The sequence below is a fragment of the Cajanus cajan genome, chromosome 6 (assembly GCF_000230855.2).
Source record: "Cajanus cajan strain Asha chromosome 6, NIPB_CcT2T_4, whole genome shotgun sequence".
Classification (NCBI taxonomy): domain Eukaryota; kingdom Viridiplantae; phylum Streptophyta; class Magnoliopsida; order Fabales; family Fabaceae; genus Cajanus; species Cajanus cajan.
Genome location: NC_138522.1, coordinates 8,745,529 through 8,817,617, shown reverse-complemented (window position 1 = coordinate 8,817,617; position 72,089 = coordinate 8,745,529). Strand labels below are relative to the sequence as shown.

Below are 72,089 nucleotides of genomic sequence, written 5' to 3'. Positions count from 1 at the left end.
AGTCTTGGACCCATATAAGACAAAATTTACTAATGTTATGTCATTACACTTCATTATAGTGAAATTATTTTGAGATCAACCAATAATAACTATTGAATTAGAGTTTGTTACTCTAGAGATGGTTGATTATGAGGTTTAGTGTTGAGAATCTCTTAGCAAATATTCCATTGAAATATAGAATTAAGAAATAATGTGATATAACAATTGCTTAAAAAGTTTGGGAATTTTAATGTGTAGTTAATGATGGATTTGGTCGATCCTCTAACTTCAAACCCATAGGGAAGATATTGTTTATGAAACATTTAGAGTTACTTATAAAATAGAGAGGAATAAGATTTTATTTAAGTTACTTGAAACAAACAACGACGGTAATCTAATCTTTGTGATTAGAGATCCCATAAAGAATGTTCAATGGAAGTCACCTGTTAGTTCTGTTAACATCAAATTGATTTTGATCAATTTTAATTTTTTAACCCCTTCCTATGATGTGAAAAAGTGTTAAGGCTCCATTATTAAAAGGATAAATTTTATAACTAAGCTTTATGTAATTTTGATAAAGCTCAACTTTTTATAAAGATTTTAATGATTTTAATATCCTTACGAGTAATGTATGAATTGCAATATAAACTTGATGAAATCACATATATGAGTGTTAAGTGTGATCGCTTGTATGAGATCTTGATGAGATCTCTAGAACACTCATAAATACTATATGGCCTGAAGGCGCAACACAGTGATAACGATAATGATTGTAGGGGTGTATTGTAATCGATTAACCTTTGATACATGTCAAGTATTTTGAGTTCAATAGTTTGCTACACTCATTATAATGTATGTTAAGTTTTTATTAATATGTGTTTGGTTCAATAGCTTGCTACACCAAGCTTAATGTATTGTATTCTATTCATGAAATTAACCTTTTAAAATTTCTCAAAATATATAATAAAATCAAATGAAAAATACATCCTAGGAACAACTAAAAAATAATGTGAAATTAGATTTTTTCAATTTTTGGTTGCTATTTGGATTTATTTTCATACAATTTTCTTCGTGTTTATAACATTTTTTGGTTTAAATTTTAGTTTCATTTAATAATTTTTATATAAATAATTATAATGAAACATATTTCAAGTATTAACTTGATTAAAAAAAATTTAAATTGTGTCTCAAAATTTAAAATAATTATTATTTAAAAAGATTAAATCAATCAAAATTTAAGAGATAAAAGATCAAAATAACTATTTTAAAAGATAAATAATTAAAATAAATCTCACAAAAATATAATTTAGTCACAAATTTATTAAAATAAATAGGAAGTTACAAGACTTTGTTATTTTAATAAATTTGGTTGAATTGTTAATAATGTATAAATGTGGTATATCCTTCTTTATGGTAGTATATATTTTCTAAATCGTCTTTTAACATTTCACAAATTATATATAAAAAAAAAACATATTTTTTAAGTTTTAACCAAACAAATAAAAATAAAAATTCCCATCTCGAAGTTTGTTTTATTCGTTTTGTGAGCTTTCCCATCACCAAACTTGTGTGTTTTTTGCTTCCGAGCTCTGAACTTGACCGACGCTGCTTTCGCATAAAAAAATGGCTTTCTTCTTCAACAAAACAAACATTGCATCCCATTTTCGATCTCATTCCCAGGTAGTCCTAATTTTCTTAAAACAAATCTGAGTTATAATCATTATCAATTTCATATAACGTTTTCCTTTTCGCTTTCTCTCTGTGATTTCGTTTTTCTTATACCCAAAATCCCATTTTGAGAAAACAGAAGACTGAAGATTTCGCTTCTTTTCCGCGCCGTCGATTCCACGTCGAACCCGGGCCTCGTGAAAAAGCTGTAAGCCTTAACATTTTTTTTTTAGATTTGATTTTTTTTTCACGATTCAATCATTTTGGTGCATCTAGATCACTTATTTCGACTTGTAATTACTTTGGTTTAACCTTATATTTGTAAAAAAAAAAAAAAAAAAAAAGGGATTGAGAAAATCTCGTCCATTAAGTTGGTCAATAAAAACCGTTGTTTTTTTTTTAATAGATTTATTTTGTAGACAAATATTGGGATTCAGGGTTAGGAAAATTGCTGAAATGAGATTTTGATCCTGTTTCTACGAATTTGTCATTCGGTTTCAGTATTGGCTATTGCAATGAATAAGTAGAGAACTTTCTACTCATTATATTGTTGAAAAATAAAAATAATGTTGGTTTCCAACTTCTTTGAATGTATGTGAATTCTTTGCGGTACTTCATTTAACATGCATACTGTATTGTTCAGCGGGCATCAGTTTTGAGATGTTTTTTCATTTGCTTGTGCATTCAATTTTACTGTTTGGATTTTATTGCAGCTCCTGGCAGAAGATTCATCTCTGAAGCCATTCAAATCCTATAAGAAGAGTGTAAAAAAGCTCAGAAAAATTGGGGATGTTCTGACAATTGTTGTTGTTGCAGGTATGCTGTCTTTTAACTCTGATTTTGATTATTGGAGTGAGAGTTTGTTTGAGATGTTGTGATTCGTGAATGGAAGTTGAATGACTTTGATGTGGAAAAAAAAACCTGTGAGGAGTGCTTTATTATCTCTCAATGATTGAAATCGCTTGTTAATGAGCTGAGAGATTTTATGTTTGTTTGAACTGGACTTTGTTGTTACAATTTATGTGCTGATGAAGCAGTCTGAAATCTGAAGTCTTCTAATTGCTAAAACATTAGAATGGGCCTCATGATTTTTCTTTTTACATGTTTTTGTTTCATTTCAATTTCTTTTGGCTTTATTCTCATTCTCATATCATTCTAAATGTAAAATTTATTCTTGTAGTCCTAATAAACTAACTTTGGTAACCATATTAATTTTGAAAAAAACTTAGATAAAGGATTTTAGATTCTTGCAATCAAGTTCTCAAAGCATGTAATGACATGTGAGTGTTTTTTTCCCAACATCAGTAGCCTTCGTTGATGCTAAGTTTCAGAATTTAAGAAAAACATCCATGTATTTTGCTAAGAAAAACATCAATAGCTCTCCTCAAACATCCATGAGAATTTGGTCCAAGTTTTATCTTATAAGCTATGATGCACCGATACGATACGCGTATCGGATGCGACACGTATCCGATACGGCGATACGATTATTTAAAAATATATAGGATACGATACTTGTAAGATACGTGTTATCATATGTATTAATGTTCATACAATATAATAAATGTGTACAAAATTTTGATCAAAATTCATAAACATTAAATATATAATTGTTATTTTGCAAATCCAAATTAAAAACATACTTATTGTACACTACTAAAAGTAAATAAATTATAAATCATTTCATCATAAATTACTTTTTATTTTTTACAAATAGAAATAATATTACCAATTTCATTCCTTTCTTAAAATTATAGAAGACAATTTTCATTTACAGTTCATCAAGGACCAATAGTTCTATGTTTCTATATTAAACATGTTTATAGCTGTAATGAATATTTCATAATTTTTCAAAAATTTGAACACTTTATTGATACGTATCACTAATAAGTATCGGTGAAGTATCTGAAAGTATCAAAATTGAATAAAATTTTTATAATATTTTTAAAGGCTAGGATATTTCATTGACACGTATCGGTGAAATATCCAAGAGTATCGTGTTAGATACGTATCAGATATGGATACGTGAAGCAAATTGAAGTATCCGTGCTTCATAGCTTATAAGTATTTGTAAATTTTTTTTTGATTTAATCTTACCTAGTTGTTTGAGGAGGGTGGTTGTGGAATAGGGTGGAGTGGTGGTGTTTGCCAAACTAAAAATACTGGCTAAATGCACATACAGGGAGCCTGTTTTTGGTAAGCTACTAAGCTTCGAAGGGAAAAACGAATTGTTCCAAATTCCAATCAGTGTTTCTAACTGGTTTCTCTGAGGTTGAACTTATGAACAACTTAATTCGAAATGATCTGAACCAGATTTGATGTTTGTCTTGGGCAAAGCCCTTGGTGATTTAGACATCCAGTATGCTTCTGCAGTTTGATTACTGAAACATGATTACTTCACAAATAAATTGGCTGAAGATCATAGATTATGAAAAGCACATCATGAAGAAATTTTCTGAACTAAGACCATTGAAAAGAGGGCAGACGTGGTCCTCTTTAATTCTTTTGGGGTGAAGCATTTTGGTTTTTGGATATAGTCATTGTTACCGGGCCTGTTTGTGGTAGAGTTAGTAGGTCATTTTTCTTCCTGAGTATATTCTGTGTATTTGTTTCTTTTCTACATTGATCATGCCCTCAAATGTTCAAATGTTAGCAACTCTAGCATTGAGCAACATGGTTGCTTGCATAATTGTTGGAAATTTTAGTGTCTGGTTAGCTTTGAAGGTCTATTTATATAAACACTTTAGGCAGTGAAAAAATTCCAGCATTTGCTAGCCGTAATGATGTTTCAAATTTTTGTTAAAATTTTTTATCTTGTTGGAATCTTGATTTCTAAGTTCTTTCTTTTAATGAACCCCTTTTGCTGTGTTTGGCAATGTTCACACAACCAGGAACAGATGTGAATAATATCTGGACTGGACAGCCCTCATTAATCGACGATTCTTCACACACCGAATATTCTGCTTTACCTATCTAAGTGTATTTGAATATATGCTAGTTTGTAATGTCACTTCTCTTGGAAATCTATACTAGTTTCTCTTCCTGTTCCATCTTTTTCAATCTTCTTTGGTCTTTTATGATGTTTCAGGGTGCTGTTACGAAATATATGTCAGAGCTGTTACAAGAGAGGAAGCTAGGAAACAGTAAGGTTCTGAAAGATCTGGATGAAGCAAATATTGGGAGTTAGTTTTCTGTTTTGTTGTATTTTTATGGCAACAATGTGGACGTTATGATTAGCCATGTTAGAATAAGCAGAAAAGCATTTGAACCAAAATTGCTTGTGCGTTAGTAGTATTTTCACCATTCCAGAGATGTATACTGTGACTGTCTGATGATAATGTTCATTGGCTGATACAAATTTGCTGCTTCAGGCGTGAGAAACAAAATTGGTAATCAAGTTTGAGGGCGAGCAGTTGTTTGGGGGAGTAGTTGTGATGATCTATGAGATGTTTACTGCAATTCTATAATAATGCTTTGCCTGAAATGTTAAATGAATATGATAATCATATTAATGGGAATTGTAACCCGGTGCTGGTCAAGATATTTTGGTAGTTTCTTGAGCCCATCATTATTGGGTGGATGGAAATTACGTGAGACTGATTAGGCTTTGCTTTCGTTCTTGAGAAGGGCAGTGATTAGTGAAGGAGGAATGACGTCTTTATCTACTAAATCTTGTATGTGTACATAGTATAACACTACACATTGGTCTCACATTCTTTTCTGCATCGTCGCACTCTAATTATGTTATTTCATACGTAGGTGAGAGGTGACTGCATTATTTAATTTAAAATTCAATCGAACTTGCTAATTTTAATCTAAATACTATTATTTAGCTCATACACTTTTTATAATAAGATAATGCTACGCTGTCCCTCTCTGTATATATAAGCCAAAACAAAAGCAACACTCACTGCTCAATCCATGTTAATAAAACAATTGCTTTTTAAATTAAATGAATAAAAGTAAAGCTAATTAACAAACGTAATTGCTTACTAAAAGTATTGCCTATCTAGGTAATAAAGGATAATAAATAAAACAGGCAAAATGTGTTGCAGGTTTCTAACTTGTGCACTTCTGTTGCATGCTTTTCAGTGTTGTCAACGATAACCACCGCATTGTTTTAATGTTAATGATTATTTGGTTTTCAAAACCGTTTTCTTTTCCCTTCATTAATCTGTTTATTCAAGTTGTTAAATTTGTTTTTTAGTTCGTTTCTTTTTCTTGTTTAAAAGATTTGAAAAGAGTTTTATTTTGTATTATCTGCTTTCAGAAGACTAGATACATACTACTGGATATACCTGATTGAAAGGCTGAAAAAAACTCATGATCAACATTTTAAGTGATAAGACAAAAAACTTAAAGAATGGAACATGTCCGAGAACATAACAATACTCATCATCATTATTATTACAAATTATATTACCTCATAATTTTGAGAGAATCAAATGATCAGTATGTGCTGTGACACCCCACTCCTGAAAAGGACAGTGAAAAAACGACAACTTTCGTAAACATCGCGATATGTTCGAATCTGCGTAGAAAATAAAAAGAAAAAAAAATGTGTCACTTCGTCACAACATGCCCACTGATTGTGAGATACCTGTGGTCACTGTCATCAATGGTACTAAGGTCATTTACTTAGCCAAACCCAAAAGCCGTCACCACCAAACTAAGTCATATTATGATTATGATTTATTAGTACAACTTTTTATTTTTTTATATATATTTTTGTCTCTAGTAAGTTTGAAATTTTGGTACACCATATGCATGTCCAGCATTTTTAACTGCCCCTCTGAATTTGTCTGAGTCTGAGCTGTTAACTTTCCCCACACAATTTTTTCTGGGTTTGAAAAAGAAAAAGGTAAAAGAAGAATCTGGGAGTAGTAGTTTTAGGAAAGCAAGAGGAAAAGTACTCATTCAGTGAGGTTTTGAATTGTTCAACTTGAGATGGCATCATTTGCAGGGACTACCCAAAAATGCAAAGCATGTGAGAAGACTGTATACTTGGTGGATCAGCTCACTGCTGACAACAAGATCTATCACAAATCCTGTTTCAGATGCTACCACTGCAAGGGTACCCTTAAGGTTAGATAACACTTTTTTCCCCTTTAGAGCATACCAAGAGCAAACTCAAGTCCATGCTATAAACTTGAGTTTTCTCTGTATCTTTGTGTGATGAGGCATTTGACTTTCGTACCGACATGTTTTATTCAGAAAACGTGCATCTTTGTTTGTTAGTTTGTTGTGCAGCTAACTTAGCTGATTCACTTGATTCTTTACTTGGATTGATGATGATTAAATTGTATGCTATTGCTTCAGTGCAACTGCATGGTGAGTGTTTCGTAAGGAAGTTTGATTTGGATTACCTAATAGTTAATTTGTTCTGTTTCTAGTAATTATAACAGTGTTTGGTGCATAAATTGAATCGAATTGTTAAAGAAAACAATCAGTTTAGTCATGGAATTGAGGATGGAAATAAGAGTATATGAAGATGGGTATTATAGGTTAGAGAGGAAGATCAAGATTGACATAGGATGAATAAATAAATAGTGAATACTTGGTTTTGAGAAAGATTGTGTATAATATTGTGGCCCTGAGTAGTTAAAAGCTAGTGATTGATCTATCTAAAGGTATGGAATGGAATAAAGGCTTGAGATTTTTATTAATTAAAGTTCTGGTTATATAGCTGCTATTTACCCTTTTCTTCTTTTTCTTCAAACAGTGCTTCACATTCTTCTGCAAATGTAATTTGCCATTCCAATTTTTTCTTTTATCCCCATAATTACTTGTTCTTGTATGATCATGCATTTATACACCTTTTGGCGTGATCCAACGAGCACACTCTGGTATTCTGTTGTCCTTACACAATGGAAATTTATGAATTTTCCTTTGATCCTGCAAAGCGTGCCATTAATCTGAATGTTGTCTTACTCACTGATATTTTAAAACAGCTATTCATTTCCATGATGTCCATTTAACTTGTCGATTTTTTTTTTATTTTTTTAGATTAGATTCTATAAGCGAATCATATGAAATAGAAATCGATGTTTGTATGGATGAAAGTTTGTCATTGTGTAGAAACTTCTTGGTTGAACTTGCAGGGCACACCATGCCTTTATCTAATTGCTCTCTTATTCAATGAGATATTCGAGTTTGCGACTCATTAAATATAAATTATCGGTTCCCATTAGTATCCATTTGACTCGATAATGTTAGATGTAAAATATTGAATCTCTAAGCTGGTCACATGAAATAGGAACTAATGCCAGTCCTAATGATTGTTTTTGTTAGAAGCCTAAAGCTTGAAATTGTCAAAGATCTAATGATGAATACATATTTTATCCTCTTTTCCTTATGCATCCTTGCAGTTGAGTAATTATTGTTCTTTTGAGGGTGTTCTATACTGTAAGCCTCATTTTGATCAACTCTTTAAGAAGACAGGCAGCTTGGACAAAAGTTTTGAAGGTGAATTATTGTTATTTACTTGTTTCTGATACATAAACACTTACAATTTCTAATACATTATCCAAATCATCCTGTTTCTAAGCTTATTTCTTCTTGATTTCTCATTAACTTTCATATTTATTGCTTGTAGGGATTCCAAGAACTGTCAGACTTGAAAGATCTACTGATCAGGTTTTCCAAATCTGATTAACTACAAAATATTTATTTTCACCCTTAGAATTCTTATTTAGTGTTCTTCAATGGAGGTTTTTTTTTATAACTTTTGTGTTTGATTTCTTACATAGTAAATTCTCTCTTGACTTCTTCAGGTCCAAACCAATAGCAAGGTTTCAAATTTGTTTGCTGGAACTCAGGAAAAATGTGTTGCTTGCAAGAAAACCGTGTACCCAATTGAGAAGGTAATCAACTAATTTTATCAAAATTTTCTTCATATTGAGGGAAAGTGATCTTTATTGTCGAAGTCTTCTTCTAAATTATTATATAGAGTAAACTAAGAAGTCCTAGAATCTCTTAATTCAAGTTCTTACTTTCATCAAATTTTGACCTTAACAGATGTGAATTTATAAAACATCAAAATTCTTTGCCCAACATTTTTAACGTGAACATTTTAGCTTCCCTCTCAAACATCATTTGATTTGTGTTCTACTGTTCCTTATTCAAATTTAGATCTAGAATCTTAGAACTTAAATTCTGTTAAAGTAAAAATGAAAATAAAAGCTAATCCTCTGATACACAGTATAGAGAGCCCATCAAGTAAATAATAGCTTAGAAACACAGGAAATCTTGAGCTAACAATGATTCAGCTTAGCTATTGGCTACATAATGTATCCATTATTTTCTGAAGTCAAATATTGCATTCAAACAAAATAGTAGACATTAGCAAAGCAGTGAAAACAACTCATATCTCGGGTCATTTCTAATTGTTTGACAATGTAAAAATCTTTATACCGACAATATATCAAAATTAAACTCTAACAAAATGGAATTAAGCCACTATAAAAAAGAAAATCTATCTTGGAGTAAAGTTCATAAGACCGGCTATAGTAACCTCTTTCACTTCATTAAAAAAATTAGAGGGCGAGATACTCGTTTTATCATTTTGTGATCTGATCATTCAAGACCATAAATGAATAGTTGAACAACATTTGTTTCTCTAAGTCACCATTTTTAATTTGGGAAAAATCAGCAAGGAGTAAGTCCATTTAATTTCTGTATACTAATCGGCAAATGGAAATGTCAACACCTTATTTTTCTGTTGGTGGAGAAGGAGGCACAACGACAACTTAGTCTCAATTTAGGTCTTTGTTATCATTATGGGGTTGCAGAGGAAGAGAAGAGAGTGAGAGAGCTATTTTTAAACCATGAGTTCTTGTTAACTTTAGAAAATTTTAGTGTTTTGTATTATATTATGTCTGATATTAATAATGGCACTATCCATTGTTCTTTTTCAGGTAGCTGTTGATGGAACATCTTACCATAAGGCTTGTTTCAGGTGCACTCATGGAGGATGTGTAATTAGCCCATCAAACTATGTGGCACATGAACATCGCCTTTATTGTAGGCACCATCACACACAATTGTTCAAGCAGAAAGGTAACTTCAGTCAACTTGACAAACAAGAAAACAATGAAGGGGTGACTGAGAACACAACAACTGAGTAATAGCATGCATGCAACTTTCAAGTTACAGTGGCAATACATGTTCAGATGGTGACTCTTTCAGGAATCAAATGCCATTGTTTCAATCAACATTTCTCTGTTTATTATGTACTTGAAAAATTTTGTGAGACAAATTTTGGGGTTGATAATTGAGAAGAATTAGTGGGCAGTTTGGCTTAATCATACGGCTGACCAATCTGCATTTTGCTTTCAAGCTTTATGAAGTTTGTGTTTTTCATTACTGTAATAAATTATGGTCTTCTCTGTAAATTTCCTGTTGATTTTGATTACTCACATTAAAAAAAAAAACTTTCTGCACTTTGTATTAGTAGAATGAATTTCTTCACAATTGAGTTTAATTGACAACTAGGAAAACATTAGGAGCAACTTTGTTCATGAAATTATGAAAGACTTCTTGAAGTATTAGCTATGCTAAAGAAAATATAGAGCCTCACTTAACTTTATGTTTGGTGATCTTTATGCGTTAAAAGGAATTAGACTCCGACTATCAATTAAATGATATCTTTGGTTAAAAAAAAGCATTAACAGTCTAACTAATTAGTAACTCTATGTTTGAAAATGTAATCGAAGTGTATTTTGGACCTATGTTCATTACATGCAACTAGTGAAATTTTAGAAGGCAAATGTACGATTTTCAGGAATATATACGTAATATATTTTGAGATAATAAATATTTTGTACATTTAGACATGAGAAGATAAATTACGTTAAATAAATTATATAATTTTATTTCTCTTGTAGTATTTTTATGTGTTTCCTCATCGTTAGGCTTAAAGAATAGATGAGAAGTATTTTGTTTCCCGATAGATTATAGGTGCCTTTCAAATTTACTTGATTAGTTGATGCAACCGGGAAAAAGAATTTCACAATGAATGGCTGCAAGTTGACTTTGTTATCTAAATGTTTTGCATGGCGATACTTGGCACAACATTAAAGATTCTCGGTCAACTTTTAAGGCTATTGGTTTTTACATTTTTGTGTAATGTGAAATATGACCTCTTGCAATGATTGGTCTCATTCACTACCATACTTTTTCGGCCTGAGCTATGTTTGCGGAATTTCCTTTCCACCTAGTCTCTTTGGAACAAAAACGAGAAACGTCACACCGTTAATTTTAAGGTGTTAATTTAGTTATATAATTAAATGTTGGTTGTTGTTAATACTATAGTTTTAGAATTATGGAGTTAATGATCTTTGAGAATTAAATTATCTTTGAAGTAATTCAATCGGTTCAGCTTAAGAGAGGTATATAAGATTTTTCTTAAAATGTGAACTTCATAAGTTGATATTTTAAGAAAATCTTATAAAGAAGTTAGTGAGAAGTTCTCTGAAACTTACGTAAATCTTTTCCACTGTAAACACCAATTTTGTTACATTAATTTTTCTAATAATTTCTTTCTTAAATCTCCAAATAAATTATTCAAGAATTAAAGAATAATATATATATGTGGGTATATATATTGTTATGAAACTTAAATTAGGAGTTTTATTTTTGTTTTAATAATATTAATGGTGTGAATTATGAGAGGCATTTAAAATATGTAAACGTTGTTTTTTGTCAGCTACAAATAAGTGTAATTTCATTTGCAACATGAATGAGAATATAGAGAGTTTGTTTTGCTCCCAAATTTATGCCCTTTTCTCATTAACAAATTGGCATCAGAGCTTGTGTGCGTGAGGTGAGAGTGAGCCGACCTGAGCTGACCTGAGCCGACCTGGTGTACCCAGCCTGAGAGAAGAAAAAAATTCTTGTGAGGTGTGTGAGTGGAGCGTATACACTCAAGAGAGATGGCAGGTTTAACTAATGGCATTCCATTACCCAAATTGACTAAAGATGTCAATTACGATAACTGGAAGCTGCAGATGAAGGCCCTTCTCGGCTCCCAAGACAACTGGGATGTGGTTGAGAATGGGTACGAGGAACCGGTGACCACTGAGGGGTATACAAATGCCCAGATGAATGCATTGAAGGTTGCTCGGGCAAAGGACAAGGCAGCACTGTATTTGCTGTACCGAGCTGTTGACGAGTCGGGTTTTGAGAAGATTGCTAATGCTAAATCTTCAAAAGAGGCATGGGACATACTCGAGAAAGCAAAAAAGGGAGATGAACGCGTGAAGCAAGTTCGGCTTCAAACCCTTAGGGGCGAACTGGAAAACATCAGGATGAAGGAGTCAGAAGGTGTATCCGAGTTCATTACTCGGGTGGAGACTGTGGCGAACAAACTAAACAGGAATGGAGAGAATCTTCCCTCAAGCCGAGTTGTGGAGAAGATCTTAAGGTCATTGACAGATGACTTTGAGAATATAGTGTGTGCAATTGAAGAGTCTAAGGATCTGTCAACGCTCACTGTCGAAGAGCTTACTAGGTCCCTGGAGGCGTATGAGCAGAGGAAAAAGAATAAGAAGGAGAAGGGGGAGTCCCTTGAACAAGCTCTCCAGGCAAAGGCGACAATAAAGGAGGAGAAGGTGTTCTATGCTCAGAATAATAGAGGACGAGGAAGAGGTAGAGGCCTAGGTGGTCGAGGAAGAGGAGGACGAGGTAATGAGTATGTCGGCCAACAGAACTGGCGTGGCCGAGGTCAAACTCAGGGTGGCCGAGGTCAGACCTGGGGTGGCCGATCAAACACAAATAACATTATTGAATGTTATAACTGTGGGAAGTATGGACATGTGGCCAAGGAGTGTTACTCGATAAAATGCTACAATTGTGGAAATCTGGGTCATATTTCCAAAGATTGTAGGTCCGAGAAGAAAAAGGAGGAACCAACCAACTTCCTTGCCGAGGAAGAAGATGAAGGATTGTTGCTGGTGACAACTATTCCAGAAACCGAGATAAAACTGAGTTGTTCTTCCGAGATCAAACCGAGTTGTACTGATAACTCTGTTTGGTACTTGGACACCGGCGCAAGCAATCACATGTGTGGTGACGAGCACTTGTTCAAAATGCTTTCAAAGGAGGAGGTCGGATCTGTTTCTTTCGGAGATGCTTCAAAACTAACTGTTAAAGGCCGAGGAACGATCCGATATCAACAGAGAAATGGGAAAATCGGAGAGATCAGAGATGTATACTACGTACCCGATCTCAAAAGCAACATATTAAGCATGGGACAGTTAATGGAGAAAGGGTACTCGGTTCTGATGAAAGACCGAGAACTACAACTGAAGGATAAACTCGGGAGACTAGTTGCCCAAGTAGAAATGAAGAAAAATCGCATGTACAAACTTGAGCTGAAAATAGTTCGAGATGAATGCATGCAACTTGATTTGGAGGATGAGGCCATGAAGTGGCATCGGAGGTTCGGTCATCTTCACTTTAGGGGTTTGACCGAGCTGGTGAAAAAGGAGATGGTGATTGGACTGCCTAAAATGGAGTTTGAAAAGAAGTTCTGTGAAGAATGTGTGATCGGGAAGCACGCGAGGACTTCTTTCCCAAGGAGTTCTGAGTACCGAGCAAAGGAGCAACTCGGACTGATCCATACCGACCTGTGTGGCCCAATAACTCCAGAATCATTCAGTGGTAAGAAGTATTTCCTCTCTTTCATTGATGATTTCTCAAGAAAGACGTGGGTTTATTTTTTGAAGGAGAAGCTAGAAGTGTTTGAAACCTTCAAGAAATTCAAAGTGATGGTGGAAAAAGAGACAAGTAAATTTGTCAAAACAGTTCGATCTAACCGAGGTGGCGAGTTCACTTCCTTTGAGTTCAACAAATACTGCGAGGAACATAGGATTAAGCGTTTCTTGACTGCCACATATTCTCCGCAGCAAAATGGTGTAGCGGAACGGAAGAACCGAACTATTCTTGATATGGTTTGATCTATGTTGAAAGGGAAGAATATGCCGAAGAAGTTTTGGGCAGAGGCAGTGCAGTGTGCAGTCTATGTGCAAAATAGATGCCCACATGCAAAGCTAGGAGAGAAGACGCCTCAGGAGATCTGGAGTGGCATGAAGCCAAGTGTTTCTCATCTTAGGGTGTTCGGTAGCTTGGCCTATGGGCAAGTACCAAGACAGTAGAGGACAAAGTTAGAAGATCGAAGCAAGAAGTATATATTTATTGGATATGATGAAAAATCCAAAGCATACAAGTTATTTGATCCTGATAACAAAAAGGTGGTGGTGAGCCGAGATGTTCACGTGGAGGAAACAAAGCAATGGTGTTGGAGTAACTCGGCCGAAGTAGAAACTAGCTCGGATAGCTCGGACATTGTTGTACCTTCAACAATAACTACGACCGAGCTCTCAGATGAAGAATCCGAGCTACAACAGCCAAGGATGAGAAGCCTGAGGGAAATTTACGACACTACAAGTGAAGTCCATGCTGTATGTCTTCTTGCCGACTCTGAAGACTTGAGTTTTGAGAAAGCTGTCCAAGATGAGAAGTGGAGAACAGCTGTGGATGAGGAGTTTGAAGCGATTGAGCGTAATAAAACTTGGCAATTGACCAACCTTCCTGAAGGAGCTCGACCCATTGGAGTAAAATGGGTGTACAAAAAGAAGTTGAATGCTGAGGGAGAGGTTGAGCGTTATAAAGTTCGGCTTGTTGTGAAGGGCTATAAACAAAAGGAAGGAATTGACTATGATGAGGTTTTTGCTCCTGTCACGAGAATGGAGTCAATCCGACTTCTGATCTCGTTAGCTGCTCAGAGACAATGGAAAATTCTACAGATGGATGTGAAGTCAGCCTTTCTAAATGAAGTGCTGAAGGAGGAGGTGTATGTTGAGCAACCACTCGGGTACATGAAGAGAGGAGAAGAAAAGAAGGTGCTGAGATTGAGAAAAGCCCTCTACGGGTTGAAGCAAGCTCCTCGTGCTTGGAATGAAAGGATTGATGGGTATTTCAAGAAGAACGGGTATGAGCAATGTCCGTACGAGCATGCCTTATACATAAAGAACTCAGGAAAAGATATGATGGTAGTTGCTCTCTATGTCGACGACCTCATATTCACTGGAAGTAATGCTAAACTGATTAAGGAGTTCAAGGAGATAATGGAAAAGGAGTTCGAGATGACTGACTTAGGCTTGATGAAATATTTTCTTGGCCTAGAAGTGAAGCAATCGGATGAAGGGATTTTTATATCCCAAGAAAGGTATGCACTTGAAATCCTAAAGAAGTTTAAAATGGAGGATTGCAATCCGGTTTCTACTCCAATGGAACCAGGCACAAAACTTTCAAAGTTTGATGGAGGAGATCGAGCTGATTCTGGAAGATATCGGAGCTTAGTCGGAAGTCTGAGGTACCTTACAAGCACGAGACCCGACTTAATGTTGAGTGTTGGGATAACGAGCAGATTTATGGAGGATAACGAGCAGATTTATGGAGGATCCGAGCTACACACATTGGAAGGCCTTGAAGAGAATTCTGAGATATGTTCGAGGAAGCCTATCACTTGGTCTTTTCTATTCAAAATCGGACGACTACCGATTACTGGGTTACTCGGACAGTGATTGGTGTGGAGATGTTGATGATCGGAAGAGTACCTCGGGTTATGTATTTCTACTCGGGAATACGGCTTTTACTTGGCTGTCAAAGAAGCAGCCTATTGTAACTCTGTCAACTTGTGAGGCCGAGTACGTGGCGGCATCTTGGAGCGTATGTCATGCAGTTTGGCTTTCAAATTTACTGAGGCATATGGGAGTGATCCGAGATGAAGCGATTGTGATCCGAGTTGATAACAAGTCGGCAATCGAGTTGGCAAAGAACCCGGTCAATCATGGAAGGAGCAAGCACATTGACGTCCGATTTCATTTCATCCGAGAGCAGATCAGACAAGGAAAAGCCGAGTTGGAGCATGTCGGAAGCCGAGTTCAAGCAGCAGATATATTTACCAAGCCACTACCGACTACACTGCTGGAAAATTGCAAAAAGCTGTTTGGAATGAGAGATGGGAAAAGCATTTAAGTTTAAGGGGGAGATTTGTTATGAAACTTAAATTAGGAGTTTTATTTTTGTTTTAATAATATTAATGGTGTGAATTATGAGAGGCATTTAAAATATGTAAACGTTGTTTTTTGTCAGCTACAAATAAGTGTAATTTCATTTGCAACATGAATGAGAATATAGAGAGTTTGTTTTGCTCCCAAATTTATGCCCTTTTTTCATTAACATATATATGTATGTATATATGTATTTTTTTTTTTTGTGACTTGTATATTTAAAATAAAAAAATAGAGTGATTAATCATAGCTTTTCCTTCTAAAATATAATATAAAATAAAATAACAAAAATAGAAAGAAATAAAAAAAATATCAAATAGTGTATAAAGGAGTCAGAAAACAAAACTGAGTAAAAGAACGGGGAGACACCATTTTGAGTTTAAAATAACATAGACTTTCTCTTGCACTACTACTCGATAGTCCACCTGTTGCTCCACCATAGTATGATATTGTCCCCTGTGGGCTAGGCTCGCACGGTTTTGTTTTTGGGCTCCTTCCCAAAAGGCCTCATACTATATAGAATGATGGACACCCTTATAAACTAGCCAATATTCCTTCATTTTACAGATGTGGGACTTGGAATGAATCCCAACAGATAGTGTAAGCCTGTTCTCCTCAAAGGTTGTTTATGCTATCCCTGCAGTTTTTCCTTTTTGATTGGAAAAATAAATCCTCAGCATAAGGGGAAGAGAAAAGAAGGAATTCATGAATGAGGAAAGGGAACGATATATAGGGGTCGAGGTTCAGTGGAAAAAAAAAAGAAGGTTCTTTTCCTTTTGAAAAAGGCGGAGAAAAGAAGAAGGAAACGGTAGCGAAAGGAGGAGAGGTTTGGAAGCGGAAGAAGGAAGAAAGAATCCGTGAAGGAAGGAAGAAGCGGTAAGGTAAATCGTTTTTTTTAACTTATTCACAGTGCCCTTTTATTTATTTTTATTTTCTTTCTTAGCTTGGTTATTATTAGCTTGCATATGGAACCTCCATAGCATAGTTTTAAAAATCGGACCGGTCATAGAACCGGTTAAGATACTGGGTCAGTGGGTCAAAGATTGAACCGGTAGGTCACTAGTTGAACCGCATAACTCGGTTTTTATTTATTTTTATTAAAAAAATATTCATATTAAATATATTTTATACTTATAAATTTTAATAAATTCATATCTTATTTTAAATTTTAATTTTTCTATCTTATTTAAAATTATTTTTATTTTTATTTTATAAAAAAATACATAAAAAATTATATGTTAAACGGTATATTAATACAAATTAAAAATATAAATAATATGTACATATATAATATGCTTGCAATTAATATTACAAAATAATATATGTAATATTTACATAGATATTATATTATTAAATGTATAATTTAAAATTAATAATATACTATAAAAGTTATTTAAGCTGTATATATTGCAAACAAATATATTAGAACAAGTAGTTATTGTTATATTTAATAAGACTCATTGCTTTTCCATTAAGAGATTCAATTTTTATTATTATTTTTGTGGTTTATGGTCCCTTAAAAAAATTTATATAAAAAAAAAAGTAGTTGGACCGGTTTGACCCACCGGTTCACCGGTTGAACCGGAAAATTGACCGGTTCAATCCAATTTAAAACGGGTCGACTGCATAACCGATCCAACTTAAGATTCGGACCGGCTAGACCACCGGTTCCCGGTCCAACCGGTCCAACCGGCCGGGTCGGTCCGGGTTTTAAAACACTGCTCCATAGGAAGTCACCACGTCAAAGCATTGGTCACTTCATGTCATTCATACATTCACGTCGGGCCACTTTTTGAAAGTATATATACACAATGAAAGCAAAAAAAAATAATGCCCGGATGGTTTTCCCATTGTCACTGTTGCACGCAACTCTCACTTATGTTCATCCATTTATTTTAAACATGTTTTACTTTTTCAGTCAATAATAAATTTAGTAATATGCCTTCGATAACTCTCAGCTATGTAATTTGTGACTTAAGCTACTCGTCAGATATATTACTTTTACTGTTGTGCAGGCTTAGGTTAGTTTATGTTGTAAAGCCTACACGTACTTAATATCATAAATAAGGAATTAATAAAAAATATACACTGAACTTACGAGGCAATATTAAAAATAAAGAAAGAAAGATAAGTAATATTATAGATTAAGTTCTAGGTAATCCATATTTTCCTATTAGATGTTTATTTGATCATATTTTAAATTACCTTCTTATAATACGCTTAATCATCGCTTAAATTTATTTTATTAAGAAATTAATTAGACGTGATGCCTTCTTAATCTCGAAATCTCAGGATACAAGTTGTGACAACTTTGTAGTTCTAAGTTTTCCCCTAAAAATGAAATATTTCACAATCGTTAATCTAGATTAAGTCATGAAAACTATTTTTATTCACAATAAAAAGGAGAGGACTTTTCTAACATTTTGTTTTAAAGGGAGTGAATTAATTAGATGAAACGTTTATTTAATCCTAGAAGCTTGGAAGCACAAACTGTGATAATTTGATAGTTCTAAAACTTCTTTCTAGAACTTTAACACATATCAAACCATTTTATAAAAAGAATTAGCTAAGGAGTACACCTTAGTTGGTTCCATCCTGCAAGACACGTGAATTGTGACAGTTCAAAGATCCTACAGTAATAATAATAATAGTAATAATAATAATATTAATAATATCTATCATGTTAAAAAAGAATTATTTTAATGTAACATTCTCTTGATTCTAGAGCTTAAAGTTGTAAGTCGTGACGATTTGTCATCTTAAAGTCCTTATTTAAATTCAAAATATGATTAAATGTCAAAATATAGAGTTACAATATTCAATATAAATATTTGAAGTTATTGTATCAAAATTTTATTGGAGGAATAGTTAATTAGATGTGACATCTTTTTAACCTTTGAATTTAAGGTACAAGTTGTGACAACTTATCTTTAAATTTTTCCTCCAAAAACAAAAATGACCAACCCAAAAATATTTTAAGATAATAATATCTATAGCAATAATTATAATTAAAATTTTATTGAATTGACTTTGGTATACACCTTAGTCAATTTTATATTTTTAGGGTGAATGAGCTGAGACAGTTCAAGAATCCTATATTTAACAAAATTAAAATTTAATTAAAAAAATATCAACACACAAATATTTTTTACAAAGAACTACGTGACTCTAATTCTTTATTACACATGGAGATACGTAGGAGCAAGAAATAAATCTTGTCGAACCAAAAAAATAAAAAATAAAAACATATTATCTTCCTTTTTATATAACAATAATAATTTTAATATTTTTTAATGCATTAGTTAAATTAAATATATTTGATCATTTTAGTGAGATAAATATTTTAGAAATTATAAATAATTTGTTTAATTAATTAAAGGTAATCGTCTTAGGACGAACGTTGTGAGGTGCTAATACCTTCCTCACACGTAATCGAATCCCGAACTCAAAAATCTGGTTTTCGTAGATTATTTTCTATTTTATGATTTTTCCAATGTTTTTCCGTAAAAAGCAACATTGGTGGCAACTCCTTATTTTTAATTTATTTTTCGCTGTCCCGTCGCGATCTCGGTTGCGACATCAACTTTTCTATACTAAAACCCTTCTCCTATTCTCCTTGTAGCTATCAAGATTTGTTGAGTGGGTGATTCAAAGCTTGTAGAGCATAGAAACTCCAAGTCGGAGGCCATGTGGAGTGATGGAGGACCATCCTTGAAGACACATGTGGGCCCCATCACTAGGTCCATGGCTAGGAGAGTTGAAGAGGAGGAGGGAGTTCACACACCAAGGGACACTCTCCTCATGATCATAGAGTATTAGTGCTCTCCTAAGCCTCATTAATTTAGGATTTATTTTCCATTTTAACCCTTGTATTTTGGGGTATTTTAGTCATAGGATTTATTTCTTTGTATTACTCATTTTACCCTTGTATTATGAGGTGCTTTAGGTGATTAGGTTTTTAATTTGGGCTAGGGTATCACATTAGGAGGTGACGCCTATTTTTGGTGAAGCATTGAATGTATTTTTGGTGATAGAAAGGCTTAGGCCCAAGTGGAGGGCAAAGGTTGCATGGTCTTATCATGCACCTAGATATAGTCAATCTAAACCCATAGATTCCATCCTTGGCCACCAAGTTGCATCTAGGGTTTATTTACATTTCATTTGGAGTGCATTAGCCATATGAATTTCGGCCATGCACATCTCAAATGAAACCCTAGATGCCTCCCCTCCTATAAATACCCAACACCCCACCACTTGTAAATACTTTGGATTATATGATATTGAGTGAGCCTTTTGTGCCTCAAAATCTATCCTTAGTCCCTAGGTTAGTTTCGGCTAGCCCCCTTCATTCTCCACCCTTGGAGAGTGAAACCCTAGAGTGGCCTCCACCTACACTTGGAGTGAGCCAACCTTGTGAGCACCAAACACCATTTCACCAAACACTTCCGCCCAACACCTCCTTTCACGCCCATTTCCCTTTTGTCCCACAAAAACCTTCCTTTGTCTACCCCTTGGTGAACCTAGATCAAGGGCAAGGAGTCTCCTTTCAACCACTATCATCATCCATGGAAGGAACTACTCCATCATGGAGTTTATTTCTTCTCCTCTCCTCTTCTTGGTTCACATCGATAAGAGGTAAGGGAAGCTTTGTTATGAATCATTATTGATGCATGTTGTTTGTTGATGTTGTAGTCACTCTAATTTTAGTTGAAAAACAGATTGAATGCATAAGATAATGATTGATTAGTTGTGGTTTCTCTTTTGAAGTTTCTCGTGAGTTGAATATGTTGATTTTTTATTTTTGATGGATGCATGTTACTTTTGATGGTGGAATTGTGTTGTGCATGTTGTTTATATGTTGCATTTTGCAATTCATGTTGTTGGATTTATGGATTTCAAATGGAGTGGGTGGAAATTAGTTTATGCATAAATGCAAGACTAATATTGCATCAAATGCACCTTCATTGCGTCGGGCATGACTCAAGTTAGGGGGTTCTTTATCGTAATCATGTTGGGTGCAAGATTAGTAGTGTCACACGTGGATCAGTGAGGAGTCTTCTAATTTAGTCACGTAGGGTGTGGAATGAGTCGCATTAAGTATGAGTGAGGTAGAAATTCTCTGGCTGATTGACATTTTTCTTGGGTTTTGTCAAGCCAAATGTAGGAGACTCAAAATTTCTCCACCTCACCCATGTTGGGCACACTAGGATTAATGTTGGGCGTGGATAAGACAAAAATCTCTATCTCAATAACATTGGGTGCACTTAGAATGGTGTTAGGCGTGATATGTTAAAATGAAGTAAGATGGTTTAAAGTTGTTTACATGTTGAAGTATGATGAATTGTTTACATGGTTTGAATGATGATATATGATGATGTTAAAAGTTGTCTATGATAAGAATTGATGAAGTTAATTAAGTTGTAAGATGTTTGGTGTTTTAAGCTGCATGTTGATGAATGATAAAGTTGTAAAGTTGTATTGATGTTATATTTGATTAAGTTGTTAAGTTGTCAAGCATATGGTATAGATATATATTTTAGTTAAAATAAATAAAAACTATAGGAAAGTAAAAGATGTTTTAGAAATTAAAATATCTCATTGTGTGAATATAAGTTGTGATGCTTCGAGAGCCTAGTTGAAACCATTTAGTAAGTAAGATGACTTTTGAATAGGTAGTTACTTTTAAAGTTGTCTCCTCTAGATTTTATGTGATATCTATATGTGGATAAGGTTGAAACATATGTGTATAAAGTGACCAATTGAGTAAACGACAAGGTTGAAGACTTGGTCCCTGATCGAGTATTGGAAGGGTGTAGTATTTAGAGGGCAGTCGGTGGGTTAATCACATAGTTGATTTAATGTTGTAAGCTAATGTCATGATAGGTTCATACCCAAATTGTTCTACTGTAACATAATACTAGACTTCTTAGTTTAAGTGACAAAACCTGATAAATCAAAATAAGTAGTTAAATAGGTTCTCTAAGAGACCTAAAGTGGTCTATATCTAACCTGGTTGCGATAAGTCAAACGTTGTGATTCGATAAACTCTAGCCACTTAAATTGCTTATCTCTACCATAAGAGATCTCCTTAGTTAATATGTATCACAATGAATTAGTTTTTTATATTGTTGCTTATGTTGAATATGTTTCCAAGCTAAATTTGATGAGTTGTATTATGTTGTAAGTCGTTTGTGTTGTGCTTGATGAAAATTTAATGTTGCACGATGAAGTGATTAAAGTTGAAACTGAAATGATCATAGTTAGTATGAAAGTAAAGCAAGATTAATAGGTTGGCTTGTCTAATAGTAGAAGATCATGTTGGAGATGGCCAATTTTCCTTTTTTGGTAGTACTGCTTTGAAGCAATTTTAGTCTTGTATAGACGTTTGACCAACAAGTGAGATTTTTCTTGTATACAGTGATATCTTCTGTAGATGGTATATATGTACATAATTATTTTCAGTTTTCTATTCCTTACATATGTCTATGTGCATGAGATGCGTTACCTATTGCATAATAATTCTAATTTAATTGATGCTTATTATTTATTTCTATTGTGTAGTAACTGAATTATAATAAGTGTAATACCTATCGAGTCATTACAAGAAAGGCCAAAAAAATTCTTTTTTCATTTATCTTACTCTTATTCTTAAAATATACACTAAAGATAAAGTATAAAATAAAGATGAAACAAAATATTAGAGACAAATATCATGCATAACTCGAATTAAATATTTATTAATTTTGTTGATAATTAATTTTTATTAATGATTAATTTTTATTAAAAAATTTGATTGATCATCTTTAATATTATTTTTTATTTTAATCACTTTTTTTACTTATAAAACTTAAATTTAATATCTTATTTAAAACAACAACTAGATTCACTTGAACCAATAACTTATAATATAAAACTCTCTAATTTAAAGTATAAAGTTCTTTATCAAAATATGTCTGACACATTTTAGATCGACTTGCTCATTGACTATATCATGAATTAAAAGTTATAAGAAAATATATGGCACGTACGGCATATTATGACAAGCATATAAATAAAAGGTTATTTTATTAGATAAATCGTGTTAAAAAAAGTATTTCTTTGTGTTTTATCAAAAGAAATCTCCACACACATCAAATGTTAAATTGAGACAGTCCTTGCATTCATTCTTCATATGCATAATACGAAAAGAGAAAAAGCATATTTGGGTGAATTATCCATTCGCATATTGCATGATTGTTCATCATATAGAAGGAAAAAGAAAGGATATAGACAAACAAAAGAGATGGAAGGAAAAGACGAATTGCGTGATGTTGATGAATTTTTAAACAAGGACAAAGCACTGAGGGAGGAAAAATAAAAAGCAAAAAGCAAAAGGTTGGTGGGGGCAAATGAAGGGAATTCTATGCATTCTTTGGGGTCTCCTCGTGCAGTCAAACAAAGTTTCATACGCACGAGTGGAGTGACTTGCTTGCAAATTGCAATTGTCTTATCCTAGTTAGGGTTTATTCGCGACTTATCCACAAATATTTTGTTTATTATTTAGTCAAATCAATATGTCAAGTTTAAAATTCAATTCAATTATATAAGTGACTTGTAGATTTTAGATAAGATAGGTCATGCATGTAGAATAAAATTGTACAATAACCCAAAACATATTGTCTTTGATAGAGAATACTTGTAATATGTATCAAGAAAATTATACAATAATTTTTTTTTTTGAAAAAGAAAACATGAAAAGCTCTTAGGAACACTAAAAATCACGAAGAAAAATAGTAGAAATAACATCAGCCAAAATGACAAAAGAGATAGCAGTTCCATCAGTCAAAATGACAAGACTAAAAAAGCAGGAACAACATAAAAAAGTATGAAACTTATCCTCAATAAATTAGAAATAATGTTATACTAGAAAATAAAAATTATATAATATCATTTTTATATTTATCTTTCTCGATTACTAATAATATCTTTCTTTATAATAAATAAAATAATGGAGAGAGATTGATAAAAAAAAATGTTATACAAATTATGAAGCTTATTCTCAATAAATTGTACAATGATCATTTTAAGTTAATGTTTTCAAAATATCATATTTCCCGATGAAACATACTTACAGGAGAAGATGAGGATTCGGAATTCTCGTAGAAGTGGAAAATTTTTAATTACACGTAAGAAGAATTATTTTTTTAGATTCTTTTTAACCATATAAAAGATAATTCTTAAATTCATTATAAGAAAATTATCATAGTGACACACATCCTATAGTGACATCATACGTGTCACTAAAAACTACTTTTACCCACACAATAAATATAATATATATTGATATATTGTTAAAAAAGTATAAGTATACACTATAGTAACACACAAAATATGTTGTTAAATCTCATACAAAATTAACATTAAGATTGTATGTAACTATATATCAAATAAGTATATACCTACATATATTATATCTATAATGACATTTTTTGTATGTTATTATATGGAACATTTTTTGTAGTGATAACATGACTTTCATGAAAAGAAAAACTATATGCATATCAAATTATCCCTTGGAAGTAAGTTGAGAATAATATCAGGGTTAGGTTAAGATCCACCCCAAAAAAGAAGTTAATAACATAATAAGCTACAAAGAGTAATTGATATATAACCTGCTTATCACCAAGGCATGAATCAACTTGCACAACATTGTTGTGACTTAAAGTGGTTTTAAATTCTTCTGATAATAAATCATAACTAAAGCTGAGATTGATTAAAAACGTTGATGTGTTTTCAATTTAATTCAAAGTTTAAGAAAAAAGTTAAGTGAAACGCAAAATAACGAGACTATTTTAAAAAGTAAACTTTACAAAAATAAAATTTGATTGATTGTTTCATTTATGTGATTAAAAAAATATTTGATTTCTCTTGAAAGGATATTAATCTTGATTCATTCTCAATAATCATATGAGATAAGTAATCTGTACATGAGGATCCTTCTTACAGTTTGTGGCAATGTAGTGAATTAGGAAAGTAGTAGCCCTCATCTTCCTCTTCCCTTCCCTAAATGTTTACTTTTAAAAAAATAACTTTATTTGTTTATACGACTTGGAACAATATCTATCATCAAGATAGAATAAAAAACATAAAAGCCATAATAAAGGGGATTCTTTGCTTTCCTAGTTTTAGTTGTGGGAAAAAAAAGGGTTGAGGAATAAATGATGCAATGTGAGAAGAAGTCTTTTAACTTTTATTTTTGGGTACATAAAGAAATGTTCAAGTTATAGTGCAACAAATTAAAAGATATCCCTGTGCTGTTGGATGTTTAAAGTGATACATATTATATAGTCCACATAGGATTCATGCACTTCTTTTCAAAGGAAAGTTTGGTTCACTTAGTATTTAAATATATTAATGCAAGTTCAATCTTTGACTGTATATGTATGAAACATTTTATTAAAAATTGCATAAAATATATTAATGGCTTTTACGTCTTAAAAAAATTATGCCTAATAAGATTCTTCATATGAAAAAAATGGACACACAAGCCCACTATTTTGGACTAACATATATTTTCAGCTGAAATAGTTAAAGACTTTTTTTTCGAAATATTTAGATATATTTAAGAGATTTAATCTTCTTAACAAATTACTGTTCTTCTATTTATATATATTTAAGGATCAAATCTTTAGTCACCTACTTAAGCGATATAATTATATATCATATGGCACATCACACTATTATCATAGTAGTACAGAAGCCACTTTGATCAGCAAGTGTTTTAAAAAAAAAGTAGACCTTGTGACGTTAGGATATTCTTTCATATATTTTAATTTTAACTTTTTTTACGATGCAATATGCAACAAAAAGTGACAATATTTCATTACATATAACTTTTTATATTATAAATTTGAGTCACCATTCTTAAAAAATAACATAATTCGTTTATATATATATATATATATATATATATATATATATATATATATATAGATATATATATATCTTCTTATACACTCCCATATTTTCTTTATCTTATCAAGTATGTCTATCAAATCAATATTTTTTTAATTAAGTATTCAATTAAATATCTTTTTAAAATTTCTTAGTTTCTTTAGTTAATATTTAAATCTCTTCAATCAATATCAGACATAATAGTATATCCTTGAAAAGTATTTAAATTAAAAGTTTTTTAAACACGGGTAAGTTTAGAAGGTAGTGTACATTTAAAAGATCAAATAAAGTTTATGCTTAGAGTTTAATTTCTTAAAATTTATTAAATTTTTAGTACTTATTTAAAGAATAAAATGTTTTATTCTTTAACTTCTCCTTTTCAAATTAAATTTAAATTATTTTCAAGTAATTATATATATTTATAATTTCAAATATTCTTTAATTTTTATTTATGGTCACATGTTAAGTAAAAACTTTTGGTTGTGAGAATTGAAAATCATAAATCTAAGCTATACAATGAATAGTAATCCCATAACCACTTTTAAAACTTGTGTATTTATCTTTTAACTTTATCGTTTATATATAATTGTATGATCTAAATTTATAATTATGCTTTTCACAATAACAAGAGTTCGTACTTAATAGTCTTATATTGTTTATACCTTTTTTATTTATTTATTGTTATGTAGGTCACAAGAATTTTTTTACTACACAATCATGTTTAAATTGAGTAAAATTATTGTAGTGACGAAACTTTGCTTCCATGTATTTAATGGAACGTATCAAAATTTGAGTTCAAGACAACCAATTAAGTTAGTATAATCGAAATCACATGATTCACGTGTAGGTGTATATCCTTATATTCATATATATCTTTTATAATTTTAACATTTTACAAAATATTTTTCTTTTATTTTTGTTTAATATATTGTACATTTACCTAATTTAAAAAAAAATGTATAATGCACAGAATACCTATTATTTATAGCTACATATTTCTTAAACTTTTGTGGCCAACTTAATTTTAGTTTTAATAAATGGAAAAAGACGATAGCTACTTTGTGGTTGAATTGTTCTGTTCTGCTTTTGTATTTTACCTTATATGTGCATGACGTAATTTATAATTATTTTAATATTAACTCGTACATATCAATAAAATAAAATTAAAGATTAAACCGTGAATAGAAAAGAATTTCATGTGCTAGCTGGGTGTTTATATATAGAGAAAAAAAGAGAGGCTTTTTTGGTGATTAAATTAATGTATTTAAATATTTTTTGCGATATGATTCTTGTGGACACATTTTAAAGAAAAAATAATGTAAAATCATATTATTGATCGTAAAGTTAATGATTAAGATTAGGCGATCATCGTCGTCATATATATTTTTCGCATCTGCACAAGATCTCAATCCTTAAGAATTATTTCTTTTTATTATAAATATACAATAATTATAGAAGTTGAAAAACAAATGACCATTGTTGGATTATTCTCTATGCAAATGCTAATATATTTTAAGGAGTAATATAATGTAAATAATATTATAAATTTATATAACTTTTTTAATCTAAAACTATCAATAATAATATATGCATATTTATATATTAGTAGGTATCAATAACATTAATTGATCATAATCTTTGGTATTGATCTGTTTAGTTTATATTCGTGACATCAATGCGTGTCAAAATTCGAAGCCATATCGGGGGAAATCACAATAACAGTGTGTTACAAAACTTACAATCAATTCTGAATTCCAAAATCATGGTAAAAACTTTGAAAATGCATGTTGAAACAATTATTTATTACTTTTTTCTTTCACTGTGATTTTATAATTGATTTTGGTAAAATTGAAAAGTAATCCAAACACAAACACAGTGTGTTTGAGTGACTAGAGAAATTGTGACGATGAAGGTTGATTTGATTGGGAAGTAATAGCTAATTACACTAAGAGTAACAGATACAGGATATGTCAACTAAACTATACACAATTATGGCTGAGCCAACCCAGTGGAGAATTTTATGATCCCAGTTATTTCTGATCACCCTTGAAGCTCAGTGTAGCACTATATATATATCTATATATTTAATTTCCACATGACAAAGCAATCATGGAGTTTTTTTTTTTTTTTGCTCTTTTTTCTTTCTCAGTTGCTCCTCTGTCCCTCACAGCACATGTGAGTAACATTGAAAACACAGATCAGCTGGCAGCCTCTGAGATACTTTGCAAAGAGGGTTGCCAAAATCTTGTCTTAGCTGTGCCACCGCCACCATTATTAGTTCCTGTTGTTACCCTTGGTCTTGCTCTTTCAGTTTTCGTAATTACCTGAAATAACAATCACAAGTAACAATTATAAGAGTGGCATCATCACCAATTATGAATCAGCATACAATAGATCTCTATGAAAATCAAGTAATTTAATTCCTTGCAGTGTTGTGGTAGGTATAAGACCTTATGCAAACTTTTAGGCCAGTTTTAGTGAGTAATTCCTTGCATTATTTTGAAATCCAATACTTGTTTTGTACATTTAAATTTTTTGATGTACATGTTTTCTCTGTTCCAAACTTGAGAGGATTAAACATAAAGAATAAAGAAAAACCCTATGAATAGATTATAAGTAAATCTCACAAATAAATTTGACATATCTTAATAAAAAACATTAAAATATCATATTTATAAGTTTTTCTCACTTAAATGTTATCCATCATATTCAACTCTTTTTAATGTGAGAATCTTATTCACATTTACATGAGATCAGATTCATCATTCTGCAGAAAAAATGGGTCGCTAGTTCCTAAACAAACTAGGCAAGGCTTGATTAGCAAAAACAATTTTGAATAGAATTGCAAACTCCTGTAAAATACCCCAATAATAAAATCCACTGTTCATAAAAATTGATGTTTCTTGATGGGCATAACCAGATGGACTACTAAACATCAAGTACCACTCAATTAGCTGCTGTAAGATTTAACAAGATCTCTGGCTGAAATTATAATGGAAATAGTAAAATTAAAATGAAAAAAAAAAAAAAATTGGTTGGAATTTTTACCTTGCTGTCCTCTATGTCAGGCCTCTTTGCTACTTTCTCCTTCTCCAAACCCACTTTCTCATTCACCAAATCTGGCTTGTGAGCTGATTCTGACTTCACCTTTGCCTTTTGCTTTTCCCTGAGACCCCTCATGACCTCTGAATCCAAAAGAAGCACTTTAAGGCTCAAATTTGGAACAAGAAGAGAAAAAACATACACAAAACCTTTTTCAAGCTGTTGCAACAAAGTAATTAATAACCTTGAGTTGTGATGAGTCTATAAACTTGGCCAAGGACAAGGGTGTCAGAGGGCTTGAGAAGCTTGATGCGAGTTATGCGAACAGGGTTGGTGTTGGTGTGAGTCTTGGTTGGACACAATGTGGTGGAGATGAGAAGAGCAACGTAGTGACCAGGGTTGGTTTTCATGACATGGGTGACACTCAAGGGTGCATAGAATTTGTCTACTTTACCATTTGGATGTTGAATCACTAGTGTTGCTGCATCTATGGCTTGGCAATTTCCCATCTCCTTCTTCTTAATTCCTATATGAGAGCAAGGTGGATGGGAATGTTCAACACTTACTAGTCTTTATAGCACCCACTCACTCCCACCAATTTTCAACGACCAAACAAACCCCTATGCTCATATTTTTTAATTCTCTATCATATGGACTGTGGAATATGGATGCTTAAATACTAAATATATGGATCCTCTTGTTCAGTGCAGAAAAAAATCTGTTACAAAGTTAAAAAACTAATTTATAGTTTAAAATATAACATTAAGTATTATACCTTTAATCAAAATTTACTGTTTACTCAATATCTTTTCTTATATATAATTAAGAGATATAATTTAGAGATAACGAAAAGACTCGTATATGTAGATATTTCTGGATAAAATTCATTATGAATTTTAAATGAATATCCATTTAATAATGGGATGGAGACAAATAGTGAAGTATTCATATACGTTAATACCTATACTTTAATAATATTAAAAATAATTTTAGTTATATATAAAATAATTTGGTTTACCTTTTTTTATAATAAATATGTCATAATAATATTTTTTAGTGTAAATATATGATATAAAATTAATTTTTAATATTTAGATATTTGTTTTAAAATTAATTATTTTTATTTTTTTTATTTCTTACATTTTTATTAAAATTTTACATTTTAACAAGTATTCATGATATATTTGAATATGTAATAAAGTATGGATATCCAAACTAAATACCTGCCTTCATTCTGCTCTTGTGTCATTTCTAGTATAATTGACTCTTTTTAAGAATAAAGTAACATATCAAGTCGTGACTTCATTCTCAAGATAAGGATCAAAGTTTTGAACTTGCAAATGTTGAACAATTTGTATTAACAACTTAACTTTTAGTGATATTATATGATAAAGAGAATAGATTAGATAAATTTTTAGTCCCTAAAATTCTTTAGAATATTAGTTTTTGGTCCTTGAATAAGAATTTGACTGGTCAAAGTTTTTTTAAATTATTTTTCATTTAAATTTTCAGTCATGAAACAAAGATTTGACTGGTCAAATCTTTAAAAATTTAATTTTTAATTTCAAAACAAAAGTTTAGACTTTATTATCTTTATCTATTTAATAATATTTGAAGGAGTAAAAGTTAAATTCATGAAAGAAAAATGAAAATCTTGATCGGTCAAACTTTCTTAGAAACTAAGAATCTTAATAGAAAAAAGTTGAGAGACAAAAATATAATTAATATATAATAAGAATAGATTAAGAAAAAGAAAGAATGTTATTTAAATGTTTGTAAATTTTAGGCATCTAAATAAAACTAGTGACATGTTTTACTTAGGAATAGGAATTGTACAAATAAAAGGGAATGTAACTGAAAAGAGGGCACGCAGCAGGAAAGAATAAAAGATGAAAATTGGTAATGTATGAAAGCAGAGGCCACGTGGCAAGCAGGGATTGGATGCATGAGGTTGTGAGGAAACACAGTGGGACCGAAGCAGGCGAGTTGATGTGATGTGCATCTCTCAAACGTTACATTCCCTTGGGTCCATGTTTGGGTAAATGACATTTTCCCATTCACAAAGTAATTGCCATGCATGATGCATGTGACCACCCAATTAAATTACCTAAGCTTTGTCCCTTGTCGGTTACATTACCATTACTCCATCACCACATACTTCACTCAATGCCTCACTTTACTCTCTTTATACCCTCTTCCCACTCCTCTATCTCTATCTCTATTTTGTTTTGGGTGCACATTATCTTAGATTCACTATTTTATTTAATGTTTATTAATTTTACGATTAAATCTAACATCATATCATATTTTAGATTTTATTTTATTTTTATCTATTCTGGTAAATACCGTCTGATTCGATACGTATCTATTTAGACAATTTCACTTTATGTTAATTGATTTGAAAATGAAATTCAAAGGTAAATTAACAAGTTGGTGGATCAATTTCTTAAAAATTACAACAAAAAAAACTATTTATTTTTAGTATTTCTTTGATCATTTTTTTAATATTTACAAAATTTACATAAATTAATGTATCTGAATAATAAAATAAACTTCAAATTATAACGTATTTTATTTGATTTATTTTACAACAAATATCAAATTTGCTGCATAATAAAATAGATATAATTATAACATTACTTGTTCTTTTAACAAATTTATTGTATAATAAATTACATATTACACATGTAATAAATCTAACATGTTTTAGTTAAACTTCACACTAAAAAAAAGTAAATGAAATTTAGGTGATAAATCTGTCCTAACCCACATTTGGCCTAGTGATCTAGTAGGTTAAGCGAGACCGGTCAGATGTGTTGGCGAGTTAGGATACCTAATTCAACCTGTGAATTTTTTACAAACCATCAATTGACTCATAGGTCATGGCTCATTTTATCTTCTCTAACTACAACACTGTGTGGATAAGTGATAATGATTTTTGACCTTAACTAAGTTATTATAATTTAAATTCTAATTTTAAATATAAAATAAATTATATTTATAAAAAAAATATTTCTTTTATGTGTCTTCACAGTCCTAAGAAAAGTTAGTTACTAGTTTTAATGAAATAACAATAGAAACTTTGTACTAGTTAATATTATAGTTATTAAAAAATAATAAATAACTAATTAAAACTTTACCATCACCGTGTCATCATGATATGGCTCGGTGCATGCCACTGCACCCTTTAGCATAGCCCTTTTAATTGGAGTAATAATCTTGTTCAATACAATATTCTATATGATTATGTCGTCAGCATGTTATAATTTTTGCTAGATGATCAAACAAAGTGTTGTTGCACGTAATTTGAAAGATGATGGAGGAATACACATGAGGGTGGTTTTGATTTGAGTCGGTTTTTTCATAGACAAAGTTATTTTTTTATACATATTTTAGTCTTTCAACGGATTCCAACAGGGATACATAAAATATGGACATTATCGATTGGTTAGTGCTTTTGGTCTGGTTTACTCGGGAACAAGGATGGTGCATTAGTGGTCAAATAGCCATAATCAACCGTGAGTTGCATCCCATGTTTGACAACCACAACCACCAATGCCAATGATTATCACCAAATCTTGGGTTGCATGAGAATTTCATCACTCCTGTTTAGACTTTAGAGACTACTGTCCATGTTCTTTCATCATCATGCCTGAATCGGAATCCACAACATATACCTTGAAATAATATAAAGATGTGTTGTTAAATCGAGTATTAAAATGACAATATATCTAAGGAAGAATATTTTATATGAAGTTTTAAATAAATTTTTTACGAATTTGAATTTGAGTTTTTATTACTTAAAATTGATATTATTTATTTATTTATTTTTTACTTGATATCCCTGAACTCTTTGAATATGAAATTAATTTTATTTAAAATATTAAGATTCGGTATTACCACAAAAATTGACTTTATTTGCATGGAACCGTTGTTAATGGACATGAAACCTTTTTCAAAAAGACAAGCGCAAAATTGCATGGGGAATCGAACTGTAGTGTTGAAAACATTTTCAAACATGGAAAATTATTGAAAGCCAATAAAAGAATGAGGAGGGTTTTCAGAGTTAGGAAGATAAGATATATCATCTTTTACGGATCCGATTATGCAAAGAACTATTTTAGTGAAAACATTGTTTTTTTCAAATAATGCGCCTTACAGAGTATCTCTTTTTGGATTAATTCACAGTTAATAAAGATTAGGGACAAGAAGATAATACAGTACTAAAGATTTTACATTAGTTCACCTTTAAAATTTGAAAGCTACATCTAATCTATACCCTTAAATAACCCATTTGGTGATGTGTTAAATAGATATAAGAGTAGGATAAAAAACATGAAATTTTAACTTTTTCTGCATGGTGAATATAAAATAAATTTATTGTATTATTTTATTTTGTATTTGAAATGGTGGTAGTAGAGGCTGATATGGTGACAATAGTAACGATAATGATTGAAGCACTAACTATAACGATAATGATTATAGACTTATGATGATAGTCACATGGGTTAAAATGTATGGTGATAATAATGATGGTAGTTGTGCATGTAATGGTGATAATAGTGATGGTAATAGTAGATATATAATAGTTGTTGCAACGACAACAATAGTGAAAATAATAATGGTGATAGCCAATAATAACAATAGTGTTGATATATTCTACTCCTTCTAGATCATAACTTTTTTTTTTAATTTTTAGACTTTCTCTTTTTAATTTTTTTTTATGTTTTACACATTCTAAGTGATATTTAATTACTTTTTACTTTTTTTACTTTTTTTTTATTTTGTATTTGAAATGGTGGTAGTAGAGGCTGATATGGTGACAATAGTAACGATAATGATTGAAGCACTAACTATAACGATAATGATTATAGACTTATGATGATAGTCACATGGGTTAAAATGTATGGTGATAATAATGATGGTAGTTGTGCATGTAATGGTGATAATAGTGATGGTAATAGTAGATATATAATAGTTGTTGCAACGACAACAATAGTGAAAATAATAATGGTGATAGCCAATAATAACAATAGTGTTGATATATTCTACTCCTTCTAGATCATAACTTTTTTTTTTTAATTTTTAGACTTTCTCTTTTTAATTTTTTTTTTATGTTTTACACATTCTAAGTGATATTTAATTACTTTTTAATGTATATTCTTATTTGACAATTAATATTTCTATTTCATGATCATAATTAGTCTTATTCTACAAGTTCTAATGTATTAAATGGAGTATTTTAGACTTAATTAACATACTGGTATTAAATATTTTTTAAGAGATGTGCAAATGTAACATTTGAGTTTTCTAAAATTACTAAAAAGGTGTTTTAATTAATTAAAGGAAATTTATAAAATAATTAGAAGCTTTTTAAATGATAATTATGAGTGTTTTATTTTAATTATTAAAATTGAGAAATTAATTTGTTATATAATTTAATTAGAGAAAATGTGTATTTTTATTATAACTATTTTTTTGTATTTTTATTTTATTTATAATTATTTTATTTTAAATAAAGAAAAAGGGTTTTGTTTTTAAAAACAGGAGTTTAAGAAATCCATCATTATTTTTAAGCTTCCTTTTTTCTTTACGCTTTTTTCTCTAAAACCCAAGAGTTTCAAGAGGAAAATGCAAAGGTTCCAGGAGTACATCCCAGTGATTCTCATTCATCATCAAGCATCTATTGAGGTAAGAGAGAGTGAGAATTTTCTCTCTAGAGTGTGGGGTATCAGTTGGATACTGGGATTGGTCCCCAATCTTATTGTTTGTCTTTTGTGTTTTGTGGGGAAAACCCAAAACTTGTGCTTGTAGTTGAGTAATGCATGTCGTACGATATGTATGTGTTCTACGGTTAATCTTTGAATTATATATGTAATGAATTACAAATTATTTGGGTTAATTGTGAATCTATGAAATTTTGTAAGAAACCCTAAGATGAAGATTGATGAAATTGAAAGATTTTTGTGAAATTGATATATGTGTTTGATTAATTGATGGTATAGAAGTATAGTTTAGGTGTTAATTATGTTTTTAATCGATTGGATTGGGAGAAGTGAGTTTGAGTGTGAGTTGTATTTTATTCTGAAAATTTTTATATGAACCTATCTTAATATTTACGTGATTTCTTTCTATGTGATTAACTAAATAGAGTTTCGTTTGTTGAATTAGAAAGTAGACATTTGGTATTATAGTTTAGACTCAAGAATCACATAAATATGTTAAGAAATGACCGAGTTGTGTGAGTTAGAAGATGAGTCTTACATTTTGTACGTGAAATGCAACCTTCATACCTTGTAAGCCTTGCGATGAGACTTAAATGACCGAATTAACTTTTGATATCTTCATAATAATTGTAGTCTTAGATGTTAGCTTTCTAATGGTGTTAGAATCACCCAAAAAAAAGTCTAGAACTCAAGTATTGATCAAATTAGTGAGTGAAAATCAAGTTTTAGATTTAGGCTTAAATGTTACGATTTTGTAATTTGTAAAAATAGTAAATGATAAAATCAACTCTTGAGGTCAACATAGAAGTTGTAGATAATAGTCTTCTCCTTCCAATAAAATTAAGATCAAATTGATATCATAATTATAATTTCAAATATCTCATATAAACCCTACAATGTCGTATAAGTTTAAAATAAGAAGAGATAATTTGTGAATTGTAGTAGTGAGTTGTTCTATCCTTTAAGTTCTTAATATTGGAATAATTTGAGATACTTATATCAATAGTTAATAAAGAGAAAGTATGAGAAGGAATATTTATGAATGATTTATGAGTAAGTTATGACAAAGGTTTGAAATTATATTTGTAAGACCTTGTGTTTGAGTCTTTATGCTTGTATGGGATGAGTTTTACATGATATGCATGATATGAAATGTTTATGCATGACATGAGAACTTTATATGTGATATGAGATGATTATGCATGATGTGATATGGAATGTTAATATTTGACTTGAGAATGTTGTGTGCAACATTTACGACATTGGTGAATGATGAGATGTAAGGTGATGATAATGTGTGATATGAGAATGAAATGATGATGATATGGTATGTGAATGACTTGAACTTGTGATAAAGCTATGTGACATGAACTTGTGATGATGATATGATGGAAATTGTGCATAGAGTCTTGTAGTGAGACATGTAATATTCATTTTTTAAAGGGGTATTTTTGTAATTTTTATTAATGGCATTTTCGCAATTTTATTAAAGTTTGAGGGGTAAATGGGTAACTTGGAACGGGCTGTTCCAAAATTGGAACGGGTCGTTCCAAGCAATAAAAAGGCACTAAATTTTAAGTTGGGAACGGGCCCAAAACAGGCCGTTCCAACAAGGAGAACGGGCCGTTCTGATTTTGGAACGGGCTGTTCTGGAAGGAGAACGGGCCTTTCCGGAAGAAGAACGGGACGTTCTGGATGAGTCTCGGAACGGGCTGTTCTGGTTTCGGAACAGGCCGTTCCAATTCAAAATTTTACGTGGATTTTTCAGGCCCAGAACGGGCGTTCCGCTTTTGGAACGGGCCGTTCCGGGTTAGGCAGGCAGAACTCTATAAATAGGGGGTTGGGGGTGTTGGAAAAGCAGGATTGAGAGAGAAGGTCCTAGAGAGAGAAAGAAAAGGGAGAGGAGGGGAAAGAAAAGAGGAAAGAAAGGAAGAGGAATCCAGTAGAGGAGGTTCTGCTAGGGGAGAGAAAAGAGGAGGGAGAGGAGGAGATTCAGCCCGAGTTTCGGTTCTTGTTTAAGGAAGAGGAGGAGGTCTGCCCAAGTTTTGGTTCAGGTTTATCCAAGTAAGGGTAGTACTTATAAGACTTAATCTAGTATGTATGAGCATGATAAGGGTAGTATAACTTTTAATATGCTATTTTGTTTATATGAAGATTATCATTTGTTTAAGTTGATGGTTGTTTTAAGTGTTTAGTTATTTATGTTATTATATTGAATAATTTGGCTTGGTTGTGGAAATTTTTGGTATGTAATTATGGAATAAGCTATATGTGTGTGGTTTGGAAAGCTAATAGAACTTAGATGAGTAAGGTTATGGTATGGATTAGATCTCTTGGTGAGATCAGGATATAATCTTTGGAAAAATATAGAATTTGGGAATCCCATGGTGAGGATTCCAATGTGGAACTTTTCCAAAGGTTATATAATAAACCACTTCAGATGTTAGGTGGATTCTGAAGTACTCCTCTAAGTATTCTATTTGCTACCGGTATGGGTTCAAGCCGAGTCATACCGATGGATGAGGTGGCCATGATCACCAGGGTTACGTGACGACGTAATCCAACTGTATATTTTCCATGAGAGGTTAGGTGTGAGACATGGGTTGATGACATGTTTCACCGTATCAACACTTGGTTTGGATGTGTTGAGGCCAACATTTGGTTTGGATGTGTTGGTTACATCATGGATTATACAGTGGTGTGACTTTGTTTTAGGATGTGGAATATGTATACATATGGTATGGATTGTATACATTGGTTATGGATTCTTTATTATCATAAAATATGTATGCATTATATTTTGGATTGGTCTATGTTTAGCTTGGAAATGACTTGATTGGTCTGGATAAATATTTGTTTAATGATATTTTATTATAATGTACTATGATTGGTTTTATATGTGCTAACCCTTATATTTCCATGATGGATTGTGATGATCTCACTATGTGGGGGAGCAGATCAGGTATGAGGCCTTGGGATAGCAAGGAGTCTTTTGGATAGTTTCTTTGAGAAGTGGCTAGGTTTAAAGCTTGACCAGCACCTAGGGTGTTTTATTTTGATGTCTTCATGACGTTGTAATTATATTACCTTTTTGTATTAATGTATAACCTTACTGAGGATAATGACTTTATTATAAAAATATGTTATATATTTTGGAAACAATTTTATATGTTATTGTATATTTACACTCTAGCGTAGCTGGCCCTTGTTCTATTTTCTTTATTATATATTATTTTATTTTGGTTGGTTCTGGATGTGACGGCCTAGGGTGGGTCGTTACATTTTTGGTATCAAAGCTGGTTGAGTCTCTTTAGGGTTTGTTGGAAATGGTCTTGTTATGTTTTTGTTGTGTGGAAATGGATTTTGGAAAGGAATTACTTATGTGTTTTGGTGTAAATTCATGGGTTCCTTGATCTTTTATCTTGATTAGGATGGTTGGTAGGGGAAACCATTCTAATCCTTCTTCAGGTGTAGATGAGCGACAGATTTCTCAGGCTATGGAGCTAATTGTTGCTGCTATTGGACAATAGAATACTTTGTTGGCTTAGATGGAGACCAACCGGGCTGCAGCTGAAGCAGCTAGAGCTGAGATACCTGATGAGTATAGGGGCTTGTCAGAGTTCAGAAAAGGGAATCCTCCCCAATTTACAGGTGTTGATGGACCTGAAGTTGCTGATCAGTGGATTGAGGAGATGGAGAAAATCTTCATGGTGATGCATTGTCCTGAGGAAAGGAAGCTAGTTTATGTTGTTTATATGTTGGTGGGTGAGCCTAGTTTCTGGTGGAAAAGTGCTCAAGCTATGATGGAGGTTAGGGGGAGGCGATAAATTGGGAAAATTTCAAAAAGGTATTCCTAGAGAAATATTTTCCAGATAGTGTCAGGTATGCTAAGGAAGCTGAGTTTTTGAGACTGCAACAAGGGAATATGTCCGTACAAGAGTATGTGGTCAAGTTTGAACACTTGGCTAGGTACTATTCTCAAGCTATCTCTGAAGCATGGAGATGCAGGAAGTTCAGTGAAGGTTTAAGGTATGAGCTAAAAAAGACTATTGTTCCTATGGGGATTGTGGAGTTCCCAGTTCTAGTTGAAAAGGCAAAAACAGTTGAGAGATTTGAAGGAGGAAATAGAGTGGCAAAGGGTACAGAGGGATCATCTGGATTTGGGAGGGGGAAACATTCTCAAAAGAGACCATCTCAGTTTCAAATTGGAAATGCTAATAAAAAATCAATGGGGACTACTACTACAGGAGCTGTTCAGAGTATTAGATGTTATACATGTGGAGGCCCACATATGATGAAGGACTATCCTACAAAGAACTATGTGTGTTTTAAATGTGGCAAGGTGGGTCACATGGCTAAAGATTGCAATGTCAAAAATACTCTAGCTAGAGAGAACCAAAAAGTGGATCGGCCTACTGCAGCAGGTCGTGTTTTTGCTTTAACAGGTGCTAAAGTTGAAACGTCATCTGAGCTGGTAAAGGGAAAGGGAAAAGCTGATGGTAATGATATTTCTATTCTATTTTATTCTGGTGCATCACATTCTTTTATTTCTTATGAATGTGTGGCAAGGTTAAATTTAGTTGTGAGTTCCTTGTGTGTGGATTTAGTTGTTTCTACTCCAGCTTCAGGTTCTATTTTGACTTCTGAGGTTTGTTTAAGATGTCCAGTGGAGGTGGAAGGGCATTGTTATAAAGTGAATTTATTTTGTTTACCTTTATCCGATTTAGATGTGATTTTAGGGATGGATTGGCTTTCTGCCAATAGGATTTTGATAGATTGTTCAGAGAAGAGATTAATCTTTCCTACTGTTGAACATGAGAAATTTATTTCTAGTGGACAGGTGGATGGGTTGTTGAAGGGTGGAGTTCTTGGGTTTATGATCCTATCTTTTATTAGTGTAGAGAATGAAAAGTTGTTGAATAGTATTGATGTTGTTAGAGAATTTCCAGAGGTTTTTCCGGATGATGTTCCGGGATTACCACCAAAGCGAGAGTTGGAATTTAGTATTGATCTTATACCAGGGGCAGGACCAGTGTCTATTTCTCCTTATAGAATGGCACCAGCGGAGTTATATGAATTGAAGAAGCAGGTTGAAGAACTCTTGGAGAAGCAAATGATCAGACCTAGTGTATCTCCGTGGGGAGCACCAGTGTTATTGGTAAAGAAGAAGGATGATGGTGTGAGGTTATGTGTGAATTACAGGCAGTTAAATAAATTGACAATCAAGAATAAATATCCATTGCCAAGAATAGATTATTTGATGGATCAGTTGAGGGGAGCTTCTGTTTTTTCCAAGATTGATTTGAGGTCTGGGTATCACCAGATTCGGGTAAAGGAGGAGGACATACCAAAGACTGCTTTTAGGACTCGGTATGGCCATTATGAGTATGTTGTCATGCCTTTTGGAGTGACGAATGCTCCAGCTATTTTCATGGATTATATGAACAGGATTTTCAGACCCTTTCTAGATAAGTTTGTGGTGGTGTTCATTGATGATATTCTAGTTTATTCTAAATCTATGGAAGAACATAGAGAACATCTGAGGATAGTTTTGCAGGTATTAAAGGAGAAACAGTTATTTGCAAAGTTGTCAAAATGTGAGTTTTGGATGTCTGAAGTTAAGTTCTTGGGTCATGTGATTTCTGCACAAGGAATTGCAGTTGATCCTACTAAGGTGGAGGCGATTTTGAGGTGGCAGCATCCAAAATCAGTTACTGAAGTTAGAGGTTTTGTGGGATTGGCTGGCTATTATAGAAGATTCATAGAAGGATTTTCTAAAATAGTTATGCCTTTGGCACAGCTGACCAGGAAGGATCATCCTTTTATATGGACGGAGGAGTGTGAAAGGAGTTTTCAAGAGTTAAAGGAAAAACTGACGTCGTCTCCAGTGTTGATTCTGCCAGATCCTAATAAATCTTTTGAAGTTTATTGTGATGCATCTCATCAAGGTTTAGGATGTGTTCTTATGCAAGATAGACTGGTTGTGGCCTATGCATCTAGGCAGTTAAAGACTCATGAACGGAATTATCCTACGCATGATCTAGAGTTGGCTGCGGTGGTTTTTGCTTTGAAGATTTGGAGACATTATCTCTATGGAGCAAAGTTTGAGGTGTTCAATGATCATAAGAGTTTAAAAAACTTGTTTGATCAGAAAGAGTTAAATATGAGGCAAAGGAGGTGGATTGAGTTTTTGAAAGATTATGACTTTCAGTTAATGTACCATCCAGGTAAAGAGAATATAGTAGCGGATGCTTTGAGTAGAAAATCTCTTCATATGTCTTACATGATGGTTAAAGAGATGGAGTTGGTAGAGAAATTCAGGGATATGAATCTTAATATTGTGATTGCTCCAGATTTTATTAGTTGTGGTACGACTACCATTACTAGTGATTTCTTGGAGATGGTGAAACAAAGACAAGTTCAGGATACGGGATTGAATAAGGTTAGAGAGTTGTTGGGTTCTGAGAAAGCTGAAGGATTTGAACAAGATATGGATGGAGTTTTGAAATACAAGGGTAGAATTTGTATTCCACAAGATAAAGAGTTGAAGAAGTTGGTACTTGAGGAAGGTCATAAGAGCAAGTTGAGTGTACATCCAGGTATGACAAAAATGTATCAAGATTTGAAGAAAATGTTTTGGTGGAATGGTATGAAGAGGGAGGTAGCCGAGTATGTTGCATCTTGCATTGTGTGTCAGAAAGCTAAAGTAGAACATCAAAAACCAGGAGGTTTGTTACAAATAATGGAAGTGTCAGAATGGAAATGGGATAGTATAACCATGGATTTTGTTGTTGGATTACCAAGGTCTGCTAAGAATTATGATTCTATTTGGGTGATCGTGGATAGATTAACTAAGTGTCCTCATTTTCTTCCAGTGAATATAAAATGGTCCTTGGAAAAGTTAACTCAGTTGTATATTAAGGAGATTGTTAGATTACATGGTGTGCCCTCCAGTATCATTTCTGATAGGGATCCTCGTTTTACTTCTCGATTTTGGCAGAGTTTGCATAAGGCGTTAGGGACTAAGTTGAGACTTAGTTCTGCTTACCACCCACAGACTGATGGGCAGTCTGAGAGGACTATCCAATCTTTGGAGGACTTGTTGAGGGCTTGTATTTTGGATCATCTAGGGAGTTGGGAAGAGTTGTTGCCTTTGGTCAAGTTCACTTATAATAACAGTTTTCATGCAAGTATAGGAATGGCACCATTTGAGGCTCTGTATGGGAGGAAGTGTCGAACACCTTTGTGTTGGTTTAAAGAGGGAGAATCAATGATGGTGGGGCCAGAGATCATCTTACAGACTACTGAAAAGGTGAAACAAATTCAGGAAAGAATGAGAGCTGCTCAGAGTCGGCAAAAGTCTTATGCAGACAAGAGGAGGAAACCTTTGGAGTTTTTAGAGGGAGAACATGTGTTTTTGAAAGTAACTCCTACCACAGGTGTGGGAAGAGCTATCAAAGCTAAGAAGTTGAATCCTAAATTTATTGGGCCGTATCAGATTCTCAAGAGGATTGGACCAATGGCATATCAGATTGCATTACCTCCATTCCTGTCTAATCTGCATGATGTGTTCCATGTTTCACAACTGAGGAAGTATATTCACGATTCGAGCCATGTCCTGGAATCAGAGGCAGTGCAAGTTAAGGAGAATTTAACTTTTGAGAAACATCCAGTTTCAGTGGCAGATAAAAAAGTTAAACAGTTGCGGGGTAAATCTATCAATCTGGTGAAGGTTATTTGGGATGAGGTTACTAATGAAGCCACTTGGGAGTTGGAGGATAGGATGAAGGATCAATACCCATATCTCTTTTAGAGTAAGTGAATTTTCGAGGACAAAAATTTTTGTTGTTGGGGAGAATTGTAATATTCATTTTTTAAAAGGGGTATTTTTGTAACTTTTATTAATGGCATTTTCACAATTTTATTAAAGTTTGAGGGGTAAATTGGTAACTTGGAACGGGCTGTTCCAAAATTGGAACAGGCCGTTCCAAGCAATAAAAAGACACTAAGTTTTAAGTTGGGAATGGGTCCAGAACGGGTCGTTCCAACAAGGAGAACGGGCCGTTCTGATTTTGGAACGGGTCGTTCCGGAAGAAGAACGGGCCGTTCTGGATGAGTCTCGGAACGGGCCGTTCTGGTTTCGGAACGGGCCGTTCCAATTCAAAATTTTACGTGGATTTTTTAGGCCCAGAACGGGCATTTCGCTTTTGGAACGGGCCGTTCCGGGTTAGGCAGGCAGAACTCTATAAATAGGGGGTTGGGGGTGTTGGAAAAGTAGGATTGAGAGAGAAGGTCCTAGAGAGAGAAAGAGGAGAGAGAGAGAGAAAAAGGGAGAGGAGGGGAAAGAAAAGAGGAAAAAAAGGAAGAGGAATCCAGTAGAGGAGGTTCTGCCAGGGGAGAGAAAAGAGGAGGGAGAGGAGGAGATTCAGCTCGAGTTTCGGTTCTTGTTTAAGGAAGAGGAGGAGGTTCTGCCCAAGTTTTGGTTCAGGTTTATCCAAGTAAGGGTAGTACTTATAAGACTTAATCTAGTATGTATGAGCATGATAAGGGTAGTATAACTTTTAATATGCTATTTTGTTTATATGAAGATTATCATTTGTTTAAGTTGATGGTTGTTTTAAGTGTTTAGTTATTTATGTTATTATATTGAATAATTTGGCTTGGTTATGGAAATTTTTGGTATGTAATTATGGAATATGCTATATGTGTGTGGTTTGGAAAGCTAATAGAACTTAGAGGAGTAAGGTTATGGTATGGGTTAGATCTTTTGGTGAGATCAGGATATAATCTTTGGAAAAATATGGAATTTGGGAATCCCATGGTGATGATTCCAATGTGGAACTTTTCCAAAGGTTATATAATAAACCACTTCAGATGTTAGGTGGATTCTGAAGTACTCCTCTAAGTATTCTATTTACTACCGGTATGGGTTCAGGCCGAGTCATACCGATGGATGAGGTGGTCACGATCACCAGGGTTACGTGACGACGTAATCCAACTGTATATTTTCCATGAGAGGTTAGGTGTGAGACATGGGTTGATGACATGTTTTACCGTATCAACACTTGGTTTGGATGTGTTGAGACCAACATTTGGTTTGGATGTGTTGGTTACATCATGGATTATACAGTGGTGTGACTTTGTTTTGGGATGTGGAATATGTATACATATGGTATGGATTGTATACATTGGTTATGGATTCTTTATTATCATAAAATATGTATGCATTGGCATGGATGTGTATACATTATATTTTGGATTGGTCTATGTTTAGCTTGGAAATGACTTGATTGGTCTGGATAAATATCTGTTTAATGATATTTTATTATGATGTACTATGATTGGTTTTATATGTGCTAACCCTTATATTTTCATGATGGAATGTGATGATCTCACTATGTGGGGGAGCAGATCAGGTATGAGGCCTTGGGATAGCAAGGAGTCTTTTGGATAGCTGCTTTGAGAAGTGGCTAGGTTTAGAGCTTGACCAGCACCTAGGGTGTCTTATTTTGATGTCTTCATGACGTTGTAATTATATTACCTTTTTGTATTAATGTATAACCTTACTGAGGATAATGACTTTATTATAAAAATATGTTATATATTTTGGAAACAATTTTATATGTTATTGTATATTTACACTCTAGCGTAGCTGGCCCTTGTTCTATTTTCTTTCTGATATATTATTTTATTTTGGTTGGTTCTGGATGTGACGGCCTAGGGTGGGTCGTTACAAGACATCCATCATGTGCATGAAATATTTTACAACCGTACATGAGATTTTGCCTTCAAGCCATGAGTAATTTTCCTTTAGCCATGACATTTTGCCTTTGAACTATGAATATTCAATTTCGACTCATGAGAATTCTCCTTTAGGCCATGAGTAATTGCCTTCGAGCCATGAGAATTCGCCTTCGGATCACATGTTATGAGATCCTTTGGCACCACATGCATATAAAGTGAAATTTGTGTCCATTGCTTTTGTGTGATCATGAGTATTGTAGATATTTTGATGTTTATTATATTACTTCTTTAAGTTATAATTGTGATGAATATTGTATTGAACTATTTATATGTATATTAATACTATGTTGTTGCTTGTGTGTTGTTATCTAGCTCTTTCCCACATTGGTAACCAAAGTGAGACGTTTCTCACTTCCTTATTTGTTGTGTTCTATATGTGTTTTACAAGTGTGGATCATTTTGATGACGATGTCGATGATAAGGCTTAAGCCTTGTGATATGCTTGTGATTCGAACTCTGATAGGATGTGACATGGAGATTTAAAGTTATGTTTTGTAATTTTTTTAATGTATTGCCTATTTATTTTTTATAAAAAAAACTTGTTAATCTATTGGAGCTTTGGTATGGCCTTTGGTTAGCCATTTGATTTTATTTTGTTTTGGTTTTCGTGTTAGTTAACTCTTCTAGAACTTGTTTAAGTTTATGAAACAAATGTGATTTCTCTACCATTGGAGGTGCTTTTGAAAACCTTTTATAATTCTTAGAACAAAGTTTTATTCAAAAAGTTTACTATTTTACAATTAATTATGTGTTGATTAGCAGGGTAGAGGGTGTCATAGCAAAAACCTTAATAATAAAAAATTATGGTCCGAATGAAGAATTAATATACAGATGTATATAACATAACTCAATTTATGGTTATTGCATGTAGAAATTTGACAACATAACTCATTTTATGGTTATTTTAGATAAGAGAAAGAAATTAAGTTGTTATGCTTACACCAACAACTATTTATTTCCTCATAAATAGGGATGGAAATAGACTTAACCATTTAGTCTATGAAAATTAGGTTAGACCTTAAGAAAATAGGTCATGCTTTCATTTAAAGTTATTTAATTAAACAAAGGTTAGATCTTAGGCCATTTAAAAAAATATTTTAGGTCTAATAGGTCAATCTATTTAAATAAAATAAATAAATATGTATTATTATTATTATTATTATTATTATTATTATTATTATTATTATTATTATTATGTTATCATCATAAATGGCCTGTTAAACCTTAAAATTTGCTTATATTATGAAAAAAATATTAGACTTAACCAAAGTCATTAACATAATCTTAATCAAGGATTAAGGTTCAATTCCTAACTTGAGAATGAAGTTACAACTATAAGTAATACTTTATCTTTATAGAGTTGTGTTTATCTTAAGTAATTGATAAATAAGAAAATTGATACTTAGATGTTTTAGTTTTTTAGGATTTTTTTTAATATTTTTCTTGTAAAGTTACGATAATTGACATAGTAAGAAAAGTGTTGGTAAAAAGTTGGAGTAGTTGAGTCCAAAAAGTTGAAGTTCTCACTTCTCAAAGGAGAAAGACTCGCTAAAACGAATCACTTTACTTGCTTAAACAAAGATATATAGAAAGAACATACTTTTAGGAGTTGAAGGTTCGCTTAAGTGCAAATCATATTAGTCACTTAAGAAAGAGATGTCATAGGACACGCTTATTTTAGATTTGAAGACTCGTTTAAGTGAACCAAGACATGATAGAGAGAATTTTCACTATTATTCAAAGGCTCACTTAAGCAAACTATCTTAATTGCTTAAGCGAGTAAACTATTCAAACTCAAAATTAGAGACATATAAAAGGTCTAAAAACATTAAAAAAAATTATTAACTATTCACATATAATAAGTTATGTTTTCTAAAAAAAAAAGAGAGGAGGCAAAAGTTCTCATCATGAACACACCTTGGAACTCACTCCTTTCTTTTATTTGTTTCTTAGATTGATCATGAATATCTAATTCACTTGTGTTGAGGATTGATATAACCTAACTTCATGTACTTTTTTAGATTGTTTATTAAGGTTTTTAATTCAATTAATTATTTTTACTTCTTTCTCTTAATGCTTAATTTGGCTTAATCACCCTTATATGAACTAGAGGAATTGAATGTTATAGGGAAAAACTCTTTTAAAACAAAAAAAAATGAAAAGAAAGAAAAAACTAATAAAGCTTATTACTATAATAGGGTAAGGTTTATTAGTAAATGTTTAAACCTCTAATCTTAAAGCAAATTGTTTAATTAACTTCTATGAAATTAAAATGTTAATTAAGTGGTTTAGAATATATATATATATATATATATATATATATATATATATATATATATATATATATATATATATATATAAAATCAAGCATGCTAAGCATCACTATAGGACAAAGACATTATAACAATGTTGAAATCTCAAAATCTACCATTTATTTGCAACACACGTCCAAATATAATAAAAGGAGAAAAGAAAAACAAAGAACTTGGGGGACTAGATCAAAACAAAAGAAAAATGGACAGAAATAAAAAGAAGATAGACCACAATGGTAAAGTGTCTTACCAAACAAAATCAATCCTATGTGTTAAATCATGTGTTACAAGTTTACCAGCACACTAATTACACTTTAAAAATATGAAAAGTCAAAAATTACATCTTAAAACACAATATAAATTAACAAAAATTAGAAACTTAATTTATAATTGATTAGTACCTACGAGAAAAGTTAATAATATCATATCCTAATATCTTTGATTTTCGAAATCACAACCCAAATTAATTTCAATTTTTAGTATCCGCAACTCTAAAAATAAAATTTTATAATTCTTTTCAAATCAAATCATTTTAATTTTATAAAATCAAATTTTTAAACACAAACTTTTCTTAACTAGCATTATATTGAAATTGAGTTAGTATTAAGTTTGTTTTGATACTTAAATTTAATTTTTTTTTTCTATTTTACTACTAATTTTGGTATTCTTTTCAAAAACATTAACACACTCCCATTCAATGTCAATCACATGCAGCGTATCATATTGATACATAGGGTAACATTTTTTTGACCAAATGAAAGCTATATATGAAGGCCATGTGCCCCCAGGTAACATTTAGAACCTCATTTCATTATATTCACTCTACATTGATCCTTCGAGTTCCACCCGACGATAATTCGCCATTGACTCCTGTAGTCAGATTATGGATTTTCCTTCAATAATAATTAAATTTCTCATTAGAATATTAAAAATAATATCTTTTTTAGAAATATTAATTTGTGAATAAGTCAAAATAGTAACTTCCATTTTATTTTATTTTTTACTTTAATAGATATAAATAAAACTTTCCTATAATAATTAATTACAAATTTTATTTTTAAACAGAAATCTTATTTCTACGAATAAGATTCTTAGGAAATTAATTTAGTTTAAAATGAAAGTTGATACTCTTTACCAAATATCAATATCATTGACCACTAGGGTTAGCTTAGTGGTTGGGTAGAGAGGAGTTAGGATAGTTAAAAACATGAGGACCTAGGTTCAATCTTTATTGCCACCATTGTAATCTTTCCCATTTTTACAAAAAAATATCAATATCACCTTAAGTTATTTTCCAACTAATCTTCAAAATTATTAGAGTAAAATTGATCTCTTTCAATAAAATATTTTTCATAACTAGGAAAAAGATCAAACCATAATAAGTAATACACATAAATTTTTTAGCCTTGCCCTTACTGGATGTCCAACGATGCTAATTTAGATAGAGCAAGACGAAAAAGCCTTCCTAGTTAATTAAATAAAAACAGACTAAATAATTGTAAAGTAGCAATGTTAGAATCCTTGTATGATGTACATAAAAGATAAAAGAGCAAAGAACGTGTGGGGTGAAATGAGAGGGCATGCGTGGGGAATGAAGGAAAGATTAAGTTTATGGTTTAGGGTTTAGGGTTATGCATGGTGGTGGGTGGTGATGCTGCAACTTTTATTATTAATTGAAAAAGCGAATGATGTGTGATCACCGCCGACACATGATGAGTGGGTGTCGCATTGTTGGGCTTTTCATTACAACATGCAATTGTGGTCCAATGCCCCATTTCCCCTTTCAGGCCCACATTCCTTCACCATATTCTCCCCTTGTCTCCTGTTACCCACCTCCTAAGTTTATCCTCTACACAATTCATTCACACTCTTATTCATGCTTCCACGATTTCAAGTACCCCAATTCAAAACTATATTTATTCTTAACTCAATCTAGTATAAAACTATACATTCTTAACCAATTGTGGATTGGTTAAATATTTTTTTTTAGTGGTTTTGTTTTTGGATCACCTTATATATGATTTACATTTTATAAGACATTAAGATCAATATCAATCTATTTGAGAATGTCATGGATTATCTATTCTATCATCAACAAGTTCGTATAAAAAGATATAAAATATAAGAGATTGTCAAATTTCATTCCAAATTTTAACTAATAAAAGTAAAGAGACTTGATCAATTATATCATCCTCATAGAATATTATATGGTTTACATCTCATAACAACTCCTTAATAAAAAGTTGGTTTTGTTTATGCATTTTTAAAATACAATTTATAAAATTATAAACACTTTCAAAATCTTTCTAATGAGACAAGACTCATGAAACATTATATTAAGTATAGGGTTTAGGATTTAGAATTTAGGGTTTAACTTATAACACTTTACGTAATTTGTGTTATCTAAGTTATGCTCGTCTTAAAGAATAAGTTTTAATATTTGACTACAAGTTTATGTCTCAAGTCTCGGACACAAGTCTCGTTCATGATTATTATGTCAATACTTATAAATTCACTTTACTTATTCTAGTACCTTTTTGGTACAAGAACTATTATTTTACTCTAAGTCCATAAAATATTAGAACTAGCCCTCAAGATTACATCTAATTCTTAACTTTGCACTAAAATTTTGTTAATAACCCAAAAGTTAGATAAAATAATTTTCTAACAAGTATTATTTTTATTAGTTTCTCCAATTATTTTCACTAATATTCTTTAAATTTCTTCATGGCCTTAGACTTCACATATTTCTTAAAGAAAAACTAATAATCATCAACCTCTCCAAAAATGATAAATATATTTCATATAAAACATTATGTTCGTAATGAAACCATAAGATCAACTTCTGTGATAATACTTCCACTAAGGGAATTAATCATATGCCAAATGAGATTTTCCTTCTAAAATCTAAAGTGCGAACTTATTTTGTAATAAACCATGACTGACTTAGCAACGACAGAAAAGGGATTTCAAAAAAGGGTATATTGGAATCACAATTTGGGTTGAGGCATGGCTCTTGTTTAGGAGTTAAGTAGTGTGGTCCCATTTAAGACTTAACACTCTTAGCTTCAACAAAGACTCGTAGGAGGAAAAAAATATAAAATAAAAATAAAATAAGTTTCTTTATGAGTTTTGAGTTTATTTAATAAATTTTTCTAGAAATGTTTTTAAGAGTCTCTTTGGAAAAGCTGTAAAAATTTATATTATTTTGATAATTAATTATATGAATAATCTTTGATTGCTATAATCTATTATAGTCAAAATGAAGTTTTCTTGAGAAACAATTTTAAGATGTTTAACTTCGCTTGATAAGTAAAAAAAATCAATTTCTTTTTTGTAGTAAATTAGTTTAAAGGAGAAAAGCTGTTGAGAAACAATTATAAGTTTTAAATTTTTAGTTTCATAAAAATAACTTATTTTTAAGAAAAAAAAGTTGTTTACAAATTTAAATTGTTGTCCCAAACAGAGTTTTTTTTGCAAACAGCTTTTTTTTCCCAAAAAAAAAAGCTGAAATGAGAGATTGTAATCTCTTCCAAACACTCTCTAAGAGAAAAAAAAAATGAAATAATTTTTTTCATAAACTAAAATTAATTCATGCACAAGATAATTTAAAGAAAGTCTATCCTATTAACTTCTCTAAAATCTTGTTTTTTAACTTATACATAAATTAGTTTTAGTTTATGAAAAACTTATTCTATTTTTTCTTCTTCTTTTTTCTCTCCTAAAAGTGATATGGAGAAGCTTATTCAAACTAATAAAAAATTAGCTTATAGTTTCTCATTTAGCTAAGCTAATTTTACCTTTAAAAAATTGAACTTTTTTTCCTAAAAATGGTTATGAAAAAATTTATTAATGGTCAATTTAGATAAAAAATTTTATAAGCTAATTTCTGTAAGTTATATCATACTAACTTGTCCAAAAAAAATATCCATAAAAAAATAAATTTTATTTTTCTTTCTTATTTTCTTCTATTGTAAAACAGATCCCAATTTAGTTGAGCTAGAAACAGAAATATTGGGAGGACAATTAAGTTTGAACATGGGCCAAATGGCTACAACCATGACTTGATTCTTAATCTGACAAAAATAATTTTTTTTCCTCCATTTGCAGGTAGAAGCATACATGTTGCAACTATTTGGAGAATTCCCAGTCGAGCCCAACTTCATGCCATTTCTTTTAGTGGGTTCAAACTTCAAAATAGAGACCCAATAGTGAATTACAAATACTATTAGTTTGATAGTTCTACCCAACCCATTAAGATAACTAAGGCCAAAAACGTTGTAGTATATATATTTTTTTATCACAGAAATTGAAAAAACAACAACTAAGGTCTTACAAATGAAACCCCTATAATATTCAGCTAACAACATAGATGTAAGATCTAGTGGACAAGTTTCCAAGTACACCACAAAATTCTCCCGAAGTCAATCGGCACATTGATTTCTTTCTATGTAAAAGTTGTAGCATATGAATAAAAAATAATAGAACAAGAGAAAGGGAAGTATTGCATGAATCAAAGGGTCTGTTTGTCTATTTGGTTAAATTTTTTCAAAACAATCTATAGGAGAAAAATATTTTTAAAAAATTGAAATAAATTTCTGCATAAGTTAAAATTAAAGTTTTTGAGAAGCTTATAGAAGAGGATTTTTATAAATTAACTTGTGTATAAGTTAATTGTATCTTATGAAGTAATTTATTTCATTTTTCTCTTCTATTTTTTTTCTCTCCTAAAAGCACTTGAACTAAGAAAAGTAAAGGCTGGATGAGATCTAGAAAAGGAGAAGCACAACAATTTACAAAGGGGCCCAATCACAATTATTCAACTTGAAGCATAGCTTGGTGCTCAATATGCTTTAAACAATGGGACCCCAGAGGAAGTTCTTTGAACTGCTACATGGCAATTATCTTAATTCTCAACCTCCACCTTGAGGACGATGTGAATCTTTTAGAGGGAAGTGTTGGACAATCATTCGCTAGACCATGTGGGAAATATGAGTCAGGGGCAGAGGGATTTTAGCTGTAAACAACCTTGCTTATATTGGAAGGAGGGTAAAATGGAAGATAAGGGAGAAATAGACAACAATTTAGTTATTTTGGGGTGGATCATTTTTTAAAACAAAAATCACATGTACCTTTTACACAGAATTCACTTCACAAGACAATTCAGTTCAAGATGCACAAAATCACATTATAAGTAACAAACATCTAAATAATCAAAAGTTGTTAGTATAAGTAATTTAACACTTATCTTTCTCATTCAAAGATTGAAATTCAATTCTCACCTTAGACCTAGAATGATAACTTGAAATATCACTTTTACTTTTAAAATTAATCAAATAGGTGGGACAATTGTATCTCCTAACTAAATAAAAAGAACCTAAATATTTAAGACAGCTGTGTAGATTCAAATCAAGTGGTTATCTTTTCTATGATATTTTCTTCTACATTTATTTTTCTTTTTGTATTTTTATATTGTAATTAGAGCTCAATTTTCTAACTCTCACCATAATCCCATTAGTAAATTCCATTTCCTATCAATATCTTATCGTATATAAATGTGGTAAGAATTGTTTTCAAATAATATAACAACTATTATACTAAATAGAACGGTGTAAGTTCTTAGGGAACCGGTTCACGACAAAATTACGCAGTGTCAGTATTATAGATTATAGATTTTGAGCGATAAATGAAACTCTGAAACCTTGACACGTGTATAACTATTGATAAGATTATCTTCCTAATCCACCGTTAGCACTGAGTGGCTGTGAGCCTGTGACAATGTTATCAACATATTATTTTTCTTCTCTCTTAAAAACACACATCAATTTTTATTCCTAGATAAAATCATTGTTTCTTTTAATAGTGATATTTAACACCAAAATATACTTTGGAAAACATCAACTGTACACACGTCTATCAGTGAAGTGGACCCTAAACTTCACTATATTTTACTTAAAAAAATAACCATAACAATCGGCAGTTATACATCATGTACCTGTTTAAATTTTAATATATGATCTAATTGATTATTCTACACATTGAAATAAACACACAAAAAATACCTACTTTTTTTTAAGTAAATAAAAGCTAAATCAATTTTGTTTATCTACGATGTCTAGATTAATAAATAGTATAACATAATTCAATAGATAATAGAGTACAAAAAGCATTGCATGGAGGGGGCAAAAGAGATTCTAAAGTGAACATGACAAAAATCAAAGATAAATTAACCATGCGCATTTGCTAAGTCAATCCACTTTCTTGATCAGATTTACAGAAACAAGAGCAACAATAAATGTATTACAAAATGCTATAATAGGGTGGACTATTCATAGAGCTATGGCGTGTAACAAGATTCAATTAAATATTAGAACCAGATCGTGGTGAAGATGAAACCACCTTATATTCCAGCACTTGTGCACAATTAAACAGAGGGGAAGTACTTGTTTAGATTGAAAGGCAGTGAATAAAACTCCTCACTTCTGCTGTCACCCTTGAAGGACTTGTACTTGTCCCACCAATGTTTTCCTCTGTCCTTCCTAATAGCAGCTCTCTTGTCTAAAGTGTTGTCTAGAAAATATGCCACAACACCCGCAACAAATGGTTTTGATTGGAATGGGACATTGATTATGTCATTGAACTGGCATGTACATAAAAATGTGATTGTAAGTATACTCAACAAAAGGTAATAAAAAATCATGGTTTTCATATATTATATACATCTTAGGATTAGGAGTCAGTTTGAATATAAGTCAGAAGTGCTTTCGAGAATTTTTCTACCGAAAATAAAGAGTTATTTTCGGTAGAAAAACTCTCAAAAATACTCATAAGTTTGAATCCAAATAGAATCGAAATATATTTTTAAGTCATTAATCTTTTGTCGATTTTTACTTTTAGTCTCTAAACTTTTCCTCCTATTAATATTTTTGGTTCTTGGGGTCAATATATTTTGTTCAATGGAAGAAAATTTTAGGGATTAAAGCTGAATAAAATTTGTTCAGGAACTGAAAGTGAAAATTAGCAAAAGTTAAGAGATTAAAAACATATTTAATCTTGCATCTTATTATCCATACCCATCTTGCACTTGTGTGGACTGGACCAAAACCATTGATTGCTGTGTACTCATTGAAGTACTGAGGCACAGACAAGCCCAAGAAGATTGAGAAGCCTAAAATGAATTTTGTTCTAAAACTGTTGAGGTTGCAGAACTGAAGAAAACTAAGACCACCAGCACCTACAAAGACGATCATAAGTGTAACATTATGTGATGTTTCTTGTAGGAATCAAAATAAATCAAAGTGTAAATACATGGATGAGTATATTTTAAAGAATCAAACATACCAACATAAGCAAAGAACAAGCAATACAGGGCAGCAATAATGGGAGGCGGGATGGAGGCAAAAACTGCTCCAAATTTTCCTACATAATAAAAGAAAAATTAGCCGATGTTACAAGGGAACAAAGTGTAGTAGGATAAGGAAAAATTAGGTATTCAAATTACAAACAGCATGTTTCATCAACTCACCAAGAATTGAAAAGAAAATCATAAATCCAGCAGATATTTGCACTACTCTTCTGCTTCCAACACGTGTCAAAGCCAGAAGACCTGCATTTTCTCTGTAAGGAAACCAACAAAATTCTTTTCATCAACAAGAAAGTTGTCTTTTAAGTAATGTAAAGTAATCGCGAATACAAAAAGAACAGTTTCAATCTTACACTGACACAGAGGACCCATTGACTGTTCCAAACAATCCTGATAACAAAATGCCAACTCCCTGAAAACATAAATAAGAAGCACAAGGAGTTATACTCGACTGTTCTACTTAATTTCTTGGTAAAAAGATCATTATAATATATCACTTATAAATGCATAATTATTTTCACAGATATTTAAATATTTTAGCACTAGCCATTTTCGTACCTGCCAACCGATACCCCGACTAAGAATAGATGGCGGTAATGGTGTTGCACTTGCATACCTATATACAGCAATGAAAGCTCCACTGGACTGTTTGTAACAAATGAAAAAAGTGAGTATTAGTAAATAGTGTAAATGAAGTATGCAGAATAGAAACTGCATAACACTAATACTAAGCCAGTGCACATACATACAAGATAATTCCTAAGAATGTCAACATGCAAAAGGCTCAAAAGGATGTAAGATGTAAGAATGATATGCTGTCCTGTGTGTGTCTAGCAGCAATGAACTGATAAAATTCGCAGAAGACCCAAAGAAAATGACGTATATAGATATAACAGAATAAATGAATAATTGTTGCATAAGAAAGAATACCAATTAATAAACAAAAAGGAATTCTTAATAGAGAAGATCTAATGAAAGAAATTACCTCTACAAGAGCAACAAAAGCTGCCATCATCATGGCAAAGGCTTCACCTGCATCAAATGAAGGTGCTCCCCATTGAAAGGGATACGGAATTCTTATCCTGCAAACTCAAAATGAAAAATTCTTCTCAATAAAGCTAAGCCTAGGTAGTAGATTCCCACCGACTAAAAAAACAATATCTCAAGGATCCAGTTGAATCTGACTTGAGAAATATCAATAATAAACATTTGTAAGCAACAACTGACAAGTATTAGAAATGAATTAAGAGTGATGCATGTAGCATATACCCATTTCAGTGTATCTTCTCAGTTAGCCACAAAAAATCATTCTAGTCAAAATACTACTTATACTGAAATAACAAAAATATATCTGCTGAATTTGGAGAAAAATGTTGAATAATGAATATAATCCAGTTTCATTTGCTAATGAACACGCAGAATATAATTTTACCGAGATTTGAAACTAATCCCTAAAAATAAAGTTTTCAATTGGGACCCTATGACCAATTGTCAATTATTTAATGCCCATTTTGCTACCGTGGATTAGATGGTGGCCAAATCAATCCATCCCTAACACCTGCTATGACAATCCCCTTGAAACACTGACATGACTGGGATTCTTAAACAAGAAATGGACTAAGTTGGCCACCCTCTTGTTCACAAATGTAAAATTGGTTGTCACATTGGCACACCAGCTGCCACCTGGGCAAATGCCACAGTTGACAATCATGATAGGGAACCAATTCAATTATTGGATTAATTTAAAAACGTGGTAAAATAATAAGGATCAAAACAGTTGCCACAGCAAAAATTGCCAATATTTAAGAGTTAAAACTCAATGAAATCGCACAACTAACCAAGGAGCAGCATCTATAAGTCCAGCACGATCAGTACGGCATGATAACTGAGTTTTAGGTGCAGCATCATTATAAGCCCCTCCAACAGTAAGTAGATGAGCATATATCCACACAATTACAATTGTAAATATTACAGCAAAACGGTCAAAGATATGTTTCCCCGAATGTAGCACATGGGGCACATACTGCAAGTGACAACCACTAACCAATTAACAAAACTCAAACTTATAGAAACCATCATGCTAGAAAACTAGAAGAGTATAGAAACCAAGAGAAAAATATCAACTAAGATCCTATTGCTGAGATTTAGAAATTTAGAAGACATTGTATATGCAACTCTGTCTCTACCTGTGAAACAAATACAAGCAATATAAGCTCAGGAAGTCCGATCTCTACACATTTAGCAACCTACACCAAAGTCAGGAATCAATATTGAAACTTCCATCAATTAATGTTAAACATTGATATTGTAAATTTGCAGCAGAAGGCTTACCCCAGGGAACCCTAACTCATACAGCCCAAAACCAACAAGAGATACCAAAGGAACTGACGAAAGTGGACTTAAGAACCTGAAACACCAATTGAACTTACATAAGATGGGAAAATTATACCCAATCACAAGATTTTTCAATTCTTTTTGGCTTTTGTACTAAATTAATCCAAATCCAATTGAATAAATCATTTAAGCTATAACATCCACTTTAAAGATCAATTTAACTTGATGGAACAATGGCAAAAGAGCCTACATAGCAAAGACATTCTTAAATATGGCTTACACTTTAGTTTACACATTGTCAAGACATGCAAAGAGTAAAGAAAGAAAAAGCATGATCATCCACGAGGTAAGAACTTTGGCCAACCTTGCAACATTACGCCAGAGACCACTGAAGCCCAGTACTATTTGAAGAGTTGAAGCAACAATAAGAGCACCCTGGATTGCCCTCATTATCCTTTTAAATTTCTGATTAGATAAAAAATAAGGAAAAAGGTTATTAAAAAGTTCCAATCAAATAATAAGCATAAAATCTAAAGCTTTCAGGTGGTTCAAAAAACAAATTTATACTATTCTATTTCCAACAGAATTAGCTCATAAAAAAATGGATATACAATATGATTACATATATGGTAGCAACATAAATAATATAGCAAGCACATCAACCGTGCATCATTTAGGATTAGATTTGTTTTGATCACAAGACCTCTATAGGATCTGGTTCACCACTGAATCGGCCAGCAAGGATAATTGAGATTGTGGTTGGAACAAAGGTGTAGGACCCCCCAATTACTGCAGGCAGTCGAGTTCCAAACAGTGTTTGCAATAATGTGTTAATACCAGCAACAAAAAGCAGTGTTTCGATAACTCTTGCCTTCTCCTCCTGCAAAAATTGAAACGTCATTTTTTATATATATAATTTTGGCTTGGAGGAAAAAGCATCTTCAATCCATTTGTTAGATTATCATAATATTCCCTTTCAAATTTTGTACAATTTGCTGCTTTAAATATTTAATCCATAGCTGCTTACATTGCCACCTCCCATCTGGGGAACAAGAGCGGTGGGAATGAGCACAGTTGTGCCGAGCATCACAAGAAAATGTTGAAAACCGAGAAGTATGGCCTCAGCTGCATCGAAATGTCCCCAAATTCCTCATCAAATTAAGGAACAAACATAAAAGTAAAGTAAATCAAAAGTAAAAGAGGAGGGTAGATTAAAGAATATGTCATTAAAGTGGCCAAATATTCCACTTAATTAGAATTCATTAACGACATTGTTCAACTATAAGTTCATGATTGTGTGGCATCAGTGATGTTATAAAAGGCCCCAAAATCCAACAATATGATATATATATATATATATATATATATATATATATATATATAATACTTAAAAAGAATTACATCAGTGGGGCAAATTTGGAAGTAGCAATCAAATTGTTTCCGAAGTACCAAATCTGGATCTGGAAATAACAGGAAAGGCCTTTGGTTTATATATATAATGAAAATCATTTCAACTAAACTGAAAACAGCACTTCAAAATTGGCTCCATTGATATTAAGAGTAAAAAGATGCCTGGATGGATTGCCATTGGCAGAGAGGTACAAAACTGGACTCAAACCCCCCAAAGTAGAAAAGGCAGTTCTTTTTCCTTTGTTTTTTCAACCACCTTAAGAACAAGGAATTTTCTTCCATTATATAAAAATCCACAAACTGGGAACTGAAAAGTAACAACTTTTATTTCCATCATCATTATTGTCAATTTTCTTATAGAGAGCCACTTTTGAATCTAAATAAGGAGAAGCACTCACGCCATGGAGGAGGACTAGTAATGCAGTAAGAAATATTGGGAAGCTGATCCTTTGGTGGGTGTGGCTGTGGCTCATCTGCTTTGGGTGGACCTCCTCCTCCTGCCATAACCTTTTTTTTTTCCTTCTCTTCCTAACTCTGAACAATGAACAAACTTTAACAATTAATGAACCTACACCAAACCCAAATCTAACACCAACCCAGATCCCCCAATGGCACAAAGAAAAAGACCACAAAGCAAAAAAAGTAGCTTTCTTACAATATGACTAGGAAATGAAAATGCAAGAACTAGTGAAGAGTTGAGCTGAGCAGGGGCAATGAAGTGAAAGCAATGGTAACAATAATTGCATAATTTAAGAAGGGAGTTAGAGAAGAGAAGAAAAAGAAAGCACCTTTTGAAAGTGTTATGAAGTCAAAAACAAAATGAGGTGCCCCCACCCAAAAGGGGTGGTGAAAAGAGAAGAGAAAGGGAATGCAGACGATCTTTGTTGTGGAGTGTGGAGTAAAGCAGACTCCAATGCTGGGAGAGAAACGATAAAGGTGTAAACAGAAATGAGCAGCAACAAAAATTATAAAAAAAAAATATATATTAGTAATGAATGAATGAAGATTCTCTTTCCTCTCTTGCTAGTAGCTACTACCGAAAAGTAATGTCCCTGTCTCTCTCTCACTAACTAGTAGCCTTGTTAAGTTATAATGTTGCTCTCACACACCCTAATTTACTACTTTCCAACAAATATTGCTCACATTTATTGTTTTGTTTCGTGTGGTGAAATTTTTATGAAGAATGTTTAGGTGGCCACTCTCATGTCATGCACACATGCCAGCTGAGCTATGCACACATTCTAGTATAGAACACTAACAATCTTGCGCCTGTTTAATGTCATATACAACGCTCCATTATCTTGCTTGGAAAAAAAAAATGAACTTCATGTGTACAATGTAATGTGAAGAATAATTCTTTTGCTTATTTTATTGAAAACAATGTGCCAAATGTAAATAAAGCTAAGTCGATGATTGATGTTATTAGTAAATCGCTGAGCATGTCAACTAATCTAGCATTGTTTCAGTTTTGTCGGAAGTTTTGAGTTGGAGCATGTAATTCAGTTCAATTTTATAACCTTATCCGGTTGAAATATGATTGTTGTAGTATAAGATATTTATGATATAGAAAAAATATGACAAATTTTAGATACAACTTTTTACTTACATATGATTTTATTCTTTAATTAAAATGGATTTTTTTTATAATATACATAAATATATATTAATAAAATTCATATTAAATATAAATATATGTTATCGAATTAAAACTTCAATTTTATCAAGAAATACATCAATTAAAAAATTGTTATCGATAGTATGAGGATTTGAGGGGGGAAAAGAGTAATTTAATATTTTAAAATTAAAATAGTTATGCACCTTTTATAAAAATATATAAAAAGATTGAAATGTTAATTTATACTAATTTTTTATTTATTTTAAAAATATCATATTAAAGTATATCTATTAAAATAAAATTAAACATACTTTTCCTTACTAGTCAAATCCACCGTACAAATGTCACACCCTTTAACCTATGTTGAATTTACGGAAATGTATAGACTTTATTGAAATGTCCATTTCATTGTCATTATTTATTAATTGAGACAAATAATTTGTGCATTTTATATTATAATCTAATCATAAACAGATAATAAATTTATTAATTTTGATAAAAAAAAATATTTAAAATTTATAATTAATTAATTCTATAAAATAAATTTACATTGTTGCTAAATAATTAAGTTTGATGTAAATCTCTGTTCGTGGTTCATGTGTCTCAACAAATTATCACGACAAAAAATATCAAAAAGAAACTAATAATTTTTCACTGAAGTGCATCTGGGTTGTATGGATAAGAATTAATAAACCCAGAAAAATTAAATTGATTTAGTATTTATAAATTTTATTATTATTTAATTTGATCATATAATACCTTAATATTATTATGATAAATTTATTTGATTTCATTTTTTTTTATCGTTGCCACTGTTTTTGCTTTCAAGTTTGAACTCAAGCGGCAACATGGTTTGCGATTTTTAAGGGAGTGGCACGAGAGCATGTGCCTGCTAAATTGGATACCGAATCTACGTATTTGGATAACAAAAAGTGGTAATAATCACTAATCAATTAATTTAACCTAGTTTTGATTTAATAATCTAATCTTAAATAGGGATTTTTATTTTTGTTTATTAAAAGTAAGCCATTGAGTATCCTTTAAAGATCACTTTACTTAGGAGTTCAATATCCGCGTTGGTTAAAAAAAAGTGACAAAATGATTAGAATATTCTTTTAAGGGTATAAAAGGCAAAGAAATTTAAAGGGCATTGATTAGATTTTGGGGAGGGGTAGCACCTAATTAGTAATTACGTGCACTATTTTCAGAATTTTATCTTTCTTTGGTTTCATGTATTTAGGAAAGAAGAAAATAGGGTAGAAAAAATAAAATTGGAGTGGATAGAATAGATTTTCATATTTTAGATAAGTGAAAATTAAGGAGATATAAAATTAACTTTGTGGGTTTCACCATAAAATTAAATTCCCTTACATGAGTCATGAAATGGAAGGGGAAAGTTTTGTATTTTTTAATTGGCATGAAAATATTATATTTTTATTAGCATAAATAATTATAATATTTATATAATAAATAGATTAAAAAATACACTTTCTTTTTTATTTTTATATATTTAAATAATACATTTTTCTATTATATTTTCTCCTTTTCAATCTTTTTTATTCTCTTCGTTCCTATTTCTTTTGTCTCTGTTTGAGTTCTAATATAAAGAAAGCAATAGTGAAAGGTGCAAGAGAAATAATGATTGAAGCATAACAATGTATATCCTTGTGTGAAAGGGAAGACAATTTTAAAGGGAAAAGCCATGGAAAATAGCTTTTTTATTTTCTTTTTTTAAAGGTAATGATTTGGAAATCTCACCGTTTATTTTATTTTCGATTATGAGGAGTTTAAAACAAAACAATGGTTGGTAATTTTTAAATATGTAGAATAAATTATTTTGACATTTAATTTTATTTTATCATTATTATTTACAGGTATAATAATATATTGTTTAAATTTAGTTTTCCTTGTTAAATGACATTTTTGTAATCACAAATAGTTATGTTTAAATCAGAATATAAAACATTTAATATCTAATTGTAATTATATTTATTATTTACTTTGATAAATATATAAAATCATTTAAAGTTTTATAAAAAAAATTGGAATTATTTTTAAATATATTTACTTAAATAAACAGTTTTAATAATAAAAATCAACTGAAGTAATTAAAATTTCATATATTCCAAATTCTAAAAATGTATATAATTAAACATATTTCTATAATCATTATTATTTTATATTAAAATCTCAACTTTGGAACAAGCATTTTAAAAATTTACATTTGACTAAATAAAAACAATTGAAATAATTAAATTTTGATATATTTTAAATTCTTGAAAATTTTAAAATCCTGATGGTGCAATCACTTAAGAGTGAGACCCGACAAATGCTCACAAGTCTTATCCCTAAAACCACTGAATGAACGGTGTTGTGTGTCCCTTATTCACTTACAACTGGCATTGCATTGCCATCTCCTAATTCCATTAACCTTCTCAAGTTCAAGTTCAATACAAAGGTAACTAAATTTTATGGGGTATTTTGTTTCAGAAAATATTTTTATTTATTTTTTATAAAACAAAAAGGGTCTTGTACCTTGTACGTGATATAGTAGTCAAAATATATTTTCACTATTAAAGTGGGAACATTATTCGATGGTCAAGTATTTATTGAAAATATTATATATATCATAACTCGAGTTCATAGATTAAAAAAGAAAAGGAAAAAAGCTAAGAGCACACGTTTTGATTTTTGCATACATTGTTATTCTGAGAACAAAATCCTTCAAAACTTGTATCCCGTCTCAATAAAACACCGACACAACGGAAGTATATCACTCTGTCTGTCCTCTTCTCTCGGCTTGTCGTAATCTCATCCCTTTGGTTTCAGAAAAGAAACAGAAAATGAAAAACATTTAAATTAAAAAAAAATATATATATATATATATATATATATATATATATGAACAAACAAAAAAAATATTATTTATTTGATATTAGAGAAATATAAAAATAAAAAATTAAATAAATAATTATATTCTTTAATAAGATATAATATAAGATAAATTACACTCTTATCTTTTATATTTTTTTCGAGATTGTATTCAATAGAACTTATCCTTAAAATTTTAAAAAGATATTACACTTGTACTCCTATGTATTTTTTTAGATTGTACTAAATACCCGTTGAACTTGATTCTTAAAAGTTAAAAAGATGTTATATTTGTACTTCTTATATATTTTTTTTGAGATTACACCCAATATCCTTCAATAAATATAATTTACTCAAAAATTTAGTTATTTACTTTATCAATAATAATTATCCTCATATTTTATAACCACTTTTAATCTTTAATTTTATTAAAATTTATTTTTATTTTATTTAATTATGTATTATTTCATTTGATTTATATTCTATAATTTTTATTATTTTTATTTTTGAATTGTTTTTAAACAAACTACTAAGAAGTATGAGTTATCTTGATCCCACTATTTATCTATTTTTTATTATTTTAAGCAAAACACATTTATTATTAAGTGTTAGAGTAAAAACAAAAGTGTAACTATTGAATTTGATTTCTTACCTTCATTTATTAATTATTATAAATTCATTTATTATATTTATGAAATGGCAAATATATAAATATATATATATAGTCTATATAAAGCAAATAAGTTTTGATTTTAATTCTTTCTTTTTCATCTCTCTAAAATTTAGAATTATTATTTTTAGTCACATTTTTAACTATTTATTTATTAAGGGTTTCACTATAGATCCAAATAACAAAGAAGTATTAAATACAATTTCAAAAAAATACAAGGGATATAAGCAAAATATTTTCAATTTTTAAGGGATTTTATTATAAGTTAAAATAATAGAGAAATATTGAGTACAATTTAAAAAAAAATACATACATATAATACTATTGATTTAATTATATAAATTATATTATTTAATTTTTTGTTGAGAACTTTAATGATTATCTTTGTATATACTTTTTTCATATCCTTTCTTAACTAGATTGACATGAAAATAAAACATGTAAATAAGTCTCACGAGAAGATATATTAGGAAATGTTAAAATTAAAGCTATGTTTTTATCATTTTCCTTTCTTGTTTTAACTTGTCCATTGGTGTTTTTCCCTTGGGTAAAAGTTTTGACAGTATAGTAATTGTTGATGCTCTTTTTTTTTTCACCAATTGTTAATACTCTTCAATAGCAGCTTTTATTATTTGTGACATAAAATACAATTTTCTTTGCGTATATAATGAAAGTCCTTGCCAAAAAAAAAAAAACAATTGGCGCGGCATTCTTAATTTCTAGTATTGGTAGTTAGGGATGGTAAAGTTAGTTAACTCATTTAAAGTGGGAGCAAGCTAGGTTGATTTATAAAAATAAATAAATAAATGGAGTGAATTGGTCCATCAGAAAGAAAAAGAAAAAGTTAAAAAATGTAACTTATTCCATTTAACATGGGATTGACAGAAATAGGGATTAGATTATTTTAACGAGTTAATGGGTTAAAAATGTGAGTTGATAAGTTGATTTATTTTCAACTCACTCAATTTATAAAAAAAAAATCTTAATTGAAATATGAGTTGACAAGTTGACTCACTTTCAACTCACTCAATTTTTTTTTAAAAAAATATTAATTAAAATATTTTAATATCAATTATTACTTCAACTTATAATTTTATTATTATTTGTAAAATTGATTAAAGTAGTTATATTTTCTCATGTAAAGGGTCAAAGTAATATATATTTTTATTAGAGAAAAAAAAATACTATATATGAAAATTTACTAGTAAAAAATATATGATTAAAATAATATGAGGATGGATCTGTTTATTCTAGGAGTAAGTCTACTTAGATTCAATAACTCATGTTCTACATCAAATTTTAATGATCCAACCGTTGAATTTAAAGTTTTTAATGCATAAATCAAGTCTATAAATTTTTAGAAAATTTGAAAATCATTTGATACATCATTTCATTAATTCAAATTGATGGATATTCATAAAATCATTTTATACATTGATTTGAATTAATAAAATGAAGTATCAAATGATTTTTAATTTTTTAAAAAATTTGCAGATTTGATCTATGCATTAAGAACTTTAAATTCAACAGTTGGATCATTAAAATATGATGTAGAACATGAGTTATTGAATGGAGTAAATCTATGTAGACTTACTCCTAGAGTAAACAGATCCCTCCTCAGATAATATACTTCTATTTCATATAAATTGAAAATAATTACTTAGAAAGAGAAGTTAAATAATAAAATTAAAACATTAATCTAACATAAATTCAATACAAATTTATCATTTAAGAATATAAAATAAAATAAAATAGATTAACCAGTTGATCCATCAAATTAAAAAATTGAACTCATTAGATTGACAGATTTAACAGGATAGATTAGATAAAATGGCGAATTTATTTATACAACCTAATAAAAAAAATAGACAAATTAGTGGATTGATCCTTCAAATTTAACTCCACATTCTCATTCCTACCCAAATTAGCGGCTAAAACAAGTGTTCAATTTGTTTCTCCCCAAATGAGGGAATTTTGGTCATAATTCAAAATTTTCATTTGCACTTATACAATAAAGTCAAACTCGTCCTCAAATCATAACAAATTATTCATAGGTTTGTATATAAAGCGGTATTTGCCTATTTAATATTATAGAAAACCCCATCTGATTAACCGGAATCACATGAGTAATAACCACCTCTGGTGTATAAATATAACATGATTAGAAATATTCTTAATTACAAATTAATTGATGAGAGTATCAGCCTCAGATGTTACGGTATCTGTATTGAATAGGAGCAAGAGGTTAAAGGAATATACAGTTTACTTTTTGGTGCTTCTTCTTGGTTGTTAACATGATGACAAGGGATGTGGAATTTAGGAAAAAAGTTAGTGGGCATGCTCTTTTTCTACTTTGTCACTCCTACAATGATTAGAGCCGGATCACATAAAGATTACGCTCTTAATATATGATAATATCACTCACCTTTTAACCCACAAAAATATAAATGATTTGTTTCATGTTTTGCTAATGTGTGTGTGTAGAGGTAAGAGGTTTCATGTTTTTAACACATAATTATGATTTGTTTTATCCTTATAAGTTATAATCATCTCTAACTTACATTTTCTTCTCCAAATCATCATCACTTCTTAAATAGTCACCTATTTTATTATTTTTATTTTTATTTTTTAAAATATAGGGAGGCACTTTTTGCCACTTTTACACTATATTATTATATATAGAAGTGACTAAAATGAGAACACTTACTAGTATGAGAACATGAGAATAAATAATAACAATCACCTAGATTAAAATAAACAATTTAGATTAAAGATTAACATTCAAGGTTTCTTGGTTGTTCATAGTGGGTAAAAGGAAATTTTGTTCTTTGATTTCTAGAGTGGTTGCATGTTGATTTCCTTAATGAACCTAAGTTGTTATGATGTATATGTGTTGCTTTTGATTATTACATATTGTTTTGGTATGGATAGAAGAATTGAAATATGTTGACATAGGTTGAGTTGTGTAAGTTGATGAACCTTGTTTTTTAGTTGTGTTTTTTGTTTGGGTGTGCTCCCTCAAAGCAAGAACTTGCTCGCTTAAGTGATTATACTTGGTATGGGAACACGACATGATTAGTAGGATGATTTGCATAGTTGAAAGATAGTCACACTAGAGGTGGCTAGTTTTGGTTGTTGTTGACTATTTCGATATAGTTATGTTTTGTATAGACGTTGACCGACATTTAAGTTAATTATACTCTTAGTACTATATTATGTATATTAATCATTGACTATATTTATAAACTCTTATTTTAACGCATGTTGCTAAGTCTTCTACTACACAATAATTGTTTAGTAGTACGTGTAGTGATTTGTCAAGTTGTTATAGTATGTTTCTTATATAATTTTTTTTAAAATCACGTTTTCTAAAAATAATATTTTTTTGTTAATTTTAAACAAGTTGGTCTGATAGGAAAAAAAATTTAATTAAAATTTTTCAAACAATATAGTTTTGTATTTATGATAATTTTTAGTGAGAAAAACATTTTTTTAAAATACTTTATAATTTTTGCAACTTAACCCTTTTTAGTTGAGTGAAGTAAAACAACTTAAAAATAAAAGAAAAACACATAGTATTTATCTTGATTCACTCCATGTTAAAAAGGGTTCGATCTAATCCGCAACAAACTGTCAAAATTATTTTCTAAAATTGAATGTTCCTTTCAACAAAAAATTTAAGAAACCTTATATGAATAACCTAAATTGTTTACAAAAATTGAAAAAAAAAATAAAAAATAATAAAATAATGAATGTACCAAACAACAACGATAACTAATGACTTTGGGTGTCCCGAGGCTCTTAGGAGGGTGTATTGGTTTAGGATTTCGTAAAATTTTAAAAGACTTTTTTTGAGTAAAAAATTCTATTGGTATTCAATCAAGATTTTATGTCACTTAAAAACAATCCAGTGGTATTCAATCTGGATTTTCAAGATTTTTTAAAGAGTCCATTAAAATTCACGGGTATTCATTTGCGATTTTTTACAACTTAAAAACAATCCATTGGTATTCAAAAATATAAGGATTTTAAAGGATTGTTGTATGAGAGGGATTTTGAAGGACTTTATAGTATTATCTATAAATAATAGGTTCATAAAACAATCTCATCCAAACCCATCGGATTTTGAAGGATTGTTTGAAGTGACTTTTCAAGTGTTTCAAGAATTTTCAAATGAGTTTTTCATATTTTTTTTTCTACTAATAATATTGCATTATTGTTCATCGCTCATATATAATATTATAGTACTGTTCTCATCTCATTCCCCTATTTTGTAAAACTCCGATATGTAAATGATAGTGTCATTGACTTGCTCTATTTTTCTGTTCGTTCTCTTTAATTGACTTGCTTTATTTTCTATGTAGTTGAATTTGTTCCTTTATATAACACAAAAAAAAATGCTTGAAATTCTAACTTTCAAGTGGTAATTTTTTTTATAACACACGTCAAGAAAAGAAAAAGGTGAAAAATGAAATTGATATCATAATCTCTACAATATATATATATATATATATATATATATATATATATATATATATTATATATATATATATATCTATATAAAAGATGGGTTTCTGTGAGTAGAATGAGATGAAAATGGATCTTAGTTGGGGGAAGAACCCTCTCAGCATAAAAATTGCGATCTCTCTCCTTCCCTTGAATTTGTTACTCTTATCCCTCCTCCTTTTATGACTCAACAATTATTTTATTTTTTTATTATGAAATTTTTTTTTTATTTTTATATTGTGAAATTAGGATATTTTTATATTTTAAAAAAATAAAATTAACATAAGACATTGCAGTATCTAATTTTTTAGGGTTTAGGATTTATGTCTTCATTAGCTTATTTTTTTTTAAAAAAGAAAATATTGTTAAAATATTTGTTAGAATAATTTACATTTATAAATATCGTTAAAAATTATCATATAATATATAAATAAAATAATATATATATATATATATATATATATATATATATATTCTCTATATCTAAATACTTCCGTTTATATAAAAAAAATTATATATCTAAATATTTTCCCAGTATCAAATATACTATTTTTTTATATAAAAAATTATCTTATGTTTCTATATTTCTGTTTTAGCATGTTTTTTTTATAATGACTGAGGTATTTGATCCATTTGGATAGCCAAGATATATTCGATCTTGTATGATTGGTGTGCTTCTAAAAATAATAATATAATTTTATTAATTTTGTCTCTTATCCATAATTATTTATATAACTAGTTTTCAACATATATTGTTTTAGTAATTCAAATGGGAGATTCACAAGAAAATAATAAAGAAAAAGGAAAAGAAAAAAAAATATGAAGCTTGGACCAAGGAAGATTCCGATGAATTGTTACAATTGATAGTGAATGCTATAAAAAGATGATAGGATATTATGGAGAATTATTATTATTGTTATTATTTATCTAGACATTATTATTCTTTTATTATTTTTGTCTTTAACTCTTTTTAAATTTGAATGTATGATTTTTTTTTATAAATCTTATCAAATGTCAAAACTTCACAAAAGTTCTATAAAATCCCACAAAATCTATTAAAATCCTGATTTAAAAGTCTTGCAGAATCCATTAAAATCCTGATTTTAAGTCTTATAGAATCCTGCAAAATCTTAAAAGTCATGAAAATCCTGCAAAGTCTTTTAAAATTCACATGATTTTTTTTAACTAAAAAATTTCTTTAAAATCCTAATTCAATACACCCCCTTAGTTATTGGTTAAGGAGGTTTGAAAATCAAAAATATATTAATTAGAAGATATATATAATTAATTGAGTTAAATTTGTTTTTATTATTATAAAATTAGTAAGCTTTGCATTTTGGATCCTAAAGTATTTTTTTTATTTTTTTATTTTTTAAAATTTAAAGTCATTATTTAATATCCTTATTTTATGACACAAAATAAACATTGTTAAATGTCACATGAGTTGTCTATATTTTTTTGTTAGACGCAAATAATTAAATAATATCAAATGATGATAGAGATCAAAAGTATTTAATTTAAATTTTAAAAAAACAAAACTTAAAAAAATACTCATTTTATAATAACTAAAGTTATATTTAATTTTAACTAACTCCTCTAATAATAGCATGTATTACAAAATGAAAATAAAACAAATTTTGGTAAACTAAAATCAAATAAGAGAAATGTAACACCATGTTATTTCTTAATTATGTATGTTTATGATATATGTAATTAAGAATTATATTTTTATTTTGTTTGGTTGTTTTAGCCTTTGTGGAATAGAAATTAGAGCTGAGATCAGTGTTTAAAAAACCGGACCGAACCGGCCGGTCGGACCGGTTGGACCGGGAACCGGTGGTCCAGCCGGTCCGAACCTTAAGTTGGATCGGTTATGCAGTCGACCCGTTTCAAACCGGATTGAACCGGTCAATTTTCCGGTTCAACCGGTGAACCGGTGGGTCAAACCGGTTCAATCACTTTTTTTTTTTTTTTTTCTTAAGGGACCATAAACCACAAAAATAATAATGAAAATTGAATCTTTTAATGGAAGAACAAAGATTCTTATTAAATATAACAATGACTACTTGTTCTAATGTATTTGTTTATATAATATACAACTTAAATAACTTTTATAGTATATTATTAATTTTATATTATATATTTAATAATATAATATATATGTAGATATTACATATATTATTTTGTGATATCAATTGCAAGCATATTATATATGTACATATTATTTATATTTTTAATTTGTATTAATATACAGTTTAACATGTAATTTTTTATATATTTTTTACAAAATAAAAATAAAAATAATTTTAAATAAGATAGAAAAATTGAAATTTAAAATAAGATATGAATTTATTAAAATTTATAAGTATAAAATATATTTAATATGAATATTTTTTTAATATAAATAAATAAAAACCGAGTCATGCGGTTCAACTAGTGACCCATTGGTTCAACCTTTGACCCACTGACCCAGTACCTTAACCGGTTCGATGACCGGTCCGGTTTTTAAAACTATGGCTGAGATAACTCTAAACTTAAGTTATAGAGGATATAACTTAAGTGTGCAATAGTTGTTTCGGGAAGGGTTAAAGTATATAATGTGAATTCTAAGAAATGAACTTCATAAGATCATAACTCTAGAATTTTAGAGAAAAGTTAAAGAGAGGTGTTAGGAATCAATAGAGTCCGATCTTTGACTCGATTTCAATAGAAGGTTTTTTTCTTCCCCTGATCATTACTTGGTGTGATAGAAGTTGAGATTCAAGTTGAGCAACTCAAGATTAGAGGTTAAAGTTGTTGTAAGATGAGGGCTTGGGAAGTCTTGTTCTTCATCGTTCTTCCTTCTCTTTCTTGTGTTTGAGCAATCCAAGGTAAGAGAAGCTTGATGTTTGATTCTTTGAAGTTGTTGCATGTTGAATTTGTTAATGATTTATCCATTGGTGGCTTGATTTGTTGTTTTGATGTGGCTATAGAAGTTGTGAAGTTGGGGTTTTTGAGGAAGGTGAACCCAAAACCTAAAGTTGTTGACTTCTTGTTGTTGAATGCATGCATGTTGCATTTGAACTGATTTTTATGTTGTATGTGTTGTTTAGAATCATTTTGATGGGATGCCTATGGTTTTGATGGTTTTTGATTTGATTTTGGGGCTTATAAATGAGTATGGGATGGTTTGGAACTCATTGGTAATGTTGTTTAGGGGTATATGCTTGTAACCTCGTGTTTGGGAATCGTCACGAGTGTGACTCGATGGTCCCAATCCTGATTTGCACTGCTTAAGGTTGAAAAATGTTGTAAGTGTTAGAATAGAGTTTGTCACGAGCTACTAGAAGTCAAAAACAAGTGTAGCAAAATAAAGTCTGTCACGAGTGTAACAAAATTGTCACAGTCGTGATCACCTTAAGAGACCCTATATTAATTAAATTAGCTTTTATGCTCTTCATTAAGGTTGTTAGATTTTCAATGACTTTGAAATCACCTAAAAAAAGAGGTCTAAAACTCAAGTTATGACCTTTTTAGTGAGTAAATGTCAAGCTGTCAACATTAGTAAAAAAATGTTACGGATTTTATAATTTTTAGTATAGTAAATGATGGAGTTAGAACTTGAGGTATCCATAAGAGTTGTACATAATCTTATTATCTTTCATATGAGATAAAATTGAGCTTGATGAGAATAGTACAACTCCTTATATATTGACTTTTGTGAAAGTCATCATTGTAAAATAATCGAATTTCTTGAGGTAGGGCTCTCTCGGTGAGACCCTTGTTTCGGAAGTTGATTTTTTGTGTGGTTTCTATTGAAATATTGTAATGCACATGAGATGTGTGTGGTTTATATATATAGTGGTATTATGAAATTAGTTGCTTATCATATGATTTAACTGTTGAGAGTTGTACGTTGGTATATGTTGCTACTTCTTTATATATTGATTTGGGATAATGTATATTGATGATTTAGCTATTGAGAGTTGTATGTTGGTATATGTTGCTAGTTCTTTATACATTTGTGACACCCTTACGACCCCAACATATATATATTGTAATAATAAAAATTTATAAATAAATTTTTCAATTTCGGTAAAAGGGTTCACATGAGAATCTTAAAAATTATCCTTCAATAATAATAAAAATGAAATGCAATAGTTTTCAAATTATTTTCAAAAATAACATTTACAATTCCAAATCCATATAAAACCTATATTCTAAAAATCCTTTCCCTGATGTCACACTATCAGAGCATTCCGCAATTCCACTGTTGGCATTCTAGATGCCACTCGAAGCTGGATCTTTCTCACCTAAAACATTCACAAATCGTACGGTGAGAAAAGAAAACAATCATATGTAAAGTACATACAAACACACCACAAATGTAATCTTATCAAAACTCGTTTGCTTAATAAAATATTTATCAGCATTCATATATATATATATATATATATATATATCATAATTAATCAATCATTTCTCATCTTCATATCTCAATTCACAATTACATCAATCCATCACAACCCACATAAATCTTACAATTAACACTATGTCAAGACCACGCCACAACTGACATAAGTGATACAGGTTAATTGCTTCACTCATCCCACACCATGCCAGGGTCACGCCCTCCCTGTAGCATCACTTACCCAGGGGTCATGCCATCCCTAGTCATTGATGTGAGGAACCACAATCACATCACAATCCACACAATCTCTTGCAATTAACCCTATGTCAGGGCTGCCATAATCAACATAAGTGGTGTGTGTTAACTGTCTTACTCTTCCCACACCATGCTA

General features: G+C 30.9%; 4 protein-coding genes across 6 annotated transcripts; 2 read left to right on the top strand and 2 right to left on the bottom strand.

Moving 5' to 3' along the window:
* The first annotated feature begins 1,502 nt into the window (after positions 1-1,502).
* On the top strand, positions 1,503-5,017 carry LOC109810773 (succinate dehydrogenase subunit 7B, mitochondrial). Of its 2 annotated transcripts, XM_083076677.1 has the most exons (5): positions 1,503-1,659; positions 1,787-1,855; positions 2,361-2,463; positions 4,539-4,648; positions 4,736-5,017. In XM_083076677.1, the coding sequence occupies exons 1-4, from the start codon at positions 1,603-1,605 to the stop codon at positions 4,622-4,624; spliced, it is 315 nt and encodes a 104-aa protein (XP_082932803.1). In that variant the 5' UTR covers positions 1,503-1,602; the 3' UTR covers positions 4,625-4,648; positions 4,736-5,017. The 2 variants fall into 2 exon arrangements, with proteins under 2 accessions (XP_082932803.1, XP_020229918.1); XM_020374329.3 differs by lacking the exon at positions 4,539-4,648.
* Positions 5,018-6,396: 1,379 nt separating this feature from the next.
* Positions 6,397-10,040, top strand: LOC109810793 (LIM domain-containing protein WLIM1). The gene is made up of 5 exons (XM_020374347.2): positions 6,397-6,732; positions 8,016-8,112; positions 8,243-8,283; positions 8,421-8,510; positions 9,564-10,040. The coding sequence occupies exons 1-5, from the start codon at positions 6,595-6,597 to the stop codon at positions 9,771-9,773; spliced, it is 576 nt and encodes a 191-aa protein (XP_020229936.1). The 5' UTR covers positions 6,397-6,594; the 3' UTR covers positions 9,774-10,040.
* Positions 10,041-27,553: 17,513 nt separating this feature from the next.
* Positions 27,554-29,347, bottom strand: LOC109810780 (uncharacterized). The gene is made up of 3 exons (XM_020374335.3): positions 28,942-29,347; positions 28,704-28,840; positions 27,554-27,979 (listed from the first exon to the last, which is right to left on the bottom strand). The coding sequence occupies exons 1-3, from the start codon at positions 29,204-29,206 to the stop codon at positions 27,854-27,856; spliced, it is 528 nt and encodes a 175-aa protein (XP_020229924.1). The 5' UTR covers positions 29,207-29,347; the 3' UTR covers positions 27,554-27,853.
* Positions 29,348-52,739: 23,392 nt separating this feature from the next.
* Positions 52,740-58,707, bottom strand: LOC109810765 (nucleobase-ascorbate transporter 6). 2 transcript variants are annotated; one of them, XM_020374321.3, is made up of 15 exons: positions 58,435-58,707; positions 58,045-58,180; positions 57,264-57,361; positions 56,940-57,116; positions 56,601-56,701; positions 56,234-56,309; positions 56,089-56,148; positions 55,741-55,925; positions 54,888-54,984; positions 54,461-54,547; positions 54,256-54,314; positions 54,065-54,156; positions 53,881-53,958; positions 53,613-53,773; positions 52,740-53,179 (listed from the first exon to the last, which is right to left on the bottom strand). In XM_020374321.3, exons 2-15 carry the CDS (start codon positions 58,148-58,150, stop codon positions 52,964-52,966), a joined length of 1,593 nt encoding a protein of 530 aa, XP_020229910.2. In that variant the 5' UTR covers positions 58,151-58,180; positions 58,435-58,707; the 3' UTR covers positions 52,740-52,963. The 2 variants fall into 2 exon arrangements, with proteins under 2 accessions (XP_020229910.2, XP_020229911.2); XM_020374322.3 differs by having other exon boundaries at positions 58,302-58,440.
* Between the last annotated feature and the right edge of the window lie 13,382 nt (positions 58,708-72,089).

Bases quoted from the DNA above. Each gene is read 5' to 3' on its own strand.
- LOC109810773 (XM_083076677.1), top strand. From the start codon at position 1,603: ATGGCTTTCTTCTTCAACAAAACAAACATTGCATCCCATTTTCGATCT. The intron at 1,660-1,786 runs GTAGTCCTAATT...TTGAGAAAACAG, and splicing joins ATTTTCGATCTCATTCCCAG to AAGACTGAAGATTTCGCTTC. The intron at 1,856-2,360 runs GTAAGCCTTAAC...ATTTTATTGCAG, and splicing joins CCGGGCCTCGTGAAAAAGCT to CTCCTGGCAGAAGATTCATC.
- LOC109810793 (XM_020374347.2), top strand. From the start codon at position 6,595: ATGGCATCATTTGCAGGGACTACCCAAAAATGCAAAGCATGTGAGAAG. The intron at 8,113-8,242 runs GTGAATTATTGT...TATTGCTTGTAG, and splicing joins CTTGGACAAAAGTTTTGAAG to GGATTCCAAGAACTGTCAGA. The intron at 8,511-9,563 runs GTAATCAACTAA...GTTCTTTTTCAG, and splicing joins CCGTGTACCCAATTGAGAAG to GTAGCTGTTGATGGAACATC.
- LOC109810780 (XM_020374335.3), bottom strand. From the start codon at position 29,206: ATGGGAAATTGCCAAGCCATAGATGCAGCAACACTAGTGATTCAACAT. The intron at 28,841-28,941 runs GTTATTAATTAC...TTTTGGATTCAG, and splicing joins TAGACTCATCACAACTCAAG to AGGTCATGAGGGGTCTCAGG. The intron at 27,980-28,703 runs GTAAAAATTCCA...TTGTTATTTCAG, and splicing joins CTGACATAGAGGACAGCAAG to GTAATTACGAAAACTGAAAG.
- LOC109810765 (XM_020374321.3), bottom strand. From the start codon at position 58,150: ATGGCAGGAGGAGGAGGTCCACCCAAAGCAGATGAGCCACAGCCACAC. The intron at 55,926-56,088 runs GTAGAGACAGAG...TGTCACTTGCAG, and splicing joins TGCTTGTATTTGTTTCACAG to TATGTGCCCCATGTGCTACA. The intron at 54,157-54,255 runs GTAAGATTGAAA...GTTTCCTTACAG, and splicing joins AATGGGTCCTCTGTGTCAGT to AGAAAATGCAGGTCTTCTGG.